Below are 63,442 nucleotides of genomic sequence, written 5' to 3' on the forward strand. Positions count from 1 at the left end.
CCATGTCCCAGATGTAGAAAATACAGTTCCGGTTTTCATGATGTGGTAATTCCATGATATTCTCAGGACAGAGACTCTGTGGTCTCTCACATTGACAGCCTCACTGCCAGGCAGGGTGGGAATGTCATGGAGTAATTTCAGGTGAAACAAAGGATTAATTTTATTTCACATTCTATTCTGTACATACATGTGTAATTCCATTTCAGTGTGATAGTTCATAGACAGCAGCTTGCTAAACTGAAAATTCAGTCTGAAATAGATCTCTGGTGAGATCTGCAGGATATCATCTGTTACAATCTGGTGGGGGTTTTTTCAAGTTAGGCCCTCAGTTTTTGTCTGGTGCTTCAAGCTCACCTCTGTGTCCCGCAGCAGGGCTGACCGCAGAGTGCAGTTATGGATAGTGGCTGTAACCAGAATACTTGGGGAGAGCCAAACCTTGCACTCACTGGAAAACCCTCCCACATAGTTACAAATGACAGGATTTCTACAGAAGGAAGTGTCTGAGGTAGGAAGAGGAGCATGTGCTCATTGTAAAGGGAGCTCGGGAAAAGGAAAGGAGCAGGTGCTGAGCAGAGCCGAGCCTGAGCCACAAGGAGGAGCCCGAATCCTGCTCCGTCAGGAATGAGGCTGGGAGGTACCAGGGAAACTGGAGTGCAACAATTCCTTATTGCTGCAGCATTCCAAATGAAACAAACAGGGAAAAATACATCCCTTCATATTTCTCCCAGGACAGTGTAACTTTGCTCCATGCAGTCTCCCTGATCTCACCAGTCAAGATGAGCAGCAAGGCCAAGGCAGACCCTGGGGAAGGGTTTAGCCTTCACCTAGGTAAGGAAACCAGCTGCAGCATTTCTGGGAGAGCCTGTGCCCACTCAGCTTCCTGCCTCTTCCCAAATCTTCCTCCTCTATCTCATCCCTCAGTCATGGACTAGAACAAGACAAGGCAAACCCACTAAACCCAACCGTTGCCACAGGAACACTCCTGTGCCCCTTACCAGCATGAGGAATAGGACAATCTGCAACAGCCACAATCGACCTTTCCCTGTTTGATGGATAAAGTTTGACAGAAAGACTATTCCCGCATGATTGCCAGGTCAATTTTTAGAGCTGGTAGCTTTAAATAATCACTTGAATCTTTTGAGTGCTGTTACAAATTCAAAGTGTAAATATTTTCTATAGCTAAGATAAATATCTTAATAGTATTAATGCTGGGAATAGCAAGAAATCCCTGCATTGCTGCCTGTTGAAACAAGACCACTGAAACAGGACTGCACCTCAAATAATGAGAAAATCATGAGAAAAGTATCTAATTCTCATGTATTTCCCCTGGAAATGGGCAGCTGAAGGGAACAGCTGAGCATTACTGACTCTGGACTGAAGTTTTTTTTAGTTTAGAAGCTGGATGACTTCATGAAAGCCTCATGTCTCCCACAGGCTGAAGCCGTTTGGTCGCTAAGCTGTTTGACAGCTGATAGGACACACTGCATTTGAGAATCCATAGGTCTGAGCATCCACAGGCTGCTGTAATTCTACAGCCTGAGAATTACGACAGAAAGTATCTGCAGAACCCCATCCCTGCCCCGGCTCCCCGTTTATTCCCTTCATGTGCAGGAAAACGTAACATACTAACTACAGGGTTACAGAGAAGTCTGAGGCAGAGCTGATCCTGTTCCACACCTACGGATTTTGGCCACACCTCACTATTATCATATGAAAAGAAAAAGAAAAAAATACCCAAACAAGCGAAAGGAAAGCAACCTGGTATGTGGCTGATTCCAAACAACAACAGCGTGCAGGCTCATAAATGCTTCAGAATTGACCAAGAGGAAGCACGTTTCGTGATGACACAATCTTGTTGCTGTAGTCATTCATCGAAGGGAAACTCCCACAGGAAAAGGCATAAAGCTGCTCAGGGAAAGCAAAGAGGCTGCTCAGTGCTAGGCAGCCAAACCTGGGGTTCGATTCACACAGAGCTAAGCATGAGCACCAGCCAAGGCCCTTTCCAGTTTTTTTCTGTGTCCCTCAGGGGTAGTTCAGGGTGTGGTTTGGCCCAGCAAGGAACTTCTTATAGAGCATCAAGTGCAGATGGTGGTGCCAGCAGCACACATCCCTCCTTCTCCTCCACCAGACCCTTCTGGCTGGCTGCAGGAGGGGCACCCTGGGGAGGCTTCGGCGAGCACTATGGGGAAAGCATCTTCCTGGGTGGGAATGAGAAACAGACTATGCAGAACCTGAATGAGCGCTTGGCTGCCTACCTGGACAAGGTCCGTGCCTTAGAAGCAGCCAACGCTCAGCTGGAGAGCTGCATCCTAGAGTGGCACAGGACAAAGTCTCATGGAAAGAGGCATGACTTCAACCAGTACGAGCAAAACGTCACTGACATGCAAAGACAGGTAAGTCAGAGCTGGGACTGTGTCATTCTGTGCTCTTCTGAGAAATCTGGGTTCTCCTTTATGCTAATGGCTTTCCTTTAAAGAAGTTAAATAAAACCTTTGAAATGTTAGAAATCCTCAGGAAGGTCGTTCCAGGACCTGGGCATAAGCATTCTTTGTGCTCACAAGGAGGAGACTAGGCACGAGAAAGGCTGGAAGGGGGCAAGGGGGATTCTGCAAAGACTAGCAGAATAAAGGGATCCGTGTGCTGCCAAGTGTTCCTTTCTGTACTGAAACTGGGGTTTGAGTAACTGCGTCTGGCAGAACTTGGTCTTTTTGACTGCACAGGTATCGAGCAAATTACAAAGCAGGAGGAGTGCAGAGCCTGCCCCTCTCCTGCCGCTGTCTCCAGACAGACTGGGGCATTCCAGCTCTTTGATTCCTGCGGTAGCAGACAATGAAACTACAGGAGTTTGGGGACCAATGAGCTTATGTAATCAGATGGAAAAATACTTCATTGTAATTAAGAAAATAGCAGTGACAAATTCCTTGTGGATGTTTTCACTATAATTAAAAGGAGAATTTCTGGTTCCTGCCAGTAGTTAATATTAATGTTCAACAGTAACTCTTTCAATCTCCCAAACTCACGTGTCTTCAAATTTAAGCATAATATTAATCTGTATTCATAATGAACATCCTTAGCACTATTACCATCTGTGTGACTAATCAGTGCAATTAACTTTACATACCCATATGGGGCAAAACCCAAAGCTCTTCCAAAAGCAATGCTGTCATTTGCCCTCCACTTTTTATAATACAATTACCTGGCATTCTCAAGATCCTGAGAAATTCTTTTCAAAAAGCCTTGGAAATGGTGTTAATTCACATCTTTGCTGACTGGGGCCAGGGACTTAATCAAACTCCATGCTCACAGTTAAAAGTGTTGCCTCCAGGCAGTAGATGAGGTGCTCCGACCACAGCCTGTGTACAGAGAGCCAGAACTGTCATCACCCATTTCTGTTTTAAGGATAAAGAAAGGTCACTGTCCCCAGACCTGGCACTTGGGCTCTTTCATTTTTAACAGAGAAATAAAAATTTGTCCATCAAGAACATATTGGTGTTCAGGTTGATTTAGAATTAATGAATCAGAAAGGATTAATGAACCAGAAAGGATTAGGAAGACAATAAGCATAAAACCATGATGCTGATTGGGGTAAAGCCCTCACTTTTGAATAGGTTGTACCCAAACTGCTTATTTTTAACACTCACCCCTTAAACAGCTGTCCCTGGCCACAGACACCTGGAGGCTGGTGGCTGTCCTGGATGTGGAAGGAAAGGCCAGGAAAGGATAATTTACAGGTGACAATCCAGTGATTGAACCCAGAATTTTTACTTTCTCTATAAAGTACTGCAATTAGCAGCATGTCTGCCAGTAAAATGAGTGAAAATATAGCATCTAATTATTAACCATAATTAAATTAATTAAATGTTAATTTAAAAGGTGAAACTAATTTAGCACCTAAAATAAAATTTAGACTAAATTTAGGGTCCTATATCAAATAATCCAGAATGTCTATGATATGCTGCCTGTCTGAACTTGGAGACATATAATCATTTGGGTCCTACATTTTTAACCACACTCTCCTGGATACTTGAATTCAGGATGAACATGCCAGATGGAGCAACAAATTTTGGGAAAAGCCTTGCTTCAGCCTGATTCCATTCTAATCCAGATTCATAATGAAATAGCACCTGTTCTTCAGGTGACTGTCTCATTCAATCACCTTGTGCCACTAAATAAGCAAAGTTATCTACAGAGCATTCCAGGAGATGGGAGGAAGGACATGAGACATGAAAGGTAAAGCCATTGCAGGAAGCCTTCTTGGAAAATCCCTGTTTTGAGAAGGAATTGGAGTGTATTTCCTATACAATAATGTGTGAGATCTTAATGAAGCCGTCTGACAGTTTGCAGTCTGGTACTAGAGATGCAGTCATGTTCATGATGGATGCATTAAGGAATTCCATGTGACTATTAAGAGATAATTGCCACATGTGAGCTCTCCTGCTGGCTGCAGAGCAACTGGGGCCACACGGCAGTGGGCAAAGCACTGACCAGTGCTCAGATCACACAGAGTCACACAGCAATTCTGTACATGGTACAAAGCTGAAGAACTCGTGTTGTTTTCTCATTGCCTTGTATGTTCTACGAGGCTGGATTCAAGAATTGCCTCTTCTCTGACTCCAAATTCCAGGCAGTCACACATTCAGGGTATTGTTAGAGTTCTTGAGCTGGCCTTGATCTTGTCCCAGGGCAGTATCCGAGGTGTGCTGCTAATTGCTCAGGAATGCACAGTCTGTTAGCAGATTAGTTAAACATTCCACAGCACCTTCTTCTTTACTACAGAGGTGAACCTTTGACACTTCAGGAGAATTTTGTCATTTCCTTGTTTCTTTGTGATTCACTGACGTGTGGGAAGTTTACTCCAAGGTGTTGAGAGCTCTGTAAATTACTTCTGTGCGGCCACAGTGCCCCTTGGTTTGCTCTGTGGATGCTGAGGGAAGGTAGCTGGTGGGATGGCGACCACACTCCTCTTTCCTCTCTGTTAGAAAAGGACGTGATGCCCTGCATTTATGATTTCCTGACAATTATGTATGAGTTCCTGCTGGAATTCTTTCAAAGATTTTGCACGGAATGCTGGACTCAGATCTATAGCTAAAAGCTGTTCCATGTTGTCGGACACATGAGACTTCCCAGTGCATGCTGAGTACACCAAAGGAATGAGGTTGTGCTTCATCCTGCACCTTTTAGGGCAATTTTAAAATCCCAAAGCAAAATCAGACACCTGAATCAATCACTCCATGCTGCTGGTTGATTCAGAGCAGCTATAGGTGCATAACTGAATGGACCACAACAACCAGATGCCAGTGGTATTGTGAGTGCAACTCCAGGCTGAAGCCTGTGGTGGGTTTAGGGTCCTGCCAGTGAGTCGCTGCCACCATCACTGCTGTGCATCACAACACCAGCTCAGCGAGGTGTTCATGCACAGGCTACTTCTTAGCATAACATTAATTCCAGCATTTTCATTGTATTCAGACATGGCTTAATGGTTCTTACTGAAATTTGCCCTTAAGATGCCCAAGGCAGCTTTGTCAGCAATGCTGAACAGGATCAGAATCCAGTCTCAAAACCAGAGGAAGGCAGTGACTGTTACTCTGTAATAGACCATGAAGTTTGTGTAATGTAATTCATATCCTCTACTTGGCCAGGAAAAAGATGATGCCTCCTGGTTCATACCCTCAAAAAAAGTAAGAAAAAGAGTAAAGAAAGATTATGGACAAAAATTGCAAAACACTTAAGTTAATCAGGAAACTGAACTGCTTTTATTCCTGTGGTCCCCTTAGCATGGAAATTCTACTATTTAGATGCTTCCTATGAGCAGCAAAGAGGCTAAACCAGCACAGGTTATTTACTGTTACCCCATGGCAACACTGACTCTCCAGCTGGATTCTCTGTTTTCCAGATTGAGGATAGCAAGATCACCAATGCCAGTATCCTTTTACAAATCGATAACGCTAACATGGCAACTGAAGACTTCAGGCTCAAGTAAGCACTTCTTTGGTTTCCTCATTAAGTTTGAAAGAGGATTAAACTAAACATTGCTTTTTCTTGCTAATCCAATAGGGAAGTGATTTTACTGAGGTTTTCTGTTGATGCTGGATGAATAAAAACAATGTAGAACAGGGGAAAAAACCCAAAAGGATGTCAAACCCACAAATGATTGCTGAAGAACCTTGAGTCACGCTGTTTATGATACTTAGTGCAGGTCCTGACGAGCAGGTTAGACAGCAGACACTTGATACTTGTGACAAAAGGCACTTAAAACTGTCATCTGGGATTACAAATTATCCCCTCTAAGCACTGCACTTCCTAGTCCAGCCCAAATCTATTTCCTGGACTTAATCACCTCTTCTGTCCAGCTCCGCAGGGAACACCTGTCCTTCAGTAGCTTCTGCTTTGGAGTCCTGTATGCTGTGCACAGTAACTGGGCTGGTTGCCTCCCTGGTTCCCAGTACAGTCTGATTTTCAGTACATAGAAAGACAGTTCTCAGACCAACTAAAAAGACAAAATTCTTGGACAGAAAACATTCAGGCAGTTCTTTCTGAAGGAAAGGATTTGACACTTCTGTAAGTAAGACTTCTTAGGAATCTGGAAGATTATAAAAAAATATCTCAGCTTTTGGTAATATTGTGACAAACTCGGACACCCTGAGCACTGCCAGCCTTTCATTATCAGTCAGTAGTGTCACAAAAGGAACCAGTGGAACTATGTCGATGGATGAGTCTGTTTACAGGTGAATGGCGAAGCACCAGTAGAGCCCATAAAATATGGAGTAAACGGAGAGATGCTGAGGAGCAAAAGTGCTTCCCATGCCCAAGGGAAGACACGGCAGCACCTCCCTGCCTTTGGCTCACTACAGACACTGCAAGAGGTTAGAGAGGAATGTTAGTAACTGGCTTCCATCACATTTTTCTTGTTTTTCTGAAGGACTCAAAAGTCACCATTTTGGAAAAACTACAGCAAGCACTGATTGCTGGTACTCTTTTCAGAGAATTGTATTCTCAAAGCTTTCCCAATCTGGTGAATATTAAAATGCAAAAAGGGAAGTGAACAAAAGAAATTTTTTTTCCTACCATATAGGAGGAGTTATGAGGGAGAAAGGAAAGTGGAAAAAAAAAAAAGAAACTCATTGTTAAGACTATTCTAAAATATTTAAATAACATATGTTAGAAACAGAATTGGTTTCTTTGGTTGGTTGTTCTCTCTAGCTCCCTACACAGACTAAGCAAGTCTACTTCTCTTTATACAAGAGCCTGAATCAGGCAGTTCTCAACATGCACGTTGTGTCTTCTCTTTCCTCATAAAGATATGAAGCCGAGAAGTGTCGCAGGCAGGGAGTGCAGCTGGATGTGGAGAACCTGCGGAAGGAGCTCGACGGCATGACCATTATTACCACAGATCTGGAAATGGAAATTGAAGGCTTAAGAGAAGAGCACATCCTTAGGAGGAAAGACCATGAGGAGGTAGAAAAAGTTCCACTTGGTAAAATCCTATCACACAAATCTTTACTACCATGTAATTAACTGAGTAAGACCCACAATCTGTAAGTGGGATTGATGATTCAGGACCTAATCCTGTTTCTGAAGCAGCCAATGAGAGTCAGGTGAGGCAAAAAGTCTGTATCTGCTTTACCAATTACACTGGGGTTTCAGAGAGAACAGATTGCTGGAGTCTCTCCCACCCATCTGTCATACACAGCTAATAATAACTGACATATTGGACAGAAATGCTCTCAGAAAGGCTTAGATAAAAATACACAGAGTGCTGCTGGGTTTTACTCATCACAGAGTTTTTCCTCAGTTCTGCATCTATCATTTCCCACACTCACAGAAGCATGGAGGGGTTGAGGGTTGGAAGGGACCTCTTTAGGTCCCCTTGTCCAGCCCCCCTAAACTCAAGCAGGGTCACCCAGAACAGGCTGAACTGAGAAAAACAGACCTCAAATTCCTGAAGAATCAAAATTAAAAAGAATGGTTGGTGAAGTCAGGCAAAATTACTCATTCTTGCAAAATCCTAAGCACAGTAATTAGATAATAATTCTCAAAAGCCACACTACTCTGAATTCTCCAGAGCTATACTCAGGGCTCTCTGTTATTCCCACATTTATAATTCCACTGCTTGAAACTTGCTGGTTTCGCTTGATCTGGTGTTTGCAGCTATTACCTAACACAGGACCAAATATCCTGCTCAGTGTCTGTGGGTTATTAAAGTGGAGAATAAAACACAGGGGTTTTATTTCACAGTGTAGGTGAAGCTGCCTTTGGCTGACCCCCTTACAGCCCAGGATAGTTCTTGGAAGCAAGGGACCAACAGAGCCATCTCTGTGTCCAGCTGATCCGCATACCATGATGTCATACCCCGAAAGGCTCCTTTGCCTGGGTGCTTTGAAAATGGTACCAGGCACAGAAGGTTGTGCTACACCGAAAGGAATGTTACCCTACCTGCCCAACTGGTCCTGTAATTATGTTGTTTACACAGTAATTATATGCTTTAATCCAATTATTCCTTTAACAATTACATAGAACTTTTACATTACTCTCCTGTAAACTTAGTTATAGTTCCATAAATATTAACATAAAGGGTAAGAAAGATGAAATTACTGTTAGATTTTCATCAAAAGTTTTGGGTTTCTTATAGATAAATAAATAAAAAATGTCAGTTCTTCTTCATTAAGTCAATGTCTTCTAGAAACATTCCATGAAAAGATCTTCTTGCATGTTTTTTATTGAGTTCTGCCACAGAAGCAAATATGTCACTGGTTTAAGTCACATCAGAGTATTGTCAATATATAAATTTTTCAAATACTGTTAACTTAATGTATTTATAACAATTCCCCCCAAACCACTCTGGGATTCTGTGGCTCTATGAAAACTTTCCACTTCCATAAGTGAGTTTAATTATTCCCTCTGCTAACACATGAACAGGATATGGAAGCCAATCGCTCCTCACAAGACTTCAAAGTCAATGTAAAAGTAAACGCAGCCCCTCCTCAGGACTTAGGCAAGATTCTGGCAGAAATAAGAGAAGATTATGAGGCCATAATTGAAAAGAATCGTCTAAGCCTGGACAACTGGTACAAAGAACAGGTAACAGCTATTCCTTGCTCGTTTCCAAGCCCCCTGTGGCTGTACCTGCCTGACCAGAGTCTGTGAGCTTTTCTCTTCCTTCTGCTCCACAGAGTGCAGCAATGTCCCTGGCAGCAACCCCTAATCCCGAGCAGATCCAGCACAACGAGAACGAGATCAAGGAGCTAAGGCGGACTTTGCAGTCCCTGGACATCGAGCTGCAGGCACAGATTAGTAAGGTATCTGCTGCAGACATCTTGGGCTGCTCACTCACTCCATGTATTCTCAGAAGTCGTCATGGACCAATTCTCCATTTAAATCCACAGCCTTGCATAACTTTACTGCAGTTGTTAAAGTATGAGGGAAAGTGGAATTCAGATCATGCTCGACTTTGCCAAAATATGCAAAATAGCTTCAGCAACCATCATCAGGAAGTGAAAAATTTATGTCTCTCCTTACAACAAAATATGAGGAGAAGAAAAGGGATAGCTGACTCCAAGTCTAGAAAGAAAATGTGTCCAGAAGACAGACAGTAATGCAAAGAATGCAAAGTTCATATTTACAAGCCCTGTTATCATGCATGAAATACATGAACTGTGAAAAATATTGGTAGGGAACTTTCACAAACATTACACAGCTCTTACACAGATTAAAGCTCACATTCCAGTGACCTGGAGACTTTGGAGCAATTCTGGACAGTTCATGCAGAACTGACAGGACAGACAGCAGTTTCAGGAGCAGAGCTTTGAGCAGAACGGATATGGCAGGGATAAATGACTCAGTTTTGCCTCTCATGCACACATGGCACAGCTTTGTGGTTCTGCTGCCTTCACAGGAATAGTTATGCAAATGCAAAAGTGTTTAAATTACCACAGCCTTAATTTTGCAATCTTCTATCTAGAGACCAAATTTGCTGGTATTTCTGTGTTATATCTACCACATAAATAATAATCATGGTCTTGGTATTATCTGCCCCGTCAGAAACACATGCTGGAAGACACCTTGGCTGACACTCGGAATTACTACGCTGCTGTGCTTCAAAACATGCAGCAGATCATCTCCAGGTGTGAGAAAGAGCTGAGCCAGGTTCGTCATGACATGAAGCAGCAAAATAACCAATACAAGGTTCTTCTTGGGATCAAAACCCGCCTGGAAAAGGAAATTTCCACGTACCGCCTGCTGCTGGAAGGGAATGCTGACGGGTAAGGCAGAGCTGCCCCGACTGGAACAGATGAGAGTCCTCAAATTTGGATTATTTATTTGTTTATTTGTTTATGCTTAATCAAAGCTTGTGAGTCCCATACTACATCAAGGGTTGGTATTTTAATGTGACAGATCATAATAAAAAGCCAAAGCCACTCAGAGTACAGAGACACTGGTATCCATGTAATTTGGATTACCTAAATTAATATAACTTTTTATTAAAAAAAAAAAATTCTCCACTCCCACAGCATGGTCATCTCAGCACAGGAGAATGCTGGCCTCATCTTTATTCTCTCATCTGATTTGTATGAAGTCAGAAAAGGAACATCAGCAGCCTTTAGAACTGAAACTCTCAGGCAGGCAAGACAGAGTGACCCCAGGTGTGAGGGTATTTGTCAGAAACCAAATTGGGAGCAACCTAAGCAATTCCAAATACACAAGAAACAATGCACCTGTCCCTGGGAGCAGTAGTGAATGTGCCCAGGGATGGTTTCCAGTGAGAGTATCTACCAAAGGGAAAGCTCACATGGTATAAAAGCATCATTCTTTTTCCTTGTTTTTTTTTTAACTTTATCTCAATGGGATGAGGTCTCCTTAGAATCAGTGAGAAGGGGATGAATAATTTCTTGAAATTAGTGTAACATTATTTTCTCTCTATTTCATTATCTTCACAGGACAGCAAGAAAATCTGAAACTAAAGGTAAAAGTTCCTTACTTTGTTCTCTGTAGTGACTCTTAATTATTGCCATTTCCAATCAGATTTTACTCAGGGCAATTTTAACCTCACCTGAGTGAACTGTGGAGGGTGTGCATGGCAGGCTCATGCAAGCCTTTGAGAAGCATTTCAGTGGTTCCTGACTGCTGTGAAGGGCTCACTGCAGAGCCTGCCCATGGGCTGCCTCAGCCCCAGCCCTGTCAGTAACACACATGGCCACAGCGCAGGCTCCAGACTAAAGCTTTCCTGGGATATGAGGAGGCAAGGAGACTCTGCTGGGTGACTAAAACAGTGTTAGGGATTGAGAGCAAACCAAAAATCTGCATGTCTGGAAACTCATATTCTGGCATGAGCATGACCTGCAGACATCCAGGATAATCTGCTGGATTTGCATTGGCTGGGCTGTTGCTGTGTTATTCATTTGCCCTGACCTGGACCAGACCCAGGGTGACTTTCTGGCAGCACATTTCACACAGAGCAATAACAGATATTGACTTAAAGGAAAACATGTAGAGATAACTAAGTTGAGGAGGCAGCAGGCAAATGACTGTAAATGAAGCTTTCCCTGCATCACCTTGTCTCAGCATTTCCCCTTGACTAACTAAACTTCCCTTTCTTTCAGAACACTCTGGGCTGAGCAACCGAAAGCTCAAAGCAATTGTCCACGACAGCGTGAACGGGGAGGTGGTGTCCTCCACCATCAACGAGATCCCCCCGCAAGCCTGAAGGAAACCTCTGCCAGCCACTGGCTTTCCCAGCAGCAGCTTCCATGGCCCCTCTGGGAACAGGGTGCTGTGGGCTGGCTCCCTGTGTGTCAAACAGGGATCCTGCAGTGAACACGCTTCTAAAATGATCTGCAGCCTAACACTGCAAAGTGCCACACAGAGCTGGGTATAGCTGACATTGGTAGTTTAAAGAGCTTTTAGTCACTAAAATGCTGAAGAAAAGCTGTCCAATTAAAGTGACTCGCTCAGCTAGTGACAGATGTATTGTGAACATCTCCCCAGGGCAGGAATATCCATCTGGGATTCAGTTACCGCTCTGCAAATTAGCTATAATTTAAGGGGAATAATCTCTCAACTTTTTTCCTGGTCTTATGCCTGTCACCATATACCTCACTGCAGCCAATAAATTTTTATCCATTATTTGTTCTGGTCCTTGGAATATCTGATTTTGCTTTCCCTTACATATGCCCAGTCCACTGTGGCAGTGTCACTGACATGGGTCAGGACAGCCAAAGCCTTGTTGTTTCAGGAAAGACAATACTGGAAGGCCACAGAAGAGGAAAGAGGCACACAAGTTACAGGTGACATTACATGAGCAAAACTATTCAATATATACAACTTATCAATGTCATCATTTAAAACAGCATTATGAGTAGGAGTGTTCTGAAGTCACTTTACTAAAAAAAGTCCCCCAGAAATGTTTCTTTATTCTTCAGTTTGAGGGAAATTTTCTTGCACTGTCTTTACACACTTTCCCTCAGAGCCTGTAAGCACTTTTCCAGACACTCATTCTTTCTTGATGACCCAGGTAATTCAAAAAACCATCTCAGTTATTTGGTCTCAAATTAATGTTCAGTGTCTCGGTCGAAGGGCTCTGCAGTCAGGCCAGACTGGTGTTACAGTGCTTGCTAATGTCAGGGCAAGCTGTCGGCTTTAGCCAAACCCAGGCTTCCTCCCATTCTCAGCTCAGCCCAATGCCAGAGTCAGCAGCAGACCCTGACAGCAATAGAGCTATGCAAAGATAAAATCTTGGCAAGGAAAAAAGAAATATCATTAGGATGTTCAGATGAGGAAGACTCTAAGGCAGAAGGAAGAGAGACCAAATAGAACATAATGAGTGTGTCAGGGATTTGCATTCCAAAGTCACCGTCTTCGTGTTCAGGGCAGTCTTGCATTCATGAGAGACATTGTCATCATGGCCCATCATCCCCACTCACCATGAACTCTCACAAAAGGGTTCCTGTTACCTGCCTTACTTTGAAACAGGGCTCACAAAGGAAGGGGGAAATCTCAAAGGAAATGCAGATTAAACTGAACAAAGTCCACTTCTGTGATACAGTGTTCTGCTACTGGCATGTTCCGACCAGTTCCTGATCCCCCTTTGCCCCCCGCACCTCAACTCTCCACCCTTCTTGCACAAAGAGATCCCAAAAGCACTGGATGGATTACCTAATGGTTTCTTTAAACTGGGTGAAACTTGTAATACAGGATTAGTAACTCCTGGCTAATTAAGAGTGTCCTTCCTTATGGCTTACCAGATCTAACAAGCCAGACCTGGTGTTTGCAGCATCTGGACAAAATGTGCCCAGGTTTTCTTGAACAATTTTCTGTGTTATTTAAAGATATGCTCATTTATCAGATTTACATAGCAGAGCCACAATGTTGTGACACAAATAATTATAAAAACTTCTAAGTAGCCCCTTATTTCTACATCAAAGAAAAGAATGTGCTTTGTGCTGGGCTATTGTACTGAAGTACAAGAAAGAAGAAGGAAAAGCGAATATTTGAAGTGCTTTATGGAACACACCTGTCCTTATTTCACATTCCTGAGCAATGCTCTGGCTTTACTCTGCCCTGGTGTCCCCTCCTGCAGAGGTGAGATGCACTCCCCGTGCCCTGTGTCACACTTGGCTGTGGTCTGAGCGGTGCTGGATAAGAGGCAGCAGAATTCCTGTTCTCCTCTGCTAAGAAGCAGCAGAATTCCCACTCCCCTCCACCACTCTGATGATTTTAACCTTCTCTTACACCTGTACTGTTGCTCTCTGTACAGGCCAGACCAGTACAGCTCACAGCACCATCCTCACAGCTCACCCTGTGATTGACACCATCATGCACCAATGGCTCCAACACAGACATTCAAGTGTCTTTTACTAGGTGGAGTAAACCAATTAGTCCTTAAACATACAAATATGCGTTACACCACATTCTCTTTGTTTCTGGAAAAAATTGCTTATGTCTGGAGAATCTTTCACAGCTCCAGAATGCTCTGTACAACTGCAGATTTCCTTTGTGTTGAACAGCTCATGACACCATGTCACCAGCCATGTGTGTCCTGTATCTGGTGGTTACTCATTACCTCTGAATTTGTGCTCCGGTAGATAAGCTATGCATTCCTGAATGTATTTAGGGTGGGTCTACACCCTAAATAATAAATAATGATGCTAATATTTACCACTTGCATGCACTATTAACATCACATTCTCACACCACGCTGAGAGATTAAGTCAGGGAGATAATGAATGGGGGCTGTATTATCATTCCCATTTTATTGCCTGAGAAATTGGAAAAAGAGATGACACAACTCGCTCAAGGCTGCAAAGAAAGTCACTGAGAGCCACTAAATTAGAATCCATCACTTCACAGCTTCTACTTAGCAGGCTATTAGATAATACAACTTCCTGAAGAGCCATTCCCCACTCACAGCAATCCTGCCAGTGTCTGATTGCTCGGAAGAGATAATGCTATTGATTCATTCTAAGTGTTTATGGCTGGTCAGGACCCTGCACATACTCTGATTATGTTCTTCAGTGTACCTGTGCCAACAGCCCGACTGAAATGAGTGCTGTACAGAACACTGCTGGCAGCTTTGGCGGCTTTGTAGTATTTGGGAGACTTTTAAGAGCACAGGTGGTGCTGCTTCTGATCTCAGAGCAGTGGCTTGAAGGGAAGGAAATCTTCAGGATTGTGATGACGTATGGCTTGAAAAATTACTTTATTAATTCACTGTATTGAAACTGATTGAACTCTGCCAGCTGGTATTTGTTCTCCTTCAGTATTCCATACACACACAAGTGCCATTTCGACACCGAGAAAGTGATGGACCCAGGCACAAAGAAAGTGCAATTTGAAAAATATGAAGCATTATTAAAAACAACACCCTCCAAGTGAATAAATTCTATTTCCCATAAATGGAAAAGGATAGCAAAGAAACATCAGCAGGAAAGAACAGCACTTCTCAGTATAAGTGAATGATGCAACAATACCTCTTCAAACCAACAAGATACAGGAACTGGCCTATAAAAGGAGGCTGAAACCATCAGCGTTCACAACTGGCTCCTTGCAGTTTCACCTGCCATTTAAGGCAGTCCTGCACAGAATAATCCTCAGCATGATTTCCAAGAGCCTTGACTGCACTCCAGCCTGGGCATGAGTCACAGCTCATTTCACTTGTAGAAATGTTAAAACTTATTAAGGTGTATTACAATAGGCAGCTTTGGTAAGTGAAGTGTTGATCCCCTGGAAGAAGTGTGCGATGAGGTAATGCAGTCATGGTTTGTGCTATTAATCACACATTCTTCTGGGGAGCTGGCCCCACACTGCTGGGGTTCAGCCTTATTTATCAACAGCAACATCTGTAGAATGAAAATTTTTGCTTTCTGCTTTCCTGGTTAATGCAGATGCAAAATTAACAAAGTCACTTCAGAAAGAGAAGAAAAGAAATCTTGCCTTTATAGCACTGCTAAACCCACTGGTTCTACGGATTATTGAAGCAGAGAGAATAAGGTAGAAGAGCCGGTAAAACATTTCACAATGTCCACACCCTGACCTATAAAGGTTTCTAAAGTTTTGCTAGGAGATGCCTGTTCCTGTGTATGAATCATTTAGAAAAAGGAAGAATCTATAAACAGGGAAGCAAGGAAAGAATAATGCCGGAGAGGCTGCACCCCCTGTCCCCCTAAGTCCTGCGTTATACAGCAAAAGCATGTTAATTATTGACTCTACCTGGACGTTTGGCTTGGTGAAATGACAACTAAAGTTTTACCATGTGTTGTTTCCTCATCATTCCTCCCTCTGTAAAATTTTTGATTCTTTTCAAACTGTACTTTTATGATATCTTTAATTGTGTGACTATACTGAAATGACCTACTTGAGCCCCAGGCCTAGGGCTGGCACAAACCAATTATCTGCAAAAATATTCAGTGAAGCAGAAGCATCAATGTCCAACAGTTTGGAGTGTCCCTATGGCAGGAGCTCCCACTCTGAGACATGACCTAATGGTGAGGCAGGTGCAGGGCTGCTTCTTCTGGACATGTTCATTTGCTTTTTGAATGTCTGAATATGCATCAGAAGCTTAAAGGCATAAAATCATAATACCAGCTGTGGTGAAGACACTTTCAATACCTATATAGACTTCGGAGGTAAATTTTTTGGCTTTCCAATGTCCTAAGGACAAGTCCAAAGGAGTCGATGTGACGGGCTGTAATTAGGCTCTATAGAAAGCAACAAAAATGAGGAATATAATTTGGAAAAATATGTTTCAATTAAGAGGCATAATTAGCTGGAGCAGGCAGGGAAAAGGAGAAACAAACAGGCTGAAGTAGCTATAAACTACAGTTCTTCCTTAGAACAGAAGTTAAAGGTGTGCTGCCTTTAGAGAAATACTCGCTTTGGTGCAGCTCTGCATCCCCAAACCAACGTATGAGAAAATAAAACATCAAATGCATCAAACAAAAAACTGGGAGTGACTCTTGCCAGAACAATTTCAAAGCAGGAAATCTATAACGTTGCTTCAAGCAGACAGAAATTGTGATCGTAAAGTTACCAGCGCAGGAAAGAAAACACATTTTTATGTCTTATTAGTAAGACAAATGACTAATTTTTGAAAGCTGCTCCAGCGCCCAGGCTCTGCTTTCAGGTTAGTCTCATGAGAGACAATCTCAAGACAGTCTAGGAATGGATCCACTGGAAATAACATTCCTTCTGTGCAGAACAAAAACAATAAAAACACAACTAAAGCAACCTTTTCTTTAATGTCTACAGCCTATCGGTGCCTAAAAATTGAGATACTCAAGCATCAGTCATAAAAAAGGATGTAATTCAAAGGGATAATGAACACTCTCTGTCCTCAAAGACTCAGATGTCAGAATTTAGAAAGATAGCCCATTCTTCTTGCCATTGCTTCCAAACCCACTCCATACACAGCACTGAACTCCTTAATTACGGCTGGTGGCTCTGAAAAGAAATATTCCTCTAAACGTTTGGCGACAAGAGCGATGCAACTAAATTTCCTGTGGATATAGGCCCAGGAAAGTGGATAATATGAGAAATCTCGTTATGTAATCCGTGAGGCTTTTTCCCCTTGCACAAGTTCCGCACGGATTCTCCCGCGGTGCGCAGCACAGGGAGGGCTGGAGGCAGCTCCGTTCCGAAGGCCGGTGGTGGCCTCTAGTGACAAGCAGGCAGATCCGCACGGAGCCTGTCCCCGCTCCTGCCGCTCCTCTGGGGCTCCTGAGGCTGGGGAACAACTTCTAACTGGAAATTTCTGCTGCAGTATTTGTGCAATGTACGTTACTAACAGTGCCAGACTTTCTCCAGGGGAGTATGGAGACGGATTTTCGGCCTGTTTCCTTTATTTTGCTTTTTTAGTACCTGCTTTCCTGACACAGATCTGGACGCTGGGATGGTGTTTTGGCTTCCAAGCAGCTGATAGCTTGCTCCTGGTTGTACAAATCCCTGGAGTGGGGATGCCGTGGGATCGCTGGAATGCACTAAAGGATGATATTCCAGAGTGGTCCCCAAACAAGAAGCTGCAGCTGTGCCTCTACCCAAGCACCTCCTGGCATTTTGAATGCAATCATACCCTGGGAGGAAATTGAGTTTTTCTTCTGATTTGGGGGCTCCAAGTGTGGCACAAGTGAGATTCCCGAAACCACAAGGATTTTTTTTAAATGAATAAAAACATCTACACAGATGTGAACATATGCAATACAGTGTGTTTGTACATATCTTTTATGGTGTACGATCAGTGTGTGCTTATATTTGCATACGGCCATGGAAATTGTATTTGCCTCCTGAATCATATAAATATGAAATACTTTTCATAGATACTGAACTACTCCAGCATTATGGACCTGAGTCAGTAAGCTGAAATTCTCTCCAGTTCACTGGTTTCCTCATTTCCCTGACACTTCAGTTGCACGGGGCTTTTCCAAGAGAGAGAGAGATCTGCCAGCAGTCCTTGTTAAAGCTGATCTTAATGGCACTTTTGGGGGATAAAAAAGAGAAGGTTCGTTTGTGTGGCCTGGAGCTGTTTTTGTTGGCACTGAGATCTGATTCTGTTCTAGGAGAGCAGCTGAGACAGGAAAGGCAGCTCCTGACTTTCATTTTCCACCTGTGGCTGGGGAGGGATGGAACCCACACACTGCCTTATGCACTCCAGGAGCTGGAGCACCTCTCTAAGTACCATAAATATGTAAAGTAATGTTTTAACTTACCCCTCTGGTCAAAGCTCCAAGCAGAAAGAAATAAGGTGCAGTGGTTTGATGACAGAGATATTTTCATTGGACAAAAGATAAAAAGGAGAGGGAAATGAGGGGAAAAAATATGTGAGACAGACAGTGTAAGATCTTGAGCTGCAAATGTTCAGGGCTTAGGTGAATCCAGATGAGTTGGTGACATCATCCAGAACTTTCTCTCCTCTGATCCCATTCAGCAAAGCATAAAGCACTTGGCTTTGCTCCTTGGAGAGAGCAGGCTTCACAGGCATTGGCATTAACAGGAGGTGCAAAGGTAATTAAGAAGAGAAGGAGGGGAACATCTCAGACCCAGAAACACTGAATACTGGAATATGGCTGGAACATTGAACACTGAATGCATCTCCCTTGAATGCACTTTGCACAGCAGACATCTTTTCAGGACTGTAGTGCTGATCTTTCCAAAGCAAACTGTAATGATGCTAAACCCAAACACAGGGACCAACAAAAGGGTGTTGGATTTCACTCCTAGAATGGACCATCTCTACAGACTGCTAAAAGACTTTGCTTTATTTCAGTCTCAGTCAGCCAAAAGAAAAGCATCTGTTCCACCTAAAGGCAGCAGAAATACAGACCCACAGCTGGGTGTGTCTTTTTCCTTGAATGCTCCAGACTGGTTGCCCATGGCTGGTTAGCACAGGTGAGTCAGATGGAATGGTATCCACATTATCAGAGCCCTGCAGGACTTATCTCCATGGCCCTCTAATGCACATTAAACTTCTGCCACACAGGTGACATTTCTTCATGAAATCAAACAATTCGTAAGTGTCGCTATAAATGTTTTATTATGTCTACAGCCATTCCCCTCTGACTGAGCACATCGCTGAAGGGAAGTGTTACCTGTGAATCCACAGACTGTGCTCTACAGCTCCCACAACTAAATCTGGAGCTGAAACTGCTGTGCTGAGCTAAAGCACCAGCAAACTGTTACAGCACTTTTTCAATGCTGACCAAAACTGCAGTACTGGACAATAGATTTTTAGGTTGCCCAGTATCTATTTGGATAACTTATTCTTACAACCAATAAAATTAAAAAATAAATAAAAATGAGGCAGCCCATGTTCTTGCAGATAATTTCTGGGCATAGTCCAGGGGTAGAGGAGGCCAAGGCCACTCCCAACTTACGCCTTGAGAAGCCCCTTGCCCTCCAGCCCGTCTGGGGCCTCGCCCTCCCCTCACTGCCATGGCTCCAGTTTCAGGGCTCCCTCTGGCAGTTTCCAGTGATTGATACAACCAGTCAAGATATGTTTCATGGAAAAAAGTGTACTGAACCAAAACCAGGAGAAAACCTCACCTCTGGTGTGAACCTATCTTGATCCTAGCAAATATTCTAGCTTTTTGGAGGGTATAGAAGCATATATAAAATAAGACCAGAAAAATTGTCAGTAAACAATGTAGGGATAAGAACAAAAAGAACACTAAGAAAATTCAGCCTTATATCTTTTCACATCAGGTTTGCACGATGCCATTGCTCGGTGCTTCCCCTTGCATACATCTCAAACACTTCTGCTTAACAGTGTAGAAAAAAATAATTGCTGGAGGTCCAGCTTGAACAAAAGCAGCACAGCCATAATGTGTGACCTAAGACTGATGCTCACTTTAATTCAGATCGCTGACTTCTTTTTTCATTTACTCACTAAATGAAAAAATAGAACCTCCAAATGATGTTTAGAAAAAATATCACCAAGGTAACATGAAAACTAATTTTAGTAAATACTGAGAAGACAATGCGGAATGTTTCCTCTTAAGTAGACTGCCACAAAATCCTGCAGAGATCTAGGCAGTGAGATATAGGGCCAAGGGATGTAAAAACAGCAGGATCTCTTCTGTACTTCTCTTACATTCTAAAGGTGTAAGCTCTGCTCTACTAAAATGTGTAATTCTTACTCAGCCGGAATAATTTCAATGGACAAAAGACAACGTACCTTGAGTCTCTGTAATGACACACCAAATGTCATGGCCAGTGTACTTTGGTTTCACATCTCATAAAGGTTTTTTTATTACAAGTTACACCCAAAGAAGTTCAAGGTCCAAAGATACACCACAGCATCCTCCTAGAAAAAAAATCCTGCCCTGCACACTGATTGCTTTGGTTTGGAAGCTGTGTTTCCAGAATAGCCAAATACAACAGTTTAACTCTCTGACTTGAGCCAAGACCAGTTAGACTAATCCCTAGCACAGTAACTGAAAAAACTTGGCAGTACTGATTCCCTAATATTCTGGGTTGGATGCTCTCAGAAACCTGAAGGTGCCTCCAATACACAGTTCAATGCCTTCAAAGCTCAGTGTCTCACCAATTTCTTTGCCCCAAGGTTGGGAGATCAGTACATACAGCAGCTGCTCTCACTAACACAAGCCATATGTGCTCATTGTTCTACCTGACAGTAACACACATAAGCGCTGTCAGTGCAATGCCCCAGAAGCTGCACCTCCACACTGTCCCGACACTCACCTGCCACCTGCTCTCCTGCAGCACTAACAACCCCTCAGCAATCAGGTTCTCTCCTTGCTTTCCAAATTCTCCATGCACTTTCTGTATCAAGTGTACAGCACAGTCAACTCAGGAGCCTCTGCACGATCAGCAGTAGGGCTGTTGGGTTTCTTCATGCCATGCAAAGGCAGCTGGTTTCCTGTTAATGACCTGAGCCCCTGGGTTGGGGACAGACCCCTCCAGCATGGCACTTGTTAGCTGGTGGTCTCTGGAATATTGATGAGGCAGGAGGGAAACTTGTTTTGCTTCAACTTCAGCCACGGAGGAGGGCTGGAGGCTTGTTCTGCTGGAAGCTGGAACGCAACGCTTCCTGCCACGCAGACTTCAGCATCTCACATGTGATGCACAGGGGGGTGTGAAGGTTTCCAATATTCTCATTCCTCCTACCTCACTTAAGGGCAAAGAAATACCCTTCCCACTTGGTAGTCTCAGCTGTACTGAAAGCTCGAATTCCACTTGCAAGGGTTTTCTAATACCAGACAAATGCATATCCAATCCAAGCTGATGGCAACAGCCTCCACTCTCCACTGGCAGTGTAGATGTTGGTTTGTGCTTACTACAAAATGATTCACATGGTAGTACATCTGCCTCCTTTCTAATAATTTATACACTGTTCTAGACCGTCCTGAGGCCCAAGTTATTGCTTACTCAACAGAAATATAAATATTTTAAGTCTCTTGTCACATACAAGAGGCAACTCTCATTTTAAATTAATGCACTGCATAGGGGGCTAAGAACCCACTCATTTGTTCCAAAGGGCTACCAAGAGGATTGTCTGCAGGTACATGGTTATAAATGATTCAACAGATCATTTTTTGTTTATCTGTTATACAAAATAACAAAGCAAGCAAACTATCCAGGGAGTGTTCCTCAAACACTGATGAACAGATGAAAACCCCTTTAAATTATGGGGAGGGGGGGGCAATATCCTGTGTGCTCTTTGTGCTGATACCAGTGAAATTCTGCGTCAACAGAGGTGGGGTTTCCAGCCACTGTGCTTCCTCTTGGACCTGGTATAAAGGTGCACAGTGCACACTCAGCTCCTCGCTGCCATCTCTATCTGTGCTACTTTACCTGCTTCAGTCCAGAAGACAAAGAGCACAAATGGCATTCTCCACCCGCAGCATCCAGTGGGGTATGAGCAGCCATCTCCAGTCCTCGGCACCCAGTGTCAGTAGTCTGACCTCCAGGAAAGTGTCCATCCAGAAGATCCAGGCACCCAGTGTCTACGGGGGAGCTGGGGGCTATGGCACCCGCATATCGACCAGCATCAGCTCTGGCCAAGGCCTCGGAGGGAGCTCCCAGCTCAGCATCACTGGTAGCGATGTGCTGCTCGCTGGCAATGAAAAATCAACTATGCAAAACCTGAACGATCGTTTGGCTGCGTACCTGGAGAGGGTGCGCTCGCTGGAGAAGTCAAACTCCCTGATCGAGATGCAGATCAAGGAGTGGTATGAGAAGAACACCAAAAGCGCAGGGCAGGACTACAGCTCCTACTTCAAAACAATTGAAGAACTCCGAAATAAGGTAATAATTAGTATATAATAAAGAGATCGTAGAGCCCTCTATAAATATAGGAATTGCAATTATCAGTGAGAGAGAGAATAATCTGCTGTAGAAAATGTACTTTTCCAAACTGTAACTGGCCCAGCTGAGGAAAAAAAAAGTTCAATTTTGAGCATCTACAAATTAGTGACAGATTTTACGTCACTTGTAATACCAGATATATGCTTGCAGTGGTAAGTAATCTCATACCTGAAAAATCTTTGACTCAAAATTAACTAGTTCTATGATATTTGCCTAGGTGGCTTTAATTAGAGAAAGTACTAATGGTAATCTATGTATTTAAATATAGTTTAGTAACAGTCTATTCCAAAGTTGGTGTTTAGAAAAGAAGGACAAATGCTCAGAAAAAAATTAAAGATCACTACTTAAAATAGTAAATTACCACCGGCAACAATGAAATATTCCCAGCAATCAGCTGACATATTTGTCAAATCATGTTTCCAGAATTTCCTTCAATCTTTCCTCTGTTATTTTTTATCAGTTCTACTTCCCAGCATTTTAAAGCAGATTCCTTCAGAGAGCAGTTCATCCCAACTATTCAATACTGTTATGTTGTGACAGGACAATTTCCCTTTTGAACATCCCTAACTCCTTTCATGCACTTCAGACAGAACTTAGTTTTAAACCCAGCTAACAAACAGCTGAAATGAAGCAGGATGAAGCCCATTTACAGTATTCATTCACAGGAAAGGATTGAATGTGGCTTTCTTGAGTGCAAACTTTCATTGCTTGTCCACCATTCCCTTTAGATTTCTGCTGCCCAGATGGAAAATGCCGGGCTTGTCCTGCAGATCGACAATGCCAAGCTGGCTGCTGATGACTTTAGGCTCAAGTAAGTTCCATGATTTTGTATCTATTCTCTTTCATGCTCCTCTTATTTAGGAAAGCTTCCACTTATTGGAATCTGTGCCAAGAAGTGAACATTTTTCAATTTCAGTTTAATGAAAATTTCACAATGATGGTCGTAATTACTGATTCTAACATTTACACCAAACTGTTGCATTCCAATGATGACAAAAGGCACCTTATTGGACAGGTTTGAGAATGAACACCTGCTCAAGCAGAGTGTGGAGAGCGACATCACCGGACTGCTCCGTGTCCGTGACGACCTGACTCTGACGAAATCTGACCTGGAGTCCCAGATTGAGAATATAACTGAGGAACTCGTTTTCCTTAGGAAGAACCATGAGGAGGTGAGAGCAGCTGAGCACTGCCAGGGAGAGGGGTTCTGAGTGGCAAACACAAACAGCCTCGCTAGGAAGCACTTCTGTCCTTCCTGGAAGCAGCATAACTATGTGTGGCATTAAGGGACATCTAAGCTGTCAGGGGTCAAAGGCTGAACATTCCTCCATTCCAGAAATGAATGAGGGAAGGTTTTCTCTAAGAATAATATTTAGTTTAGGAATTGCTACCCCAAAAAGTACACAAATGGGAGCCATGACTTCTGCCCTCATTCCATGGGTCTGGTTGGGAGGAAATAATTCTTATAATACATTTATCTATGATATAGCATTTATTGCTATAAAGTAAGTAAACTGTTCTAAGATGAGGTACACTAAACAGTATTTACAAGGTGATTAAGTTGTCCTGCCCCGAGGTACTATTAAGGATTAGTCCTGTGTGTGTAGATGTTGAGTTTGTGTCCAATGCCCAGGAGTGACAGCTCCCTGCAGCTGATGCTAACACAGTCCCCATGCTGCAGGACCGTGACAGGCTGCGCAAAGAGGCGAGTGGCTCCGTGAACGTGGCGGTAGATGCTGCTCCCGGCATTGATCTCGCAGCTATTATGGAAAACATGAGAAAGCAATATGAAGAAATGGCAGAAAAGAACCGCCAAGAAGCCAAAGAACATTTTGAAAAGCAGGTAAAGTCAACTGCTTAAATATCAGCAAGAGCCTCGGTCATGCCTGGCTGCAGTTCACAGTCCCTCCATTCCTCATTCCAGACAGCAGAACTGAACCAGGAAGTTGCCCTCAATGTTGAACTGCTGGGGGTCCAAAGGAAAGAGGTCATGGAACGGAGGCAGCTCTTCCAGAGCCTGGAGCTGGAATTACAGTCCCTGCTGACCATGGTAAATAACAAAAAGCAAAATAAGGACTATGGATAGCAGAGAGTTACACAGATAAATAGAGGAATGAGGGGCTTTACAATCAAAATGTTATTTTAACAGAAAAATGTATCTTCTGAATGACATGTCTCTGTTCTTCCCATGGACTATAGAAAGAGACCCAGGAAGTCTCTGTGGCTGAAACAGAAGCACGGTACAGTTATCAACTCGCCCAGATACAGGGAGCAATTTCCAGTCTGGAGGCTCAGCTGAGGCAGCTCCGAGCTGACATGGAGGCTCAGAACAATGAGTACAGCACCCTGCTGGATATCAAGACTCGCTTGGAGATGGAGATTGCCACGTACCGCCAGCTGCTGGAGGGAGAGGAAAGCAGGTGAGCATACACATGGCTTTGCATGTTGGTTTGGGTTTTGTGTCAAATCTGCCTCTCTCCAACTGCTTTGGGGTGGGCAAGTCTGTTGCCCAGTTCTGAGCCAGAGAATCAGAGCAGGCTGCCGTTCAGGCTGGGCTGCTGAAGCTGCTGTGGAATTTTGAGGTGGGCTCTCCCAGCCTACAGACTGTCACTCTGTGAGCTGGGGAGTTGGGCAGATGTTCACATGCCAGGAACACCAGTAATGCAGTTTTGGATCAACTTGTCCGTGTGGGTTAAGCAGAGAGTGGAACTTCCCCCCAGATTCTACCTGTTCAGCTGTTCTGGCTCAGGAACTAGATCGGGTGTACCTGAGTAGGATGAAGTCCTGGCATTGCAGAGATGAGTCTGCAGATTAACTGCAGCTACAGCTTATGCTTAGCAAGTTTCACTTTAACTGAGAGAACTCATTCTACTGAGTTATCTCCTGGTTAAATGTCTTGATGAAAGGGGATTAGCTGTCCTGATCAAACACACAGGAAATGCACAAGGATGTTTCTTCAATACATGAGTTGCCATATATTTACATTTTCTAATTTATAATTTGAACAGGAATTTAGAACCAATGACATCAATACTAGAGCTTGAAAAAGGTATGTCCCACCAACTTCTTTCTGTTTTGATGGTTGCCTGTTGAAATGTTATGGAATGATTAGCCTGATGTAAAACAACAGCTTCAGAGCAAATAATCATCCAGTGGGATCTCACATCAAGAAAGCAATCAACTGTATGGTTACCCTATAGGGACTATAAAACCTGGGTTTATAGATACAATTCTGGTGCCCAGTGTAAATCCACAGACCCACCTTACCCATTCTGTGATTCTGTGAGTCCTCACACAGCCAAGAGAACAACAGAGAGTTACTGAATTCCCCTCTGGAGAACTGCAGAAGGATTTGTTTCTCCCTACTGGCGGCACAGGGAGACTGAGGCTCCCGCATTACATACCCAGTTTCATAGCAAAAATTTCCAATTTGGTGTAAGTCTATCCCAAGGCTTTAGGTCTACAAGTCTGTGCTAAACTGAAGCAAAGCTATCAAGATTGGTAGAGAGTTATTGAACCCAGTGTCCACTACAGTCTATGGGCAACATACTCAATCTCCAAAAGAGGAGAAGCCACACCCTGCACACTGCAAAAGTTTACCTCAAGTACCTGTGGGTTGAAGATGCTTTTTGCTATTTCCTCATCAACTGCTACTACTGCAGCAGCATTATTTTGTTGATGTACATTGCATTTAATTAATTCTCTTTTCAATTTCCTTAACAGAATCAAGTAAACTTAAGAAGATCAAGACAATAGTTGAGGAGGTGGTTGATGGCAAGGTTGTCTCCTCTGAGGTCAGAGAGTTTGAAGAGAAGTTGTAAATGGCACCAGCGGAGGAGACACCTCTGAGTTTCCTGGAGCTGATGCCAAAACTAAAAGATTTATAAAGAATCTGATCTAATTCACCCCAAACCTAAAGGGTTGAAAAATGCCAAATTATCAAATCTTAAACAATTGTTGTTGTTGTTATTGTGGGGGAGCATTAATAAAAATCTGTAAGTTACAACATAAAAGACTTTGGGTCTACTTACATAGTGACTAAGTACCTTGATGAAAGAAAATCAAGTCAGCCTGGTATAAATGTATAATTGCTTCCAACAGAGATAAAAATGGAAGTATTAGGTTTTTAAAATACATTAAGACATCAATTCATCCCATCTTTTCTGAATGTGAACTCCCACTCAAACACAAAGCAGCTTCACTTCATTAAAACCTGATTTTAATAAGACGTATCAATTTGCTTTTCATAATAAATTAACATGAAAAAATAAATTGAAGAAGCCTATTGGATACCTTTCATGCTCTGTGAATGATTATGTCACCAGGGACTATAGCAAGCCAAGATATTTTATCAATAAGAATATATTTGAAATGATCTCTCTCAAAACTTTCTGTGCAAATAGTGTTCCCTGTCCCATAGGGAGGCCCCTGTGCCACACCTGGATCCTCAGTCCCAGGAGTTTACATTTTCCTCTTGAGAACATAAACACACAAAGCTCTTCCCTAAGAAATCTCACCTGTCCAGAGCTATTTACTGTACCTAAACAGCTGCCAAAGAACTAATCCTCTGCTTTCACTGCCCCGAGTCACTGAGACCAGGCTATCAGCTCATTTCCACAGAAATGCTTTACTTAGACCTTTGATCTTCCGCTCCTTTCTGCCCCAAAAGCACCCCATGCTCCTGGGTGTGGATAAATCAAAAATTAACACATTTCAGTTGACAAATCCAATCATATAATTAAGCCAAGACAAAGGAAAAACAATTTTCCATTTATCAAAATAACTTCAAAGAAAAATACACTGGTTTGGAAGGGCTTCCATGCCCAAACCTGCACCCAGAGGTGCTACATTTGATCTTTAAATTTGTATTATAAAAAGCGCCAAATACAGAAGTCGGAATTCATATTTTGAGGTAACAGCAAACTATTTAGCAGACACAATGGTCAGTTCTCAGCTCTGAAGTACAAACTGTTACATGCTATAGACTATATGCTATAGGCTATACACATATTACTCTAAGGTATTTCAATGATGAAAGGGTTAGGGTATAAACCCAATTCCAAATCCTACTGGGTATAAGTATATTTATGTTTTGATATTAATGATCACCCTGCAGCTCACTGAACATCCATGTGTCCTTGGACACCTGATGGTCCCTTTTTTTACTTCCTATCAAGCATCCAGGAGCACTAATCCAGCAGAGGCTCCTGCCAGTAAGAGCATTATGAAAAGAAAGACATTCCTCCCACACACACTGGGAAACAGGGATCAAAGGGATCACTCTTAGCAAACTCCTGTAATAACAGCCCCAAACCCAGGAAGCACTGAATCTGCAATGACAAAACAATTATTTAGGAGGGATTTAAATGTGAAAAGAACTTTTTGTGCTCCATTGCACATGGCAGAACACAATCGTGATGTCTCAGCTCCACTCCACCCATTTCCCCTCATACAAATACCTGGAGGGCACCAGATTTCCACTCCCATTGGCAATTTCGGTTGGCACGTATCATTTCGGTTGGTCAGAACATACTAAACTGACATTTCCTCCAAACAGAAGGGAGAGAGAGAGAGTGAAAGCACTCCCCAGGAGGTGGGGACTCTTCCTGAAACACCCACTGCTGTCCCTTTATAAAGCTGACCCTGCTCTCACTCTGCACTGCTCTGTCTTGTATCCTCCACGGGGCAGATCCAGGCACCTCGAGCACCATGGCCTTTTCCATGCGCACAAGTGGCGGGTCCCGGCAATTCTCCTCTCGGAGCGGGTTTGGAGGGGGATCTCTGAGGATGTCCAGTTCTGGTGGTGGAGGAGGCTTTGGTGGCAGTGGGCTTGGGCTTGGTGGGGGGTCTGGCGGGGGGTTTGGTGCAGTTTCTCTGTTGGGTTCAGGCTCTGGCTTCGGTGGGGGCTTTGGGGGCAGCTCAGGTCCAGGATTTGGGAGCAGCTTAAGCAGTGGCTTTGGTGGAAGCTTTGGAGGTGGTTTGGGTGGTAGCTACGGAAGTGGCTTAGGCAGTGGTTTTGGGGGAGGTTTGGGAAGTGGTTTCGGCAGCAGTTCAGGTGCTGCTTTTGGAAGTGGCTTTGGTGGTGGCTCGGGGACTGGTTTTGGAGGTGGGCTTGGTGCTGCTGGTGCTGGCGATGGTGGCATTCTTTCTGGCTCAAAAAAAGAGACCATGCAGAACCTCAATGACCGTCTGGCTGCGTATCTGGACAAAGTGAGATCTCTGGAGGATGCCAACACCGAGCTGGAGCGCAAAATCCGTGAGTGGTATGAGAAAAGTGGCCCTGGCACTGGCACCCCTGGATCTGGGAATGACTACAGTAAATTCTATCCACTCATTGAAGATCTTCGAAACAAGGTAGCAAAGCAATGTATTTAATGGATCTTTATATTTGTAACTCACTTAATAGTATGAATGAAAATGACAAATTTCTTTCGGAAACCAAGAGCACATTTATCCTTTGGTACTGACGCTTGGAGTCACCTTTGTCACCTTGCACTGGTGACATGTGCTGAATTTTTCCTGTACATTAAAGCAGCTCTGTAGCTGTGTCACACAGTGATTTGTCTAATCTGAATGAAGGAAAAGGCAGTGTCGGAATGCAGTTCTACAAACCCTTGTAGAACACAAAGTTTAAAGCCATTACAAAACCATGAAGCCTTTGGGCCGTAACAATATTCTCTGAACACTGTATTCTAGATCATCAATGCAACCATCGACAATGCGAGGATCATTCTGCAGGTTGATAATGCCAGACTCGCTGCTGATGACTTCAGACTGAAGTAGGGATATCTTAATGCTACAAAAACTCTTACCAATATCATAAGGAAAAAATTCTTTTGTATTAACAGCTCTTTCCTTGTAGAATACTTGTAAGACAATTACTAAACAATGTTATAATAATTTTGTGTATTAAGTTTTCATATTAAAACTAAAATAAAATACATTAATAGTTTGCATTTCACCTCACTGGACATGTAAGAAATAATATTTATCCCTTTATGCACAGATATGAGAATGAAGTGGCTCTTCGGCAGAGTGTGGAGGCCGACATCAATGGTCTGCGCAGAGTCCTGGATGAGCTGACCATAACCAGGGCAGATCTGGAGATGCAGATTGAAAGCCTGAATGAAGAACTGGCTTATCTCAAGAAGAATCATGAAGAGGTTATTTTTTTCCTTTGTGAATTCATAACAAGACACATGAAATAGCAAAACATCAAATTACTCCCTTATTTAACCCAGTGGGAGTTCTTAGATTTCATTATTGGTTTTGTTTGCTGTTATTTTTTGAGATTTCTAAGTGAAAGAGTGCAAGAAACAAGCTACAGATCCTTGTTGAAACAGAATTTATATCACATATATTTCTTTACATATATTTTGGTAGAACTATTTTGCCATTTGTTAACAGAACCTTCTCTTTATTTTCAATCTCTCCAGGAGCTTCAGGGCATCCAAAGCAGTGAATTTGGCCAAGTCAGCGTGGAAATGGACGCTGCTCCAGGGACTGACCTGACCAAGCTTCTGAATGACATGAGGGGACAGTACGAAGTCATTGCTGAGCAAAACCGTAAAGAGGCCGAGGCGTGGTTCAATGAAAAAGTAACAACCAGAGAGAGCAAACTCAGCAAAATGCATGGGAAAATTAGTTCTATACTTGGAACAGTAAAATTACACCCCATTCTTCCTTGTCATTTCAGAGCGGGGAGCTGAAAAGGGAAATCTCCACCCATACTGAGCAGCTCCAGTCGGGAAAGAGCGAGATCACGGATCTAAAACGGACTCTCCAGAGCTTGGAAATAGAGCTGCAGTCACAGCTTGCCATGGTACGTTCTAGGGAAGCTGCTGACTGCTCAGGGCCAATTCGGCAACTTCAAAAGTCTTTTTAGACTTTATCCTATTCCATAGAATTGAGAATTTGCATTTATTTCCAATTAAATCCTATATTCTATTAGTTCCTAAATAGCAGTAATATATCTAACTGGATTGCAGAGAGCATGTCACAAAGCAGATGAGTTTTTACATCACATTTAGGGAAGGCACAAAGGACAGTTTTCAAACTGGTGTTTTCAAAAAGAAAATAAAACCTTCTAAGTAATGCAGCTGTACTCACTCCCTTAAACTACTTCAGTTGGTTTTGTTTTTGTAAAGAGGTTTTTTCTTTAACCAAATATTATTAAATATCCTTACACAGAAAAAATCCTTGGAAGACACTTTAGCAGAAACGGAAGGTGGTTACTGCGCTCAGCTGTCACAAATCCAAATGCAGATTGGGAACCTGGAGTCCCAGCTTTTCCAGGTCAGGGCTGACATGGAGCGCCAGAACGCAGAGTACCAACAGCTCCTAGACATCAAGACTCGTCTGGAAATGGAGATTGAAACCTACCGGCGCCTGCTGGATGGCGAGTTTGTGTAAGGGACTATTGACACAAAATATCTCCTTGGGTTTCTTTTCTGTAGCAAAATCCTTTCCAGGAAAAAAAGATGTAAAATAAGTGGAACGTTCTCCAAACGACAGTAAGGCACATACAGTGATCTGAAATATCACTGTGACTGAGGAGAGTGAGCTATTCTGCTCAGTATTTAAATAATCTATCAATGTCACCATGAAAAGGGAATTTATCCCAATCCTATCGAACATCCTGCAATAGTGCATGTCTCCGATTCCCTTTTAGGAGCGCTGGACAGGCAGTTACATTTGAAAGCTCACCCCTGACAGGGTCCAAATCTCAAACACAATCACTGGATTCTTCTCAGGGTAGGTTTGATTTTTTTTTTTTTTTTTTTTTTTTTTAATTTTGATTGAACAAAATTTTGTTTCTAAAGTCATTCTTATAAATCAAATAATTCATGTTATCCTGTTTAACTACATCATAGAGCTCATTATAATCAGAAGCCAATTTGAAAGAAAAGGAGGCACCTGGTCATGTGCTGCTTTGGGTTATCATTTTTAACACACTGATAAATATTTTTTGTTTTGTTCATGATGTTTAGATCCAACCAAAACTAGAAAGATCAAGACAATTGTTGAAGAAGTAGTAGACGGAAAAGTTGTTGCATCCCACGTTAAGGAAGTTGAAGAGAAGATATGAGGCACAATCTGATGTGGCAAAGGATCCTTTTGCTCCAAGCCAAAATGGATAAATAATTTTATTCTTTTGTATGAAGTGATAAAACGTTTGGCTTTGTACTAAGAATCTTTTGATAAGACAAAGTTGGCACTTTCATTCCTTGCAGATATGCAATATATTTCCTGCTTCACTCTATCAGCGTTACTTGTATGATTTCCACGGTGTTCTTTAAAAATATCATCAAATCTCTGTTCAATAACCAGAAATATGAAGCACACATTTAATCAGATTTGGCTTTTTATAATCTTTAGTAATCAATAGATAAAATAAATTTGCTGCTCTAACCTCATTTTCCAGTTTTCATCATTAATAAAAAGGACTCAACAAGCTTTAAGGTATTAATGTCTCTTCACTCTCCATGACCCCCCACTTGTGTGGTGAGCCAGCAACGAAATATGAACATTGAAAGCAGCTAGAATTCAAAATTCCATAAATCTTAGGAAATATGCAATTGCTTATACCTACCTACCTTTAGCCTTCAGGGATCTCATAGCCAGGTGTTCCGTTTACACCTGAAAAAAAAAGATATTAAAAGAAAGCATTAGTTTATACCATCCCAGGTGCAATACCTTGTGTTTGATGGATTCCTAATGGTTTTCTTACGTAACTGTTCTCATCCCATCAGTGACAAACACTGCCAGTATTTTGGGTTTAGAACTACATAGAACAAGGACAATTGAGACACTTGTAGAAAAGAGAGTGGACAACAAAACCTTTCCATCTCAGTCCAGGTCAACTGGAAGACAGTCAGCTAAGGAAAATAAAATCCAAACACAGGATCCTTTCACATGTGCCAGCAGACACAGCCAAGAATAGGAAAGCCTTTTCACAGCAGGAGACTTTTAAGTGGTACAATACTTTGGCTTCCAAAAAGATGCATGTTTTGTAAAAGTTTTCTGCCTTTTTTATCATTTCATTGATGTATATTTTCATTTAGAGTCTAAAATGCCTTTCTCTCTTTGGCAATTTTAAATTTTTATTGGAATCAGACATTTTTTTACTGCATATCTGATATTGTGCACTACTGAAAAAAATGAATAAGCAAGAGGCAAAATGAAATAGGTAAGAGCTGTTCTTAGCAGACAAAATCATCGGGATCACAGTGCTCCAGTGAGCCAGGAAATGAAGAAGCACAGCACAGCAGACAGCCTGTGCTGGACCTACCTGGGAGCTGTCAGGAAAGGGGTAAGAACCCCACACACATTGCATGTTGTGTGTATTGAACACACCAACACCTGGCACAGGTACTGAAACACAGTCAGAGAGCCTTTTTCTGACAGCAGTGATGTGTCTGAAGTGTACATGCACCAGAACTTTGCCCTCTGCAAAAGAGGAGCCAAAGCCCTTACCACAAGCTGCACCAGTACTGTGCACCCTTAGTGCTGGTTCCTCTCCCTCCTTGTGTGTTTCTGCCCATAAACCCACCACTGTGTTGGGTGAGAGGATGCCCAGCTAGTTTCTGAAACAGGACAGTCCTCAACACTGGGTCAGGTCAGACACCCGAGGCTTCATCTCACTGAGTCTCAAACACCTTCAGGGATGGAAATTCTGTGACATCCCTAACAATGGTGGAGGCACCTGCCAGCGGCACTGCCAACAATCCAGGCATGCTGCTAGGAGACTCTGCCCTTCCATGTCCTCCTGCCAGCGCACTTCATGCTGGGCAGCTGCAACTTTATCCTTTGCTTTCTCTCTCTTACCCTCACATTTCCGAGGTTATAAAACCCCACAGTTACAGTGGGACAAAAACATTAAGACACTGATATATTCATTTCGGCACATAATTTAGGAATAGCTATTTTAGTGCTATGCTTTGCTGCATTAACCTGCTGCCAGGACGGGCTGACAGGCTCTGAGCCCCCCGCGCTCCCCGAAATGGGCCGCTGCCGCTTTAACGGCCCCGCGGCCGCAGCCCCGCGCCGCCGGCAGCGGAGCCGGGAGCCGGGGAGGATGGGAGGAGGAGGAGGAGGATGGAGCCGGCTCGGCTCCGCCGAGAGATCAGGGCAAAGTATGAATCGCTCATCACCCGAAATCAGATAAAGACCGTCAGCTCAGCAAGGACGCAGGTAATGCCTCCTCACAGCCACACACCTTGCAGAGTACGGAGCCATTCCCTGGCCGTACAGTTCCTCCCGCAGCCTCTATGAGGTACAGTAATTTCTTTCAATGCAGCAGATTTTCGGGGAAGGGATGTGGATTTTACCGCAGTAAGATGTGAACTAGAAGAATCGGAAATAGATTTTGTTAAGGGTATGGATTCACGCTGAATGAATGCTGTGTAGTTCATCAGGATGCTTTTCTGTCCCTGCAGCCGGGCTATTGCTGGGATTTAAGGGATGATGACATAGGCTGTAACATGGTAACCTCTAGCTCCATGTAGTTTCTCAGAGGAAAAAAGAATCCTGAAGAGAATCCTTTTATATACAGCAATCTTTGACATTTTTAGCCCTCTAGTAAAGAAAACTGTACCTTTGCAGCAACTATTTTCTATTGCTCACAGTAAAAACTATGTTCTGCTCTTCAGCAAATATCAATTGTTCTCTCATACAGTTTGATTAAATGTTACCAACACACAATGCTGCTGTTAGGGATTTACATACAAGCAGCTCTAAACCCAACTGAAATCAAATGGCAAAACAATTTTGAGCCATCAAATGTAAAGAAATTCAGGGGGAAATCAGGTATTGTCACCTTGTACTCAGGTATTGGAAGAATCCCAGAGGTTTGTTTTAAGGACAGGCCAGACGCTGCTGCAGCCTGGCTGATCCACCAGCAGTGCCAGACACACAGCAGCTGCACACCCATCAGGGAAGCCAAGTTTATCTTTGTGTTGGCACAAAGCAGCCAATGCACACTGGTTTGATCCTGTCACACAAATTCTGCAGCACCCAGGCAAGAAAGGAGAAGCAAAGAACATTGGGGGTTCACTTGTGGATGAGCCAAATCTAGATTCTTCACAAAAATGGTGGCCTGGTAAAGTTGCAATAGATCAGTATGTACAGGGGAACAAACCCCTTATTTTCCTTAGTTCATAAGAACTGAATTAAAGAGATTCTTTCTTAGAGTCGATGTCATCATAAGAACCTGCATAAAGCAGTAAAACATGTGAATGAGCAGGTGCTGTTTCAAGGGCTTATGGCATCTTCACCACTTGCAGGGAAACTCAGAAACCAAAAAGAAAAATAACTTCCATAAGCCAAACAATCATTCTGGAAGTTACATGCAGGAATATACTATTGAAATCAAAGATAAGTCTAAATCTAAAATGACCCCACACGTCATCAGGATTGGTTTTTAAAAACTATTTTTAATAGGATAAAAGGAAAAAGAAAATCCTGAACTCAAAAATACATTAAAATCAAAGCACTTTATTCAAACTTGGAAGCTTGAACCATCTGCACCTCCTCTAAGCCCATTTGCTCCAGATGTGAGTAAGGTGTCAGTACAACTGGGTAATTTGTATGAGAATACCTCTAAGGCAAAGGTGCCAGGGATAGAGATATGCCCAACCACTTCCCTACAAACGCAGTGGGATAAGGGCTTTCCCTCTACACAGTACAGAAGATACTAACTCCTCACTGTGAGCTTATACACATTTACACAACTCTAACAAAAATTCCAACTAGGTATTTTTATCTGCTGGTTTATTATCATAATTTGAATATTTTTAATATTGTTATCTTTTGTATGTCCCCTCTAGTTAGAAGAAGGTACAAGTAAAAGAATGGACAAAGATGCAGAAGCACTAAAGGCAGCCAGAGCAGAACTGTGCGAAGCCCGACGGCAGTGGCACCACATGCAGATCGAAATCGAGTCTCTCCATGCTGTGGTAAGAGCCAGAAATGAAATTTGAAATCTCACAGAAAAAAGAAGTATTGTCCTTGATGTAAACTATCCCCCAGTCAATTTCTGTGACAGTCACAGCCACCATACAGCAGAAACCCATCACAGGAACACTCAGCTTTGGGGGGCTCCAGCTCCTCACAGAGCCTTCACTCACACACACTGACCCAGCAAATGTTCTGGTGCAGGATCTGCCACTCCAGACACACATGGTGTCCCATTTTCACACCTCCCAAACATATACTTGCATTATACTCCCCCACCAAGCTCCTGGTCATTCTGCCTTACCAATTCACAGCATGTTTATGATTTTTTTTTACTGTATAGACCAAATTTATCAATTCATTCATGATAAAATGTCAGCAGTTTGCTCAATTCACCAGTACAGAAAAGCTCCAAGAGCACACAGGCACTTCATATAGCACTGAGCTGGACATTGTTTAACTTAAAATCAGAGATCTGTAAACTCAAGGCAGTGGATTGCTGTGCAAGACATGGCTCCACTTTCATCTGATCTTAAATTACCAGATTTTATTGGAAAATTTCTCAGCCAAAGTATTACCTTGAAAGCTTTACTCCTGTTCTTAAAGAATAATCTTAAAAGAACTGATGTAAAAATACACAGTTTGTTAATGAAACCATGTACGTGTATAACATCTTTACACACAAACTTTCCAAATTTAAAATATTACTTATATTTCACAGGAAAAGGGTTTGGAACGTTCGTTGCGTGCCACGGAGCAGCAGTACCACATGCAGCTACAAAATCTGGAAGGTGAGATTGAATGCTTGGAGAAAGAGTTATCAGAAGTGAGAAGGGGAATTGAGAAACAGCTTCGAGAGCATGAAATTCTCCTGAACACGAGGATGAAGCTGGAGGAGGAGATAGCAACATATCGCAGTCTGCTGGAGCAAGAAGAGAGCAGGTACTCGCTGCTTAGAGAAAAAGATCTCAAATTTGTCTTCCATTTCTGAAGGTGTCAAATAATCAGAATTGTAAATACATGAACTAATCATTAAAAAATTACAGTATAAAACCTTAGAAAAGGTTTCATTGTAAGGTAGCTTCACTGACTGCAGAGTTTCTGGCACTCAGTGTCTCACACACATTGCAGAAAGCAGCACAGTCACTGCAGGCTCACTTGAGGCACTGCAGGTCACTAGGCCCCTCAGGACCAGGCATACAAGGCCGGTCCACGCACGTGAAGTGCCGGGCAGGGAGTTCATGCCTCAGACCAGGACAGATCACTGCAGGAAATTGCACAGGTATTGTCAATAACTTCTTCCAGTTCTGGGCTCAGAATGAGAAATCCCAACAAACAGTTACCACAATCAAACAGAATTTCTCGTGATTCTCACATTTTTAAATTTTTCACAGCTGTTCATAGGACAAGCTTGAAGTTAAAGTAATTCAATATTATTAGATGTCTTTAATAATTTTTATTTTTACAGGTTCCGTTGCTCAATACCTGCCCAGAAGGATGACAAAAAGCCCAGCACTAGCAAAATCACCTTTATGCTGCCTTCAGGTGAGTTTCAGACACCTTCTCCTTAAGGGATTTTGGCCCTAACTGTTCACAACTAGTGACAAACTCCTGAATATTAAAAAAGGACCTTTTCCAGTGTACCTCCAGGTCCTGTGTACTGCCCTTGCCCTTCTGCATGCTCAGTGTATACCTGCATATTCTTTTACAGAGAGTGTAAAGAAGCATGAACCAAAGAAGGTGGAACTGATGACAAAACAAGCAATCCTAGATGGAAATATCATGAAGAAAAGTGCTGAAGCTCATGGCACTGTACAGTAAGATAAACAGGAATTTCACAAAATAATAATTGGAAGTAAAGGGTGGAGGTTACATTTCAGTAGCTTTGAATTTTCCGTTATTTGGTATCTATTATCTCGTGCCCACATAGCCCAGGAGCTTCAGAACCACAGTGAGAGCTCCTGAAGGTGCACTGAATGGCAGTATTTAACAATACATTACATTTAAAAGTTCTTTTTACTAGCATTGGCTTCATAAGCAAACAATACCATGCTGGTGCTTCTGATTTGTAATTTCTACTTCTGTTAAGAATGAAACTATGAATAATTCATCTCGCTAAGGCTGAAAGCAAAGAGCCAGACCACATTTGGGAAGTCCCCCTGGGGCATATTTATGCACATAAATTCAGGCTCAGCTGCTCCAACTTGCTCCTTGGAAACTCCTAAGTTTCCCCAAACAGGGGAGGGAGAGCCTGGCTCCCAAGTAGGCATGTGAAAGTCTGTTAGGATGTATTATTTACCTGAAATCACTTTAATAGCATTGGATTGCCTCATTTTAATTTTTTTGTTTCCTGCTGCTCTTTAGGCTTTTTTGTAGACTAATTTAATGTTACCTTTAAACACACTGTAGTGGGCCATTCCTAACACTGAACCATCATCAGCTGCTGAAGAAATGAATGCCATTATAAGGTCCACCAGACATACCCCACAGCTGAAGTTTATTTTTGTGCATGATCTTCGCTCATCACACAGTCACTCAGATCTGCACAGGGCTACTTTGCCAGGTGCAGTTTACTCAGCTGGGTGAGGCCTCAGAGCCTGACTTTCAGATCTGAATTCTGACACACACATAGAGAATTGAATCAACAGGATTTGGGTGCCTCAATATTCCTGGATCAACTGGCTTTTCAATTCTCCCTATTTTACTTTTGCCCTTTTTTCTCTTTAATGTAATATAGCTCCACATTCTGAGGTTTGAGTCTAAACTAGATTTTCTCCTCCCTATTCAGAAGGTTTTCAGATGCAGGAATTCTGTCCTGCCCACTACAGTACTGAGGTTTCTTGCAAAACTTTTGAGCTTGGATTCCAAACTTTCTCCTTGGAAACAAACTGCCTAATGTGTTTGGAGCAGTGGTTTTGTATCCATGTCTACCTAAAAGTACAAAAACAAGAACATAATGAACCCTCACCCTTTATTTAGCTTCTCTGGAGGATGAAACTGTAAAAGAAAAGGAAACCTGATATCTCAGTACCATATAAAATAACTCGACACTTTATGATGACATTTCTCTCTCTGTTTTAAAAGCAGTCCTGAAGACAGATAACTAATATAGCCTAAAAAATTATAAATACATTTGCTTTATTGTTTCAGGACAGAAAAAGTGGATGAAGTCATTAAGGAGTGGGAAGGTTCTTTCTTTAAGGACAACCCTCGCTTAAGGAAAAAGTCTGTTTCCTTGCGTTTTGATCTCCACCTGGCAGCCACAGAGGAAGGGTGCTTGCACACGAAAAAGAAAACCCTCCCCGACATTGAAGTCAGGCTGGTGATGAGGAGATCCTGCAGCATCCCATCCATCAAACCTTAACCTCAGCCAATTCCCTCAAAGTGCATCTACAACGGGCTTTGGAAATAAACTGTAGATGGACTCCCACAGCTGCTGTCTGCTACAACCACAACATCTGACCAAGTACTTGGATCAATACAACAAAACCATACAAGTCCTTTAAAAGAAAGGGTGAAGGAGGTTCAGATTCCAAGAAACCCGACTTCTACTGGTTTTATACTCTGGGTGCAGCCCTTTCATTTTCTCATTGTTGTTTCGTAGAATTTCATTAAATATTACAAAAGTTAAACTAGAACTTTATAGTTTGGCATATTCTGCCTTTGTAAAAGAGAACTTGTTTCTCTTTCTGAAAATGAGAAACGCATATTTGCTTCTCTTAATTATTCGATATTCCATTCATATAATGACTGGTGAATCCTTGCAATAATTTGTATCAAACTGTCATACTTCTAGAAATGTATTTTAAAATAATACTTTCTAACAGCAAAAATTACATACAAAAATACTCTTAAAAGACATGAACTACTAATGAAGAGTTTTCTTTTAAAAGTGGTTAGTATTTTTAAATTCCTTTTTTTCAGGCAACAACTGAGCAAAAATGTCTTTCCTCTACATCCTTATACACCCATTTTAAAAGTGTTGTTACAATCCAGTAACATTTTAGCCATATTGTTCCCCTGATTTTGAAGCAGTAATTTCCCCTGAAAAATCAATCATTCCGTTATGTGTCCACACACACCTTTACTAAAGTCTCTTAGCCAAGGCAAATGAAATTACTCTCTAACTGTTCAAATGGGAGGAGTCAAACAACCATTTGAATGCTGATATTCCATTAATTTTGTTTATTATAACAATGTGCATTAAAATACCTTCAACAAATTCCTCTTCTGACAAACACTACAGGTAAGTGATGTTCTTGATCTAATATGTGTGACAAGTCACTATTACGCCAGGGTACAACTGCTACTACTCCAAATTAACCGGGCAAAATAAGGGCTACAAATTCAAAGTACAATTCAATCAGACCCCTTAAGTACCACCCCCCACTCCTACCCAAAGTAGCTGTGGGCAAACACAAACCCTAGCAGACAACCCTGCACCAGTACACAGAGGAACAGCCATCCTTCTTTAAAACCTTATGGGGCAAATTTCAAAGACTCAAAGGAGATTGTATGAAGACAAGGATGATTGTTTGTAAGGATTCTGAAGGGGGTGGATGTCACAGCTCCCACTGGAACACTGCGGGCTCAAAGCCTGGAAAACCCACGCACAGGATTTACTGGATTACAGCAGCATGTAAAGGATTGATTTCAGTGTCAGTATCTGCCTTATTACTTACGGCATGTGTACAAAACTGATACTACAGATTCTTTCAGAGTAAATTTATGCTTCTATCCTTTGTTCATGGTGAGAACAACGCATCGATATTGCCCCATCCTGTCTGTACTGTATCAAACTCGCTAATTATCCTTAACCTGAATCATGAGCTGATGTTGTTACCACTTGAGTACTTGGCATCCTGAATGTATCGGCCTGCTCCAGTATTTTCACTATGCAGCTTTTTTTTGTGCTTAGACTCTGTACATTTTACAATACTTGAATTTAAACTAAGTTTTAATTGCTTTAAGGCACTTTAAACAGGGATACGAATTTACCAAAGTAAATGATAGTACTAATATTAAAAAAAGTATTAAAATGGAGTTTGTCCGTGCATATTTTGTGTGTGTGTCAATGTCTTCTCTTTAAAAGGAAAGGAGTAAAACAGAAATGCAAAATAAAAGTTGCAGATAGGAAAATATGTAGCACTGTAAAAAGTGTTTTCTAAGATCTTCACAATTAGAAATACATTAATTCCCTCAGAATCTTTACCGTAACATGTGAGTGTCCTCCTGCTACAAAACTTACTCTTTTTTTCCTGGTAAATCCAGTCACCCTGGCTATTTTCTTCATGTGTGACTTCCTGTCACTGACTTCAGTAGCTTCTGCTACTCTAGGCCTGGTTCAAGTGGGCATTCTGGTTTCAACTAAGTTTTCACCCCTTTCAGTAAGTATCTATTTTTGCATTATTCATAAATTCCATCTCTTCAAATGTAAAGAACTCTCTTTTGTTCACAAACTAGTGAACAGGTGTCAGTGTGAACTCCACGTGGACATCAAAATAATAACATCTCACCCTCATTTTTAGGTCACTTTAAAGGTGAATTAAAAAAAAAAAAATTAACACTGAAGCTTAATACTATGGCAGAGAATTCTTCATTTCTCTGCTGCTAATTAAATCCAGACCAGCTGAGCCTCTGCCAACCAGCACCTGCAAACAGCTGATGTAAAAACGAGTTTCATTGTCTCAACCTACTTGCCAGTGAATGTCTGTCCTCATTCCAGAGCTTATGAAACTGCTGGTAATTAAAACAGTTGGGTAAGAATAAGCTTTTACATCCCCCCTGGTGAGCACGGTGCGGTATAAACAATTCCATTAAATCAATAAAACTACTTATATATTGTACAGGATATTAAAAAGTGTATGCTGGCAAAGCCTTTCACTATCACAAGATGGAATTGAGGCAAAGAGCACGGTAAATAAAAGCAGGGAATACATTGGTGGCTTTGAAAACATATAATGATTTAGAACTATTAGTATGGAGTGTGTGTTTCAGTAAACATACTTGAACACTATAATAAATAATTTTTTAAGATAAGTACATTTTAAATAATTAAAATTTTTAAATTAAAGTTAAATTTAAAATAATTAATAAATATTTCAAAATTTCTATTTTCAATTTAACATTAAATGCAGTTTACACTATCAACAAAACCATGTTACTAATAAACTAGAAGTGAATGTATGAAACTAGGAGGAAACCTGGTCAAAAACAGGGGAAAAAAACAGGTTATTTTTCACCTCTTATAAGTATTTTCTCACCTTTTCTTTACCATTTCCTGCCCAGTGAAGCTGGTGAACTAGTGTGACGTATTTTTGCTGGCTGAGGAAGCTTTTCAACTCTTGCTTTAATATAAAACTGAAGTCACAGATTATTCTGCTGCATGTCAACAAATGTCCATTGTGGGCACAGACAGCAGAGTCTAAGCAGATGAGGGCAGAGCTCTTCTCTCTTTATTTGCTCATAAAAGTAAGTTTATTTAAGCATGAACACAGACTGGGCCAGTGGAACTATAGGCATCAAGACCAACTTGCAGCAACTCATGTTGAGTTAGTTTTTCTTCTTTTCACCTTCTATCATCCTTTCGGGTTAGGCAGGTACCATCCCCCTTGGCTTTCCTTCAGATCCACCCAAATTCTCCCTCGTGAATGTCTAGAAATATATCTTATTGGCCACGTGAGAGCATTTCAATGCCAAACATTCAATTTCAACGTCAAACGTTCAACGTCCAACTTTCAAGTTTCACTGCCAAAGTTTTCATATTTAATTCAGTCACTTCGATAATTTTCAGTGTAAAAGGCTCTTAAAGCTGAATGGTGAGGTCTGGAACTCCTCATCCTCCTCATACCCTCAGAGCCACACGGTTCACCTTGTTTGATATTTGGGAGAGTTTTACCTGTGTGTGATACCTTTGCTGATTTCTGCAAGGAATTGTGGACAATTCCACTGCTCCCAAACTACTGGTTAATTTACAATCCTGTGTGATTCAGCAGCAGAGTGTTTTGAGTTGTCACGCTGATTTAGTTGACAATTATCATACATTATAGTATTTATTACCCGGGGTCCATCTCGCTGCCTCCTCAGCCGTCCCTAACGCCATCCCCCTTCGTCTGGCCTTCTCCCAAACACCGGCACCTTCCCGCTGCCCTCAGAGCTCGTCCTGCTCCACTCAACCACCTCTGGAAGCGCTGCCATCCTAAACCGCCATTTCGGCACCACACTGTGCAGAGACCAGGATCCCCCGGCACTGACGGACGGTTCACCTGACTCCATCGCTACCTTTACGGGATATTATTCGGGCTCGGACACGACCCCGCAGCGTTTTCCCGTCGCCTCACGGCAGCGCGGGGCCCAGAGCGCCTCAGGGACCGTGCGCCTCCCGTAAGGGGAAAAAGGCGCCAAAATCCCCTCAGGCGCCGCGCGCCGCCCGTGAGAGGAAAAAGGCGCCAAAATCCCCTCAGGGGCCGCGCGCCGCCCGCGAGGGGGAGGAGGTGCTAAAGCGCAGCGGGCACGAGGCGTCCACCGACCCCCCTGCGCCGCAGATTCGCCACCGGCAGCCACCACTCGGGGCACCGTGACCGCGGTGCCCGGCGCGGGGGAAGGGGACGAGCACGATGCTGGGCATTGCGGGTCTGGGGAGCCTCGGGAGCCCCAACGACACCACGCGCCCGGCGAGGCAGCGCCTCCGTGCCGGTAATGGCGGGCGGGGTCGCCCCTCGCGCGGCGTTCGTATTGCACCCCGCAGATTCGCCACGGCCCCTGGGGTGGCCGCCGTCCCGGAGGGCGCAGGGACGGCCCTGGCCCTTCAGTGGGGCGCGGGCAGCCGAACAGGCCCCCCCGATGGTGAGTAGGAAGTCCCCGGTGGGCCGGGGGCGATGTGTCGAAAGTGCGGAGCGGAGTACGCAGGCGCCCGCGCCGCCGCCCCGGCCCGTGGGAACAAAGGGAGCGCGGCCGCGCCGAGCGGGTGAGTGTGAGGGGCTCGGCGGGTCTGACCGGGGGGCTCGGGACGGCCCCGGTCCGGTACCGCAAGCGCTGCGGAGCTCGGGAGGGCCCTCGGGCCCGGGGAGGGAGCGCTGGGGCCGAGGGACCCCCCCTCTCCCGCCCGGTGGCCGCCTTGGGCCCGCTCAGGCTCCGCTCGATCTCCCCGAGCCAGCCCCGTGTGCGAGCCCCGGAGCACGTCGTTAGTAGGGATTCTAAAGGCGGTTGCAGCCGCCGTGGCGTTATTTGAAGAGAAAGGCCGAAAAAAACACTTCGTTACAGCGTTGTTTGACGCACTCCTGGTTTCGGTGCTAAAAGGTTAAGCATTGCCTGTGAGACCCCAGCTGCCGGGCTCGGTCATTGTTGTATGTACCCTGTAAAGGAGAGACACATCATTTGGTTATTTATGTGTGCATACCAGATTTCTGAAACAGTGAGTGTAAAAGAATGGGCTATGTTCTTTTTATTCCGTAAGGGGCAAAATATATTTACTTAGATCCTTCAATATGAAAGTGACCTAAACCTGTGTGCTCTTGCACAGCTATTTAAGGCCAGGTTCCTTGGAAAGTCCATTCGTTTTGCAAAGAGATAACACCTTGGTTTCTGAAAATTCTTTTGTCTGTATTCCAAAACTGACAAACTTTGGTGATCACTGGTATCGATAACAATTGAAGCTTCAAAGTTGGGGGGGGGGGGGAGGGGGGCAAAGGCACAACATTTACTAGCGTGATCTTCTTTTGTCTTGCAGAAGTAAAAATATAATGTCAGGTGGCTGAAAATTTGACTATCAAAATGTCAAGTAAGTTTTTTTTTTTTAAGGTTTTTTTTTTGTTTAACTTGATGTTTTAAAGATCTGTTTCTGCAGAACCTGTTTGTGAGATAATGCCATTATTCCTGGCATTAAAAGAAATTGTAGGAAGTGCAGTGACAACTCTTGGCCTTACATCCTTCTGTGGCTGATTCCTAGCATATTGTTCTCATAGGAAATCCAGATATCACAGCTTCTAAATCCTGTTTGACTGCATTTATGCTTTCCCTCCATGTAATTGGTGTGCATATTAATGAATTTCATATTCTCCAGTTTTCTGCTTGAATAAAAGTCTGGGACTAGAGCAATGGGGGGGGCTTCAATTTTTCTTTCGCTTGTGTTGCTTTTTGCTCTTCAGTGGCAAAACATAAAGTCTTTCACAGTAGAATTTTTTTGTTTTTATAAATTCCTTTAAAAATGTTGTTCACAGCAGATGCCTTAAGAATTCGTTCAGATTTTCAAGAAAAAAAAAATGTGCTTACATTTCTATCTTAACAGAAAGGCCATCCTATGCCCCACCTCCTACCCCAGCTCCTGCAACCGTAAGTATAGCGATTTTTCTCATTAACACAGAGCCTTTAGTAACCTCCCAGAAAAGTAATTATGGAGTTGCATCACCTTCCTGTATGGGAAACACGATACTAATTAATGTGATATGAATTGTTTAAATTAATATAATTCTTTTTTGAGAAGTTTGGGAAAGAAAAGCTGAATAAATTTGTTTTGCCTTCAAGGCTGGGATCTTGCAAACACTGAATTTTCTGTGAGCAGTCGCTCATCTCAAATGACTTACAGTGGGTTGCAGCAGTATTGGAATAGTTAAGAAGCAACTGATATATTTGATGGTAAAACATCCTACTCAGCCTGTGCCCAAATCACGGGCAGGCACTGCGTTTTTCCACATTCCTGTTGTACTGAGCTGCTTTTCAGTGGAACGTAGGATTATGAAACATCCTGTTACATTGGCTCACAACAATGAAACTCTCCTGATGCCAGTCTTGCATTCCTTGAAATCACTGGTATTTTGGAGTCTAGGGCCTGGGAAATATTTTACTTTCTAGTAAAGTGGTGTGGCATGACACTGAGGAAAACATGAACAGGAGCTTTGAATCCTGTCCAGTGACATTCCTGGATGTACAAAGGTGCTGCAGTAACAGTGTGCTGTGGGCAGAGAACTGTTTCAAAGCAAATGCACCTCTTTGGTCACATTTCTGAATAGTTTGGATTTCAGGACAAATCCTTTGTACAGAAGAATGAGCAAAGATGCTATAATGAATTTTTTTACCAAAGTAAATTGGAAAACTATTACCCAGTAGTATGTCTCTGATTTCTGCAGGATGGGAGTTAGAAGGAATGTGATCCTTCAAATTTATTGTGCTATACTTTACAGGAAAAGGCTTGAAAATTATATAATGCATAAATACAAGTTACGTTTTTGTAAGTTTACATAAATAAAACTTGATTTGTATAGTTTGCTCAGAGTTTTCATTTTGCACACAGCGAAATAGATCTATGGCAGTGTTAGAAGGAACATGATGGATCCACTCTGACCACTGGATTCCTGCATCAAGAGTTGTGCATACACGTGTGATTCCTTTGGGATGTAGCATGGATGCAGTTTTTTAATGGTTTACGTTGATGTGGTGGTGCAGTCCTTCAGAAGGATACATGAAGCACATGTCAGAACTGCAACCAGTGATGTGCATTGCCTGTCTTGCAAGCATCTTTTATTTTGTATTACATTTTATACAGTCCTTCAGGTGATGGTCTGTGCTCTGTTAATGCAAGTCACAAAGTAGCCAAATAACCTTGCTTGTTCTTCCACAGCCAGTTCCAGGTGCTGCAGTCAACAAAATCCCAGTAATTCTCATAACTGCAGTAATGTAGATGAAATAAAAGTTCTCCATGTGATGCAAGGTAGTTCCCTGGTAACATTTAAATCCTGTCTTGCAGAAATAAAGAATTAAGCAGACGGAGATTACAATTGTCACCTGGTTTTATTGAAGAGGTGTAGTTCAACATATTCAAAACCTGTTGTTATGGTAATACGAAAAACTGTAGTAAAACGGTGTCTTATGAAGTAGTGAATGTGTATGTCATGAGCCCAGGCATACAGATGAGCACATCAGCTGCTGTCACTGAGTTAAAAAGCTTGGCAATAAAATCTGTATTGAAGACTGACTGTTAAAGGATAATTTTCCTCTGCACTTGTATATTTAGAAATAAACTCCTGCAGTGTGTCTGCATTGACCTGAAACCTTCATAGTTATTGTAGTCAGCTCCTAGAACACTTCTGTTCAGTGTTCATATGTGTCATACTTTGGTTCTTAGAGTCCTGAACCTATTTGTCAAATTTTTATAACTGTAATCTGGAACAGGTCCAGTCAGCAAATTTCTGTGAAGGACTCTTGAAGTGTTTATTAGGGCTGCTGGAGAGTGGGACACTGGGGGAATGACACCTAAAATGTCCAGAAACACTCCAGGCTCTTGTGAATCCTAATGGAATCATAGAACCACCAGTCAGGACTTAATCACAATTATCATTAAATAGTTGATCTATTTTTCCAACAAAATCCAATTGGTAAAGGGGGGATAACGGGAAAAAGAAATGTATTTGAGGAGGGAAGTACAGGGAACCTGGTGAAACTTGAGTGTCCATAGATAAGTGAAAAGGGAATGTAAAGAAACGAGATTTTTTTTCTGTGTGACTGAGGTGAGAACAAATCAATCCACTTTCATGAATGAAGATGTATTGATTAACTTCTGAATTGTCTTGGATTTGGTGATCTGTTCAAACTACTTTAAAGTTTTTAACTTACAGGTTTTACTGCAGATGTAGAGTCCCTCAGCTCTGTCAGTCTACAGCCTGCCTTATAACAGAGGGATGTCTCTGGAAATTGTCTTCAGCCACTGGTGGTGGAGCACAAATGGTGCTTTGAGAGATTTCCTCCCCTGGCCCCATTTGTTGGGAAGGCAGAATGCTGGGAAGAAAAGCAGGCAGGGATTTTCATTGGTGTAATGAATGTGGGTACTGGGGATTTCTGCCCCACCACCGGGTGCTGTGCTGCCCTGTAACTTTCACTCTTTGGGGACAAGAGTCTTCTGAATTCCTTGGTGGCTTATGTTGGAAAACTTTATTAGCCATGAGCTGAATTTACAGAATACTTGTTTAAATGAGTTACACATTTAATAGAAATAAAATCACCAGTTTCAGACAGAAATTTGTAGTGACACATTTACTTAAAAGTCCTGTTTCCTTACTAGGTTTATACTGGAGTAAGTTGTGTGTGTTGGGAAGACACCAACTGCTACACCTCATTGCTTGTTTGAATTCTGGTTGCTTTTGCATGCCATATTGCAGTTCATTTTCATTTCTGTGTTTTCCTCGTTTGAGCTCATTTCTCATTCGTGTTTTTGTCTCATTTGTTTCCATCAGCAAATGCCCAGCACCCCAGGGTTTGTGGGATACAATCCATACAGCCATCTGGCCTACAACAACTACAGGCTGGGAGGGAACCCGGGCACCAACAGCCGGGTCACGGTAGGAGAATCAACTATTACGTCCTCCGGCAAACACCAGGAACTGACCAGAAATGGCTTTAGGGTTAGGTTCTTCGGAGTCTTGGCTGCTGCCACTTCTTTATAAAAAAAAACCCAAAACCAACTTCTGATTCTTACTCCTCACCCTCCCCCCCTTCCCCTTCACTCTGAAACCTTTTGCAGGAAAATGGGCTTTTACTCAGCAGGGAAAACTGGTAATGGTATATGATGCAGACGTCCAAAAAGACACTTTGTGGTCTTCAGTGACCACTGCATGCATAGGAGAAAGTTCTGTAGCTGGGTATGAATTTTTGGAGGGAGGGAACTGCTCTTTTTGCTGATTGGCACAAAAATAAGGAAGAACATTTTGCAAACTGGAGATCGTTGATAGTCGTTTCATCATCCTGTTGAGCCATGTGAGAGGTACTGGCCTTTATTTTTCTTTCTGGTCGTAGTCTGGTAATAACTGCACCGTCCCAAGTTCAGTCATTATTTTTTCAACAAAAGCGTGATGATGATAAAAAAATAGAATCCTTTTAGCTCGTATATATGTCATTGTGTGGGAAATGGATGTTACATTCATTTTTCATGATGTAAACAAAGTGAGATAGAGACAAGTGATGAGGTAGGTGACAGCTTCTTTCAAATATGAATCAAGTCCTGAGCATTGTATGCAGTTAGGAAACAAAAATAGGCAGTGGAAATGTAACACTTTCATAACACAACAGAAATAGCGTAAATCCCTGGTATTTTCTTAAATATCTCACAACTTTAAGGTTTTTCCATGTAAAACTTTGTACCTCAAAAATTCTGATCAGTTTGGAAGGTGATACAAAGGTTTCTCAAGGACGAAATACATGGTGCTTTTAAAGAAGTGAACTCTTTTTATGCCTCTCATTTAAACCTTTCAAACTTCATATATGAAGTTCATCCAATATCTTAAAGCATTTACAGAAAGGACCTTCCCCTACAAGCTGGAATTGACTGTCCGAATGGATACTTTCCTTATACAAGACTAAGTCAGGTTTTGTCTGAGAACTTCATTGTTTCTGTATGTCACAAGCATACACAGCCTGCTCTGCCATGCATATCCCAGTATATGGATGGTGTCTTTAAATCCCTCTTAATTTAAAAGCATTAAACAGTTTCCGTTAATGTTTTTCCAACCCATCTGTATGTGTATCTATGTATACATTTTGGTAATGCATATACCTCATGCACATTATTTATACACAGTTCTGTATGCATTGTTCATAGAGCTCCATAAATTCAGCAGAAAAAACTATCAGGAGGAAAACCGAGTATTTAATGTGAGCTTTCTGGGCTACACCCAACTATGGATCTACAGGCCACAGCCCTGAAAGATCTTGAACTTGCTTTATATTTTCATGTAAATACTCACACTTAATAGAACTCCTGGCATGTGGAAGTGCTGGAAGAGTGGACGGTTTCAGACCCTGCAGTTGACAGGAGCTGTGATGTAATTGCACTGTTTTAGGAGCAAACCCTGGTCAGGTGTTTTGTGGGTTGAGAGGACATGAGGGGAGGCAGCAGCTTTCCAGCAGCAGCATTAGAGCTCAGTGGCCTTTTGTGTGGTGCCAGCACTGTGTCTGGCAGCATAAAGCCAAAGGAAGACAGAGCACTGGAGCATGTTCCAGGCTTACTTGGGACAATTCATTACAGCTTGGCTACAAGTAGAGCACATACGTACTTTTTAGCTGCATAGGGTTGTTTTCTTTCCATAAAGAGTCTGTTAATTGGCTCCAAATTACCACTGACAAATTTTGCAGACAAGTAATTGTGAACATTATTTGATAATGTCTCTAACTTAATGGTTTTAAACTTTCTTCATATCTTTTTTCACCTGTACAGTAGCCCCATTAAATTTGTCAAAACAGATGAAATAAATTAGTCATCAGAAGTGAGAAAAAACAACCAGCTGGGATTGGTGTTTCCATGTCAGTTCCTAAATTGTGTAGTTCAGTTTTAAGAACATGGAGCCCTTTTAAGGATTTATCTAGTTACTGCTCTGTAAACTTACAGAGAAAAGGACAAACTTACATTGGAAATTATTCCTGTGAGGACCAGCTCTAGTTAGTGCTTGTTCACTTACAGACTGGGTAATTTTTTTGATATTGCTTGCTTCTCTTGGTGGGGGTGTGTGAATGCACAAGAATGAGTGTTTTCCAAAACTAGTGCGTGTCCAGCGACCCCATTAACAAATGGATTTATCCGGTTCTTTTATAGGCTTCCTCTGGTATTACCATTCCAAAGCCCCCCAAACCCCCAGACAAGCCCCTGATGCCCTACATGAGGTACAGCCGGAAGGTGGGTATTACAGTGTCCATCAGTAATAAAGTCAGTGTTCGTTTGTGCTAACAATTAATTGCTATGATCTTAGTTTCAGCTTCTAAACGTTGACTCCTAACAGCCTGCGCTCTCTTAAGGGGATGTAAAGTACAGAGTCTGCCCTGCAGAACAAAGGCAGAAGTAGTCTGGTCACACAGTTGCCAATTTCTGGGGGGAAAATTGCTAAAATGCTAATTCCTACCACTGTCTGCTGACAAGGATCCACCCCGCCACATTCAGAAGTTCCTGTGACTTACTGACAGAACTTTTTTATATAAAGGAAGTATTCCTTGCGTTTTCTGGGCTTGGTGCAGTGCTGTAGCTGGACTGAAGAGTAGCAATGAGTGGACTTTGCATGTTCTCCTTCACCACCCTAGCCTGTGGCAACGTTCGCTTCGCTATTCTGTGAACTGTTTGACAGAAAGTAGGAGAGAGACTCTTGTGGAGTCTGGAATCTGATGGGGCATGGGGAGGGCATGGCAGCCTGGCTGAAGCAGGTGAGCCAGAAGGAATTTCTTCCACTTCTGGTAAAGTATCTTTACCAGCATGTCTGTCTTAGGCCAAAAAACATCAACACACACACAAAAAAAAAAGTCAAGTGGCGCAGCAAGAAATTACACTGGCAGCTCTCCTTTTTTTTTCCCTATAAAGTTAGAAACGTTTTTGGTGGAGTCAGAACTTGTTGGAACTCAGATTGATCAGCAAGACTGAAATATTGTGAAATGTTACATTCTGATCTGAAAAGCTCAGTCTCTTTGTCATAATCTACTGCTGGATGTGTTTACTCAGTAGCATTTTCTCCCCGAGATGCAGCGATGTGCATTTAAGAAGAGAATTGAGAGGGTTAAAGGCAATATTCCCATGAGACCAAAGCCACTCAGCAATTGCCTGGTTCAGTAGCTGGCTTCCTACTGACTTCCTGCCCCAGAAAATAGTCCAGATAGTTTAGCCAGACTCATTCCTAACTTTATCCTGTTTTTCATGGTGATTCCAGAAAGAACACTGAGATGACAATATAAAATGTTTAATTTGGAAGTATTTAGATATCATTAGTAAAGCTCCAGCTGTTTCTGTTAAGGTCTGGGACCAAGTGAAGGCGTCCAATCCTGATTTGAAGTTATGGGAAATTGGCAAGATTATTGGAGGAATGTGGCGAGATCTCACTGATGAAGAGAAGCAAGAGTATTTGAATGAATATGAAGCTGAAAAGGTAAATGGAAGAAATCTGGGATGTTTATTACAGCTGATTCTTCTAGGAACTGGTCTGAGAAGAAAAATTCATCTTCCCCATGCAGGGGTGTTTGAGGCATTCACGAGAGCCCTGTATGTAACTTAAATGGAAGTTTGTCCTGACACGTCTCTTAGATTTTTTTAAATAACTGTGCATCAACTGTGACTGGTCAGTTTTTAGACCTAATTCAAAATGAAGTATTTATAATTGAGTGTCGATTTTAACTGTTTAATGAATGGATTTGATTGTACAACATCAGTATTGAAAAGATTGTCTCAACACCAAAATCCTCTTTCAAAACTGGTGCTCTGCAACTACTGCTGTTGTCATGAACGTGTTCCTAAGAGACTTCCAGTCACGTGGGGTTTGGTTTTCCTGGTGGAACTCCACGCTGTGGCATTAGTGTTTTGTTTCTTAATAGAAAATGCTACAACTTGTAGGGGTTTTTTGTGCTTTTGTTTCGGTTTTATTGATCTTAATGACAAGAGATGACAGCTACCTCGTGTCTAGGTTGGTAAGTGTTGAGCACCTGTACGAGACTGTTCTTGTGATTCTCAGGTACCAAGGGAGAATTGTCCAGCTGATGTGTTGTGCTTACACCTGGCAGGCACCTGAGGCTGTGGATACCTGGTCAAATCTCAGCTGGTTTTATTCCAAGGCAATAGAGAAGTACTGCAAAGCTGGGTGCTCTTAGCTGAGAAAAAAAAAAATCCAGGAATTACTGGTTTTACCTTGGTAATGATGTTTAGATTGTAAGCTCCTTGGGGCAGGGGCCAGCTGGTTTCTATTTGTGCAGTGCCAAGGCAGAAGGATTCTGGTCCTGATCATAAACAAGAGTTTTAGGTACCTTTAACAGTATCATAGATTGTAACTATTTTTCATTGGAAATATCTGAAATCACTGTACAAAATCTTAAAAGTGAGATTAAAGAAAGCAAATCAAAGGGAAGAGGTAATTTCAAAGAATGTGAAAAATAGTGCTGCTGTCCTGCTGCCAGAAGGAGACAGGAGCCTGGCTGCAGCTTTCTGTGCCATCCCAGTGCGGGGATGGGTCAAAGAATGGACAAGTCTTGAGTGATTTTGAAAAGTGGTTCATGACATACTGGCATAAGGAAAGAGAAGAAATCAGAATCACAGATTTAGTTAGAACTCCAGAGAATTACTGAGAATATTTTGTGTTTGCTAATTTCATCTTACCAGAACTTAAATGTTCTGAGGTGTTTGAATTTGAAATCTCAGAAAACAAAGCTATCATAAGACTTCCAGGTAGTAAAACTGAAAAGGACCTAAAAGACCAGCTGTGTTTTTAAAACACGAACGACTATAGAAGAAGTTCTAATTTGTAAAAAAGAAAGACTGAGAGAATCTGGTCATTTGTCTCTCAGCCAGACAATTCAGAGCAGCTTTATCTGTGTAACCGCGCTGTGAGTTACACAGCACAGTTGTGGCGAGGTGGGAATCACCCAGTGGTGCAATCAAACCGTGTTGGTCACCTTTCAGATCGAGTACAACGAGTCCATGAAGGCCTACCACAACTCCCCTGCCTACCTGGCCTACATCAACGCCAAGAGCCGCGCCGAGGCAGCGCTGGAAGAGGAGAGCCGGCAGCGGCAGTCGCGCATGGAGAAGGGGGAGCCCTACATGAGCATCCAGCCTGCAGAGGATCCTGATGGTAAGGAGTGTGTGTGCACTCCCAGTGGGACACCTTCCTGGCAGGATCGGCCATGGAGATACAGAAAACCACCCGTGTGCACCTTAGGCAGCACTTCACATGGCTTCATTTCTGCTTTGGTGCTTTAATGCCAGTTCTCGTTATCACATTTTATTCCATACAGCTGACTTTGTTCTCAAAAGTAAGGTGGCACCTGTGGCAAAAGTTATTCCAATCCATCCTGATTAAGTGTGAAGTAATGCTTAATAGTTCAAACCAAATCAGTCTGCTTACAGCTCCATAACGGCTTTAGCACATGCTTTAGAAAAGGCTTAGATGCCTGATTTAATCCGACTTGGATGGAATGTTGTGCTTTATTACCAGAAGTGCGTAAATCTGACAGGCAGAGTTCTGGTGTGATTAAGAGCACCTGAACTTTGAACGTGTTCAGCAACTGTCATTTGAGATTGTGTAGGGAGTGAGGTGCCCTTGCTGCTGACAAGTTGATGAGAAAATTCTGAAAGTTTATTTGACTGCGAGGAAATGCACCCCACCCAGTGGGAAAAGTCAGCCTCACACACCTCATGGCTGCTTTTAAATTCATCACCAAATACTTGTTGAAACCTGAGGGTGAAAAATGTACTCAGTTACACCCTTTTTTTTCCTTCCCCCTTGTTAAAGCACACCCCTGAGATAAAGCTCATGGCAAACGGCACTTTCCCCCGTGTGAGGTAATTGCAACATTTATGTAAATACATTTCATGTTGGCATAGTTGGAACCTGGGGACTTGAGATTCTGTTCTGTGCTACCTAAGCCAAGTAGACTCAGGCAGAACCAGCCGTTACCTCTTTTTTGCTTTGTCTATTCAGATACCCCCATAAGAAACTGAATATAACACTTTGAAATAAAGAAACTTTCATTACTAGTTCTCTTCTTTGGTAGTGTCTGCTGGCATGATGTTCAGCTTCTTAAGATTTCTGTGAATAGTTGGGATAGTCATCTCCAGTAGGAATACTTAACGTAAAATAAATCAGACTTCTGGACTTTTCTACATGGCATCGTTCTGGGACATAATTCGTACTTGTTGCTTAACTGGTTTCTCTTTAGAGAAATGCACTTACTAATAAATAATCGAATACTCTTAATACATGCCTATGAATTTTCAGTGATGAGTAAACATGTCTTACTGCTTCATGCTTTCAGTCCTCGGTGTTTCAAAAGAATAAGTGGTTTTGATCTGTGCTACAAAGGTTATTTATAGAGGAGTCACTGTCCTGCTGACATTTTGTTCTGGAAACATGATTAATCAGGAATGGGTCTTCTATTTGGTGTATTAATAGTCCCTCTTACTGTGGAAATGTGGAAGGCAACAGAGTGAATAACTAGGTCAGTCCCAGTTTCAGCTGTGGGAAATGCATGTGAAATCAGCCATTAGAGCTGTGCTAGGTAAATTCTGCCTTGGCCACACTTTGTCTCCTTTTCTGATTCCCTGATGCTTTGTGTTTGTTACTGTGAACTTTGTGACGTGACAGCTACTGGTGTTAGGGCTGATACTTTGTTTTTGGTGAGTGGTAACATGGGTATGGTGTCCTTAGACTTGACACTCACTTTGTGGAATCAAAGCAGTTACCCCTTAAACTCCTGTTCCAGATTATGATGATGGGTTTTCCATGAAGCACACGGCCACAGCTCGGTTCCAGAGGAACCACCGGCTCATCAGTGAGATCCTGAGCGAGAGCGTGGTGCCCGACGTCCGCTCCGTGGTCACCACAGCCAGAATGCAAGTCCTGAAACGCCAGGTTCAGTCTTTAATGGTTCATCAGGTAAAGAGAAAGGATGCAGATGCAGCTAAAACACGGTGGTGTTGGGCTGGACTCCAAGTCTCAGATCATTTGATCACCTACATGACTGTTCTTGCTGGGTGTCAATGTTCTGTGTGCTCCAAGAGCTGATCCCTGGGATTTCTTGGGAGCTGCAGAAGGTGAGACTTCACCTTCAGTGCAGTTTTGTTTCGGAGGATCATGTTAAGCTCTGTTCTGTTCTTTGGGATATCCTAAGTGTTAGTTCCATAGTTCTTCATTATTACACACAACCCTCTGTATGCAGTGTCAGTCTGCTGATTAATAGGTACTGGTAGGGTTGTGATTTCAGGTACCTGACCACTCATCTTGTTTGTAATGATTCTTTTTTTTTTTTCAGTAAATTGTCGCTATTCTAACATTTTTCACTGGAAGTTAAATTCATACAAAGCATATGGTGAAGTCACACCTGCACATTTTACCTAGCTTTGGGCATATGCCTGTGTTTTCCAAACACTCATGTTACCAAAAGAACCCTTTCAGCATGGTCAATGTGTGTGTGGGTGAAGCGAGACCAGAATTAGGTAGAGATTTGTTGGGGGTTTTTTAATTAGAAGATTTTGGAAGGTGGAGGGGGTGGTTGTCCTTTTTTCCTGCAAATTGTGGTCTTTGTTAATTGATGTGGAGGGTGTGTCTATACCTGCAAGCTGTGTATATACAGACCTGTGGGATATGTATGTACAGACCTGAGGGGTGTAGAATAGGAAAGAAAATGTGCAGATTTCATGCTGGAAGCTTCACCTCAGGTACACAGTGTTTCATTTACAATATGCTTGAACTGCTGCACAGACCCATTTACTGTTCCTACTTTTCAGTATGAACTTCTGAGCTAGTGGGTATCAGAGGCAGGCAGAAGGATGTTTACATGTTAGGCCAATATTTAAAAATAAACCCATATGAAAATTTGTATGCATAGCTGTATCTTTGCCCAGCTCTCAGGTGGCTGCACAGTGAGGTTCTTGCTGTTTGTTTCACTTCCAGCGTAAACTCGAAGCTGAGCTGCTGCAAATTGAGGAGCGTCACCAGGAAAAGAAGAGGAAGTTTTTGGAAAGCACAGAATCTTTCAACAATGAGCTTAAAAGGGTACAACTCATTTTTCTCACTTTGAGGAAGCTGCTGGTTCCACAAGTGCTTCAGTTCTCTGTTCAGTTCTGAGCAATTGCCCAGCTGCTGGGGCAGTGCCCTGGTGTGGGTGGTACAAAGTGCAGGATGATTTCCTGCTCCTTCAGTGACCTTTAGTGGGGACATTGGAGTGCCTCCAGGCTGGGCTGGGTGAGTTCACTCAGAGCAGCTGGAGGAAGGTGGTCTGAAGCCACTGTGGAGGTCACACTGCTCTCCTTGGCTGCATTCAAATAACAAGTTCTGTGTTGTTTATTTATTCCCTCTCCCTTTTTTTTTTTTTTTTGTAATATGCCTGTATCTCCCTCCCTAGTTACTTTTAATATAAACTTTGTAAAATCAAAAGGACTGTGCTGCGTGTAGAAATAATGAACTCATTGGGGTTTACCGATGGTTTATTTCTCAGCGTAACTGAAGTAGTAAAAGAGCTAAAGAGCTTTCCTTTGTTTTGTTTTGTTTTTAATTGCTAGTTGTGCAGTTTGAAAGTGGAAGTGGATATGGAAAAAATTGCAGCTGAAATTGCTCAAGCTGAGGAGCAGGCTCGCAAGAGACAGGAGGAAAGGGAAAAGGAAGCAGCTGAGCAAGCTGAGCGCAGTCAGAACAGCCTGGCAGCTGAGGAGGAGCAGGCAGCCAGCAAGGGGGAGGAGAAGAAGGAAGAGGAGAGCACTCCAATGGAGACAGGTAACTGCATCTGAACATCTGCTGCAGAATCTCCAAGGATCAGTATTAAAGCGTCTCTGAGGAGAACAGTTCACTGCATCTTGGTGAACACAGGCGTTTGCTTTCTTCTCATTAAATTACTCATTTTTTAAAAGAGGAGAGGATAGGATCCAACAGAGCCCCATGTCATGCTTTGTGTGTGATGTACCCAGGGGAAAAAAATTCTAAACCCAAAGTTAGACTTCAGTTAACTGTGTTTCCTTGTCCCAGTGTCTGTGTCCAGCCAGGATGATGCAACAGCACTGTTTCCTATGCTGCTGTCAGGCAGATTTTCCAGCTGCTTTGTGCTCGGAACAGCAGCAGTAAGAAATGCTGCTGGATTCAGGAGTCTCTGTGTCACTGCTGCAACAGCAGGAGCATTAGGAAAGAGGGTTCAAGGAGTTTGAGTTCCAGTGCTTCTGCTTTAACAAGGCGCATGGCTTTCTTATGGCTGGAATCCTGAGGGCAGGCAGCTGTGGCTGACATCAGGATGCTGTGGCAAGACCACATGCATCCTCAGCATTGAGAGATCCCTGAGCTGTGCCTGTCCCTGCACGTTCTAAGTGACAGAAGTAACTGCTATGGAATACTCAGATTTATTACAGCTTCTGTTGCTTCCTAAATCCTAATTGCACAATCTAAATAAATATTGGCATGTAAATGACACTGAGAAATGTGTTATTCCAGAAGAGCCTCACCCGGAAGAGAGCACGGAGAACCAGCAGAACGGTGAAGAAGGAACCTCCACCCCAGAGGACAAGGAGAGCGGGCAGGAAGGGGTGGACAGCACGGCCGAGGAGGGAACCAGCGACAGCAACACCGGCTCAGAGAGCAACAGCGCGACCGTGGAGGAGCCGCCCGCAGACCCCATCGCCGAGGAGGGTGACAAGAAAGAATAATCACTGACTCCGTTCCTGTGTCTCTGTAATGAAGTACTGTTTGATTTCAGAACGTGCTCTGCGGCTGTTGTACCTTCCCTGCCTCTGTCACTCGTCTCCAAAGGATACTGGGGCTTAATGACATGTCAGGTTATCAGCGTAGCAATGTGAAGGGGCCTGTAGAGGCACAGGGTGTCCTGCAGCAGGCAGAACAGGAACCTCATGTATCTAAACTCGGCTGTTACAGTGTGGAGAAGTGCTTATATCACTTGGAATTCTTCCCTAGAAAGACACAACTGCTTTTGGTTTCTGTATGAGAAATCAGGCCTTCTCCCTTTCTTCTGGTGCCATGGACACAGTGGCAGTTTTCCCCAAAGGCTCTTCCGGCCCCTTTGTGGCAGCAGTGAGGTGCAGGCGTCTCGCCTGTGCTGCAGTCTTGGCCTGACTGCATGAGGGACCTGCTCCTGGCAGTGGCACTGGATTTCTGGAGAGGTTGGAATGTGGCTGAGGCATTCAGAGCTGATCTCAGCATGGAGCGAAGACCTGATGCCTGCCCAGGGTGTCACCTGGAGCCTCTCCTTACCTAACAACCCCAAAAGTCCCCTGTGTCCCACCACTGCTGCACTCCATGCCAGAAGAGCAAGTTCTGCTGTAGATGCTCCAGTCTGTCCTTTTAAAGAAAGCTCTCAGTCCTCTGGAGCAGCTCCAGAGTGAGGCTGAAAGTCTGGGGTTTAGGGGTTTTTAGTATAACTTGTTTTTCTAGAGTAGCTGCTCTGCAGTGATGGAAACTTGCTCATGCTCTGTGTGTGGCATGTCAGGAGATCCAGTTCCAAAAAGCTCAGTGTAGTCTTGCAGGAAATGACACATCTTGAGGGATTTTTTTCTGTGGTGCAGGATTCTGTTCAACAAGCCTTTGCTTTTCTTTACCAATTAACTCCTTTATTTGCTACCAAGAGACCCTGGTGTGGCCTCAGCCGGAGACCTGGCACAGAAGAGAGCAGGAAAGCGTTTAAACACGCACATGTTCTCTGAGCAGACAGTCACTGATATGGCACAAATGGTAAAAAATAGTAGTTTTGCTTGTCATGAGCTTTCAGAACCTCTGGGGACTCTACAAATGTACTGAAAAGGCCACAGTTTGCCCTATATAAGCAAAAGCCCTAAAAAAAATTAAACTGAATTGCAGCAACAGCCACGGGCCACTTTTTGGATTTACAACTGAGAGAACACATGATGTTTCAATGAACCAATGTGTTTTTGCAGAGCAGTGGGTCTATCAGGTGGTGTTTTTTAAATCCTTTTTTTTTTTAATGGTCTAAAAATAATAAAATCCAACATGTTTGGTTTTTTTTAAACTCACAGTGGTCTGTTCTTGTCTTCTAAGGTAATGCCATTGTTTGGTTCAGAGCTTTCATCCTCTGTCCTCAAGCCAGAGGAAAATAAACACACAGGATTTGATTTCTTACACGGTACCAGCTGCTGGCTGGACTGGAGCACCCCCCTCCCTGCCCCCACCTCACAGGGCCCAGGTGAGGCTCCACACCTGAGGTGCTGCAAACCCTTGTTGTGCAACAGCTTTTATCTGCAGCAGCCCTGGGTTCTGTAGGCTGGGGGTGCTTTTCATCTGCTCCAGATTCTCAAGGTGAATGTAAATAACTAATTATTGGCAAAGACGGGTGTGTGCAGCTCAGGGTGTGTACCTGAGGGAGTAGGTGTCGTCTTCACAGATGAAATAACTTGTCCAAGCACATGAGAACCTGAACGAATGCCTGTGGGCAGCGTTGGAGCACTGACCAGCTCCGTGGTACCTGGCAGAGGTGCCCACAAGGGACAGGAGCATCAGGGACCCAGCACAGGAGAGGGACTGGCCTCAGGAGAAACCTGGCTCCTGCAGCAGCCCTTCCTCAGAGCAATCTGGAGCTCCTGATGGGCGCCATGCCCTCCTACAGGTCCTCAGTGGGATGTTCTTGATGGACCCTGTGCCCACCTGCAGGTCCCCAGCAGGGCCAGGAACCCTTTCTCCCATGAGGAAGAGCCCTCATGCTTTGCTGCTGGTCTCACTGGAGCTGCTCTGCTTCCTGGGTGCCCTGTTTGGCAGGCGGTGGGTGCAGGCTGGAGATCTGGGGTGCAGAGAGCTGGCAGTTCCTCACACCCCCAGGGGCCTGAAGCAAAGAGGCAAATCCAAGCCTTGCATCGTGCGAGGGAGTTGTTTTCTTTGGTTTGTTTTTCTCTTCATGAAAAACCAGGGGTTTTCGAGTGTGACTCAGGCATTGTGACCTCTGACATCACCATGGTGCTGCTGCTGGTTTGCTCTGCACGCGAAGCTTCTCGTCTGTGTTGGGTTGTTGTCAAAAATATGCTTTTATCTCACCACAAAAATGCACTCAGTAAAAGTTATTAAGAAGCCTGGTTTAAAAAAAGAACTGATCTTAAGATTTTTTGTTGGTTTGGGGGTTTGTTGGAGGGTTTTCTTTTTTGCATTAATGTAATTATTAGATTTTATCACCCTCAAAATCTTCTAACCTACAAAGCTGGTACAGAGTAACGGGTACATAGCACAAAGCAGGCCCAAAGGGTAAGTTTTGAAATGGATTTAGATGTTAAAATAAGAACCAGGCACCTTGTGAGGTTGTTCAGAAATGATTCACCAGGCAAAGTGAACCCAGAGCTCAGGTCTCCGAGAGCTTCATCCACCCAAATCCCTTCCAAACCCCTCACCTACACACAGGACTGAGCTTGGCTTCCCAGAAAGACAAAAGCCTCATGTTTGTGCAGCAGCTGAACTTTCAGAGAAGAAAAAGCTTACGGAGGAACAAACAAGGGGGTTTTTTTTAAAAAAGGTAAAAAATCACCTGTGTATCACCTGGACAAGTCTTGCCAAGTTGCTCTGCCTGGAGCCAAACGAGCTGCAGACACTGCTCACAGACAGGATTATGCAGGTGACAGAAATAAAACAGATTAAAGGAGCTTTACAGGAATAAAATATCAAAGCAAACGTGAACGCTGGCACAGAGGGGTGGCTGGGGCAGCTCTGCATGTCAGGGAACCAAAGCCTGTTCAGAGCCTTGTGCTGCAGCAATGCAGCTCAGGGCAGCAGCAGAGAGACCCTGAACCCCAACCCCAGGTGCTTTGGGGGAGCAGGTCCAGAGGCCCTGGAGCCCACAGCCACACTTGCGTGGTGATAAACTGGGGGCGAGGAGGGTCCTGAGAAGGGGAGGTGTGGGTGGGCAGCACACAGGGAGCAGGGTCAGACCCTCGCTCTTCTCAGGCCTTGCCGAGGTCCCTCCTCTATCCCAGGATGTGCTTTTCCATTTCCCACCAGCTCCAAGTGTGGCCTCTGTGCCTGCCCTATCCCAAGAAGGCAGGGATGGTTTATCTCTCCTTTCCTTCCCCCTGGTTTTGCCCTGAACCTCCAGCCAGGCAGGCTTTGCTGTTCCACTTTTTTAAAAAAGCTATTTTGGATTTTTTTTCTCAATTCATCAAAAACTACTCAAAGCATGTTTGGTCAGCCACCAATCCAAACCCCCCCACCATGCTGCCACCACCACCAAAACGGCACAGTCCTTGCTACTGGGTGACCTCCTGTTATCCACTTAACCGACAAGTGTTCCCAACAGGAAATACTGGGGAAAAACACCCCTCATGGCCGACTGGAGATGGAACTGGTGCAGGTTGTGTGCTGGCAGAGGTGTGTGAGCTGGAGCAGGCGCTGCCACCAGGAGTCCCCATCAACCTGCCCTGAGAAGGACACACAGCCCTACCCTTGGCTGCAAACGTGAGCAGTGTTTTTCTGGTACAGGATCGTCAGCGCCAGCCAGCAGCAGTTGTGGCAGCTCATGCTCTGTGTGACTGCTCAGGGCTTGAAACGACACAACTCCTGCCTGTGAATTCAGCTTCCCCCACCCCGAGCTGCTCAGAGTGAGATGCAGTGGGACCAGCTCACGGTGTAAGGCATTTGTACCAGTTTGCCAAATCAGGGTGAGATGCTCACAGGTCATTCACCTGCAGCTTTGAGCTCTCCAGGCACCTGGATAAGAACTGCAGGTGCTGCATTGCAGAAGTGGGGGTTCAATTATGTCAGGCAGTCAGAGGGGCTGTAATTCCATGTGTTCTCCCAGGCAAGCACCCAGCAAGTTCCAGTTCCATCCTGGACTGTTGCAGCCAAGACCGTTCGTGCCTCCCAGGAGCTGCAACACCTGTTCAAGACTTTGAATCCAGGGCTTGGATCCCTAGGCTTGAAATCCCCCCTGTGTATGCAGAGTGTTACTGACAGTGACTGGCAAACCTCTCCCAATGGGATCTGATGACCAAGTGGGATCAGACACTCAAATCTGAAAGCCCAGATCCTGCTTCAGGTCTGTCTTGCTGTTTGTGCTCTCAGTTCCCTTCTTTCACTTTGACGTTTCTTTTTCCACAGTCTTCGAGGGGTTTTTTGAAGTGGTTTCGCGCATATCAGGCTGGTGTCTTATTTTTTTATAAATCACCAAAAAAGCTTCACTTCTGACTCCAGAATTCAGTAATTTCTGTCAACAACCAGTTTCAATTTGCTTTTATCATCCGATTCTGTTGAAAAGTCAAGAAAAAACCATCTTAGTTCTGGCACCAGTTTCAGGGTGGGGAAAGCCAAACCAGAAAGAGTGACAGTAACAATAACAGAAACCGAGTGAAAAGTCACATCATCATGGGTTTATTACACTTTTTTAATCCCAGGGATGAGAAATGCCAGATCTGTAACAGAGAAGGCTGGATGAGCTCTTCTGGGAGCAACCACTGATGGGATTATTTCTGCTTTCTATATCCAGTTTTCATCCAAAGACAGCAGCAGGTTGGTGTTAAACCCTCTATCTTTTGAACAAGGTAACACAGCTCGCAGGAAGGATGTTTGCTGCATGGCCAGGGACACTTCAATTCTCAATTATTTTTATGGGTCATAATGCTTTATCTCCTTAATCAATATCCCTTTATCTCCCTAAACCATATCTTGTTATGTCTCTGAATGATTCCCTGCTCACTAGTGTTTGATATCCCGTGGGAATTGCCCAGCAGTTTGCCCACCTGGGTGGGAAGGTTCAAACCATCTCTAGACACAACTGGTCCTCATAAGCCCCCCCCCCGGCACAGTTTTTCTAACATCCCAGGAGCTTTTCTTCCCCTTTTTAATCACCTCTCCTTTCCTGCCCATCATTCTGAGGTGACCACTGTCTCCTTCATGTTCAGGCCAGAAAGGATCCATTTGTTCATCACAGCCCCTCTGTGTACAGCCTGGGCACTGTGGGCAGACAAGAGGGAGCAGATCCCATGGGAAGCTGCCCAGCCCTGCCCTGAGGGACAGAGGGACCAGCAGTGCCTGTGGTCAGTGGCCAATCACCCAGATTGCCCTTCTCACCCTGGGGTTGGAAAGGGGAGTGCCGCTGTCCCTGACAGCCTGACCCCTCCCCACTGGTGTCTCTGGGTCCGCTTCCCTCCTCACATCTCAATTCCTGGGCTCCAGGGCAAGAGAGCTGCTTTCATGGGATAGAATCATAGAGCATCTGGGTTGTAAAAGACCTCCAAGGTCACCAGGTCCAACCTGTGACCAATCCCCACCTTATCACCCAGCCCAGAGCACTGAGTGCTACATCCAGTCGTTCCTTGAACACCTCCAGGGATGGGGACTCCACCACCTCCCTGGGCAGCCCCTTCCAATGCCTGACAACCCTGTCCATGAAGAAATTCTTGCTGATGCCCGACTGTTTAGTGCAGGGCACATGCCAATTTGGTAAATCTTTTTTTTTTCTCTCAGAAAAGAACTGGAGAGCCAGGCCATCACCTGGGACACGATGTGGGCTCAAAGCAGGTGAATTCCCAGTGACACTGGGTGTGCCCTTCCCCAGTGTGGCTGACCACCACGGGCAGCTGTGCACCCCAATCAGAGCCTGGCGCTGCACAGACTGCTTCCTCCCTCCAAAGGATAAGGATCTGTTAATAACCTGGTGGTGAGATCACAATCACGAGATGCTTCTCAGGGCATCCCCTACACTGGCTCAAAGAACTCTGCTGGGTGAGGAATCCCAGTTCGGTGCC

The 63,442-nt window shown here is 43.4% G+C and overlaps 4 protein-coding genes across 4 annotated transcripts; all 4 read left to right on the forward strand.

The window, feature by feature from the left end:
• Nucleotides 1-1,979: 1,979 nt before the first annotated feature.
• On the forward strand, nt 1,980-11,701 carry KRT23 (keratin 23; the record flags this gene model as incomplete). Its single annotated transcript, XM_082297392.1, has 8 exons — nt 1,980-2,393; nt 5,894-5,976; nt 7,299-7,455; nt 8,917-9,078; nt 9,171-9,296; nt 10,039-10,259; nt 10,935-10,966; nt 11,598-11,701. The coding sequence occupies 8 exons, from the start codon at nt 1,980-1,982 to the stop codon at nt 11,699-11,701; spliced, it is 1,299 nt and encodes a 432-aa protein (XP_082153518.1).
• A 10,127-nt stretch (nt 11,702-21,828) lies between these two features.
• Nucleotides 21,829-31,399, forward strand: LOC309582224 (uncharacterized protein; the record flags this gene model as incomplete). Its single annotated transcript, XM_082297262.1, has 16 exons — nt 21,829-22,251; nt 23,040-23,122; nt 23,327-23,483; nt 23,993-24,154; nt 24,236-24,361; nt 24,511-24,731; nt 25,320-25,360; nt 26,035-26,105; nt 27,949-28,665; nt 29,008-29,090; nt 29,318-29,474; nt 29,748-29,909; nt 30,008-30,133; nt 30,502-30,719; nt 30,983-31,065; nt 31,302-31,399. The coding sequence occupies 16 exons, from the start codon at nt 21,829-21,831 to the stop codon at nt 31,397-31,399; spliced, it is 2,928 nt and encodes a 975-aa protein (XP_082153388.1).
• Nucleotides 31,400-33,408: 2,009 nt separating this feature from the next.
• On the forward strand, nt 33,409-38,629 carry KRT222 (keratin 222; the record flags this gene model as incomplete). The annotated part of the gene is made up of 6 exons (XM_082297396.1): nt 33,409-33,504; nt 35,139-35,267; nt 35,987-36,207; nt 36,734-36,810; nt 36,977-37,082; nt 38,416-38,629. The coding sequence occupies 6 exons, from the start codon at nt 33,409-33,411 to the stop codon at nt 38,627-38,629; spliced, it is 843 nt and encodes a 280-aa protein (XP_082153522.1).
• A 4,554-nt stretch (nt 38,630-43,183) lies between these two features.
• SMARCE1 (SWI/SNF related BAF chromatin remodeling complex subunit E1) lies at nt 43,184-58,732 on the forward strand. The gene is made up of 11 exons (XM_082297389.1): nt 43,184-43,231; nt 43,994-44,044; nt 44,552-44,595; nt 47,490-47,594; nt 49,841-49,921; nt 51,021-51,152; nt 52,673-52,844; nt 54,475-54,647; nt 55,665-55,766; nt 56,273-56,483; nt 57,189-58,732. Exons 2-11 carry the CDS (start codon nt 44,038-44,040, stop codon nt 57,398-57,400), a joined length of 1,239 nt encoding a protein of 412 aa, XP_082153515.1. The 5' UTR covers nt 43,184-43,231; nt 43,994-44,037; the 3' UTR covers nt 57,401-58,732.
• The last annotated feature ends 4,710 nt before the right edge of the window (nt 58,733-63,442 follow it).

Source organism: Coloeus monedula, assembly GCF_965178545.1.
Source record: "Coloeus monedula genome assembly, chromosome: 26".
NCBI classification, from domain to species: domain Eukaryota; kingdom Metazoa; phylum Chordata; class Aves; order Passeriformes; family Corvidae; genus Coloeus; species Coloeus monedula.

Excerpts from the sequence above, each read along its gene's own strand:
- SMARCE1 (XM_082297389.1), top strand. Across the intron at positions 47,595-49,840 it reads GCACCAACAGCCGGGTCACG|GCTTCCTCTGGTATTACCAT; the intron begins GTAGGAGAATCA and ends GTTCTTTTATAG. Across the intron at positions 51,153-52,672 it reads ATGAATATGAAGCTGAAAAG|ATCGAGTACAACGAGTCCAT; the intron begins GTAAATGGAAGA and ends GTCACCTTTCAG.